The 72089-nt window shown below is 35.7% G+C and overlaps 5 protein-coding genes and 1 long non-coding RNA gene across 11 annotated transcripts in view; 2 read left to right on the forward strand and 4 right to left on the reverse strand.

Annotated features, from left to right (window-relative positions):
• Positions 1-92: 92 nt before the first annotated feature.
• LOC130988501 (uncharacterized) lies at positions 93-2462 on the forward strand. Its single transcript, XR_009090116.1, has 6 exons — positions 93-444; positions 823-895; positions 1244-1318; positions 1399-1509; positions 1658-1700; positions 2262-2462. It is a non-coding gene; the product is annotated as an uncharacterized LOC130988501 (long non-coding RNA).
• A 14999-nt stretch (positions 2463-17461) lies between these two features.
• Positions 17462-19906, forward strand: LOC130988479 (pentatricopeptide repeat-containing protein At1g73400, mitochondrial-like). Of its 3 annotated transcripts, XM_057912341.1 has the most exons (3): positions 17652-17758; positions 17837-18068; positions 18186-19906. In XM_057912341.1, the coding sequence occupies exons 2-3, from the start codon at positions 17956-17958 to the stop codon at positions 19660-19662; spliced, it is 1590 nt and encodes a 529-aa protein (XP_057768324.1). In that variant the 5' UTR covers positions 17652-17758; positions 17837-17955; the 3' UTR covers positions 19663-19906. The 3 variants fall into 3 exon arrangements, with proteins under 3 accessions (XP_057768325.1, XP_057768324.1, XP_057768323.1); XM_057912342.1 differs by having other exon boundaries at positions 17462-17758; positions 17837-19906; XM_057912340.1 differs by lacking the exon at positions 17652-17758 and having other exon boundaries at positions 17800-18068.
• A 932-nt stretch (positions 19907-20838) lies between these two features.
• On the reverse strand, positions 20839-25376 carry LOC130988483 (uncharacterized). 3 transcript variants are annotated; one of them, XM_057912347.1, is made up of 6 exons: positions 24919-25376; positions 23073-23364; positions 21966-22250; positions 21711-21866; positions 21288-21624; positions 20839-21155 (listed from the first exon to the last, which is right to left on the reverse strand). In XM_057912347.1, exons 2-5 carry the CDS (start codon positions 23349-23351, stop codon positions 21292-21294), a joined length of 1053 nt encoding a protein of 350 aa, XP_057768330.1. In that variant the 5' UTR covers positions 23352-23364; positions 24919-25376; the 3' UTR covers positions 20839-21155; positions 21288-21291. The 3 variants fall into 3 exon arrangements, with proteins under 3 accessions (XP_057768330.1, XP_057768331.1, XP_057768332.1); XM_057912348.1 differs by having other exon boundaries at positions 23073-23357; positions 24919-25257; XM_057912349.1 differs by having other exon boundaries at positions 20839-21624; positions 24919-25261.
• Positions 25377-32272: 6896 nt separating this feature from the next.
• Positions 32273-33010, reverse strand: LOC130990459 (protein FAR1-RELATED SEQUENCE 5-like). The gene has a single exon (XM_057914691.1). It carries the CDS (start codon positions 33008-33010, stop codon positions 32273-32275), a length of 738 nt encoding a protein of 245 aa, XP_057770674.1.
• Positions 33011-42985: 9975 nt separating this feature from the next.
• On the reverse strand, positions 42986-44755 carry LOC130988484 (zinc finger CCCH domain-containing protein 20-like). Its single transcript, XM_057912350.1, has one exon. The coding sequence runs from the start codon at positions 44393-44395 to the stop codon at positions 43346-43348; it is 1050 nt and encodes a 349-aa protein (XP_057768333.1). The 5' UTR covers positions 44396-44755; the 3' UTR covers positions 42986-43345.
• Positions 44756-70359: 25604 nt separating this feature from the next.
• Positions 70360-72089, reverse strand: part of LOC130988500 (DNA-directed RNA polymerase 2A-like) — a 4871-nt gene continuing 3141 nt past the window's right edge. For both annotated transcript variants that reach the window (XR_009090115.1, XM_057912379.1), the window contains 3 exons: positions 71755-71805; positions 71233-71303; positions 70360-70569 (listed from right to left, as the gene is read on the reverse strand). Coding sequence is in view for 1 of the 2 variants with exons in the window: in XM_057912379.1 (XP_057768362.1) it covers positions 70527-70569; positions 71233-71303; positions 71755-71805 (165 nt within the window). In the remaining variant the exon portion in view is untranslated. The remainder of the gene's footprint in view (positions 70570-71232; positions 71304-71754; positions 71806-72089) is intronic.

Raw genomic sequence — 72089 nt, forward strand, 5'->3', positions numbered from 1 at the left:
TTTCTCTACCGTTAGCTTGAAACTGTAGTATATTAAATAAAAATGAATTTATTTTTTATTATAAAAAAGGAATGATCTATATTTTAAATAAAATAAATTACATTCTCTACCGCTAGTGGAGGGTCACGGTTACTAGAAATTTCCCTCTCTCTCTAAAGCTCTACTGCCGCCTCCCTCCCTCACTCTCCACCGGCAGCGGCATCCCCCCTTCGACCGTCCTCCACTAGTGCGGCGTCGCCCCTTCTGCCGTCTTCCATCGGCGCGGCGTCGCCCTTTCAGCCCTCCTCACTTCATCCATCGGCGCGGCGTCCCCACTTTCGCCCTTGGCCCCTCAATCGGCCTTCCCGTTTTGCCGGCGCGACCTGCCAATAGTCGGCCTTCCACCTTCAGCAGCAAGCAACTCCTCCATTCTCCTCCGGCAATTCGGCGCGACACAGCACACAGGTAATTCATAATCTAAAATTTTACTTTTCTTTGACTATCTATGGTTATTGTTGGTATATTTAAATCTATGTTTGCTTTAAAGGGTGTGGAAAACATTGATTCGCTTAAAATCAGTTTCTTTGCTTCTTGCTGAAAACTATTAATAAATCTCAAATAAGTTCTAAAACTATTAATAAATCTCAATGTCAGATTCCTTTATAGTATAGGGTGTAAGAGAGATTGTGTGGAAGAGAAACAATATGTTGTTTATCATGAATGCATCCTGATAACTTATCCTAATAGCAATTTTTCTCTATCATTGTCTTCTATGTCCTAGCACTTTCAGACCATTTTAGAGTTACTTCTATAACTTGTTAATTTACTGGGTAATATATCCAGAGACATTTGGAGGAATCTAAAGCGTCATACGGATGAGGACATTCAAAAAGGTCAAGCTGTGAAAAATCAAAGGGTATGATGTTACCGGCCCATTACATCTAGTTCACTGTTTCATTCAATCTCTAATTTTGAATTTGCTCTGAATTATGTAATTGCATATCATGATTTCCAACAAAGTCACTAGTTTTTCTCTAGCTCAAATTTTAGTTCTTTTAGCATCTTTATTTTCGAAAAGATACTTTATGCTGCTTCTGTGTTTCTCCGCCTTTTTTACTAGCAAGACCAGAGATGTCTTTGCTTTTATATGTTTGCCTATCTAATCATTTGCTGCTCCCTTTGATGGGTGCCTTTTTCGGTTTATTGGTAAATATTCTATTACTGAGATCTTTTGTTGACATAATCTGTCTCCTCCTGTAATTAGGCCCTCTAGGATAAGACACTTGAGTTCAGATTCTTGCTGCAGAAACCATTCTCAAGTTGTAATAGACTTCCAGAGGTTCTGACCCTATTTTCACAAGTTATTTCACTGAAGGATGCTGTGAAACATTATACTGACAAAGATAATTTTTTCTGCAGGAGCAGGTTAAGTCCTTATATTGTGATGCTGATAATGAAGTCAGTGAAGCATATTCGGATCTAATTTCTTCGTCAAAGAAGACATTGGATTCTATACTAGAGTTGCAACAGGTGTGCTTGTTGTTTAAGCATCTACTCCTTTTAGCTTCATTGTGTTGCCCTGTACAGTTTAATTAGTTAGTAAATTATTTCTGTGTTATAAAAGTGCCTAGCCCTACAAAAGGGTTTTTCAGTGCATAACTGAAGTTAACTTTCTCAGGCTCTGATGACAAACAATCCATCTATTACTCGATTTGAAGAAGGTATGCATGTTACATTACAATCTTTTCTTCTTTCTTAGAGTGGTAAAGTTCCTCATCCTGACTGTTGAAAATCCCCCCCTCTAGATAGATTTTGCTGAACTTAAACTGAAACTAGTTACATGAAATTCTTCTTTTCATTTTTCATGTTTTTAGCCTTTGGAGCATAATACTATGCTTTTCTCCAACATAGCAAATAGGACCTCCATGATTTGCAAATGAAACATATGTTTCCACTTTAATAGATGTTCTGTGCAAATCGTAAATTTCATGCATTAAAATATGCATTGATTTGATCTTGTGGTCCATAAAGGACTTAGAATGCAAAAAGTAACACATGTTGTCCAATCACAGATTACCTTTGCAATCATGGTTCTCTTTATATATTCCACGCCCCTTAAAAGAATCAAATGAGAATCACTATGTAGGTATGAAAGAAATATACTTTTAAATTAATATATGTTGTGCAATTAGTTGTAATTTTGTTTGAAGTGTAAGAAATACTTTGTTGACATGATTGGTTTATTTGTTTTCACGACAGATCTTGTTTTAATTTTGTGCCAGGATATGCTGGGAACGAAGCTAAAATATAAGAGACTTTTGCTGAATTTTCCACGAAGATTCTTGTTTTTGAAAAAAAATATTGTACTTTCTTTATTTTGATATATTTAATCTCATGTCGTATATTAGCTTCATTTCAGTGTACATTTATCAGATTATGAAATATTGTGAAAGTATATATGACAATTATAATTTTTTGGTGCATCAATATTTGTTTTTCATTGTTTGTTAATTTTTAATAAATAATAATAATTTTAAATTACAAATTTAAAACAATAAATTTAACTACATGTTAAATTGAATAGTAGACTACATAATGACACTGTAGTCTTTGCAACTAATTTACTACGGTGTTTTAGTGTGGTAATTGATCAATATATCGTAGTCTAAATACCTCAAAGACTATCAATCTAAATAGAAAACCGTAGTCATAAATATCCATTGCTGTAGTCTATAAATACTATAGACTACCCTTTCTAGTTGACAAACTGTAGTCTATTCATCCAATACACTACATTGCTGAACATAATTAACTACGGTTTCCACGTGTCGTATATGATTGCATATAGACTACGTCTGATTCACGTAGTGTATGTGCGTCTAAAAGTGTAGAGATAAGTAACTATAGACTACGGTTTAATCAACGTAGTCTATATTGATGGGAATAGACTACACCATCTAGTACTACGGTTGTTAAATCACATAGACTACGGCTAAAAAACGTAGTCTATGAGCTTTTTTGTAGTAGTGTGGGCAACAAGAAGGCTTGAAACCTATAAGAGGAGGCCAATTTCATTCATAATGGCTGGGGAAATTCGTGCTCAACAGCCCTCACGATGTAGTTGAGAATTTTTGTTCCTGCTTGGTGTCCCCCTGGACTTGGTACCGTCTGTAGTACATTCATTGATATATTAGTATTTTTATTTCTCCTAGCAGAAGAGTGTCTTGAGCGTACATTGGAAAAAAGTGATAAACTCTCCTTTATTTTTGGTTCTTGTTTCTCAAGGGATTAGGTGCGCCTAGAAAGTTAGTCGTTGTCTAGCTTTCAGTTATTCATCGTTGATGGAGCTTTGGGAAGATGTAGAGGCTAACTAAGTAAGAGGGTGTCTTATTGTGTAAGTCTTTTGTACATCTTAACTTCATATAGTGGATAATTTTCTCTGGGCGAGGCCCCCCCCAGACGTAGGTGTGTTATCACCGAACTGGATTATCATTTTGCGTGTTTCATCTTTCATACTCACATTCGCTGTTACTCCCTCTGTCCACGAAAAAGTGCCCCATTTGGGTGCCGGCACGGATACTAAGAAAGCTGATAAAGTTGTTTTGAGTGGGGTAAAAATTACAATAGGGGTAGTTGATGTGTGTATTTTAGATACCTAGTTTAGTGTGCGTTTTGCCGTGGTTTCATGTGATATTACATGTTTTGCTATGTTTTGGCGCAGGAATTTGAAGAAGTAGAAATGGAGTTGATAATTGGAAGAAATTGGAGAAAGCCGAGCTGTCGATGGGATTTGACGTGAAGATGGAAGAAAGTAGAGATTGGGCTTTTAATTTACTTGTTATATTTTTATGAAGCCCAAAACTCTTGTTTTATTTTATTTTTGGATTTTTGGATTTAATTAGATGAATGGGCCGAAGCCCATGTTTTTGGAATAGGCGGCGCCCTTTTCGGGATTTATTCCTAAACTTTGGAGATAAGGGCCGCATGCATGCATAATTAGGGATATTTATTAGATTAGGACTCTTATTTGAATGGCATTAGAACTCAGCCGCAACTTTACTTTTATTAAGTTAGGTTTTAATACTTTTGATACACATTCACTTTTCATAACAGCCGCAACATTGGAATTTAATTAGTTTTAGTTGACTTTTACCTTTTCCATGCAATTGTTCTTTCATGCAATTCAGAATACACGTTCCTTCTTGATTTTGATTCCATAGTTTTCCTTAGGTTTAATTCTTGTTCTTTTAATTGAAATTGCGGCTGGGCTGAATTGGATCAAGGAGGGCAGACGACTTTTTCTTCCAATTGGTTCAAGGGTTACTTTAATTCTTGCAATTTATTTCATTGCTTGTTCGATTATTTCTTCATGTTTATTTTTATTTATTTGATTGTTTTTAATTTAAGCATGAGTAGCTAATTCTTTTAATTCGGCGATAATAATGAAACTCTAATTTAATTATCTGTGAGACCTAATTGGTTTAAAATTGATTCCTATTGATTCCGATTAATTCCTAGGTTCCAAGATAATTCTGATTTTATTTAAGTCTGGCCAACTTAGGTTTAATTGGATTACAGTCAATTAGTTCCTGCCAATCCGTAATTGTTGGAATTGGACTAATTAGTGATACAACTACCATGTTCGTAGGGGGAATTAATTGGTATATTAATTATTACTAGCGTCTCTAGAATAATTGGTATAAATTGGGTTCCTTCATCTTAATGCTATTAGAATATTAAATCTAGGTCTGTCGTCTCCAGCTAGGTTATATTTTAATAAGGGAAATAAACAGGTCTGGCGTCTCCAGCTGTTTATCGACACAGTAAGTAGGAATTGGGGTACGTCCGTTGCGTTTCACGGTATCCTATAACTGGTTGGTTGATAGGGATTAATTAATTATTGCGTCGAGGATCAGAGTTGAATTAGAGTGGATTTATTTGAGCCGAATTACCCTTTTCATATATTTACTTCAAGCGTATTTTATTTGATTTAATTCTGCATTTTTAGTTTAATTAACTCCTCTTAAATTTAAGGCGTGGTGGCATCACCGATTTTCTAGACTTAGGGATTTGAATGAATTTAACTGCTCTCTGTGGGATCGACCCTGCTTATCACGATACTAATATATTTTGATAATTCTGCAGGAATTATTTTGGTGGGATACGACGTCCACCAAATTGGCGCCGCTGCCGGGGAGCGGTGTTAATTAATTCTTTTTCCTTTGTCTATTTTTCTTTTTTTATTTTCTTTGTTTATGAGCAGATCGTCCAAGCCAAACCTCCTCTTCGATAGTGAAATTGAGAAGACCGCGAAGAAGCTAAGGAAGGAGGCAAAGGCGAGGAAGCTACTGGATCTGCTGGATTCGCAGGCTGACTTTCTCGTTCGACCGGAGCAGTTTGTCGAGGAGAAACCCGATTCTGTCGCTGCTGAAGAGGTTCCGTTTGCCCAAACAGACCACGACTCAGAGACAGAATCAGACTTTGAAGAAGAAACCGACTCAATTTCGGTTGCAAGTACTGAGAGTGACATGGCTGATGATCCGAGACTGTGCGATCTCTCCAGCCACGAGGCCGATGACCCACCCACTCCCATTCAGATGCCGGCAGCTGCTACCGGTATTGAGATCAAGCTTGGACTGCTTAATGTTCTCCCGAAATACTATGGCAAGAAGGGAGAAGATCCGTACAATTTTTTGAGCGAATTCATCAAGATTTGCAAAGTCCAGAAACGCCCCACGGGGATTACGGAGGAGCACTTTAGATTGGCGGCATTCCCCTTCACCATGACAGCAGAGGCGAACTCTTGGTTCGCGAGTCTTCCTCCCAATTCTATCACTACGTGGGCAGAGATGAAAAAGCTATTCTTGGAACATTTTTTTCCGCCCACCAAGACGAATGCGCTGAAGAAAGAAATTAGTGGAGTGAAGCAGGAGTACGACGAGTCATTGAGCATATACTGGACTCGATTCAGGAGATTGGTGGACAGTTGCCCCAACCATAAGTTTTCGGATGGGGATTTGCTGCAGTACTTCTATCAGGGGATGACCGTGGATACTAAAAACCTTGTGAATTCATCAAGTGGAGGAGGGTTTTCCCAAAACACGGTGAGTGAAGCCAAAAAATTAATTCAACACTTGGTGGAAGCTACGAGGGAATATGATGAGCCACGCATTCAAATGCTCAAGAAAGCTGCGCAAGCAAGCTCCTCAAATTTGGATGACAAGTTAGAAGAGAGATTGGGAAGGATGGAGAGAATGCTAAGCACTGTGGTGGAGAAAGTGGCGAGCGCTGGACAACCGACGGAAAAACCATGTGGAGCGTGTGGAAACTTTGGCCATACGAGCTTGCAGTGCACAGGGGGTGAGGAAGAGTATCAAGCCCATGCCAATTCTTCCCATAATTTTTACAGCTGTGACGCGCCACTGCCCCATTTGCCCAAACGGGACCAGTACGCGAACAATCACAATGCTCCATGGAGAAACCATCCCAATTTCCGATGGAGAGATCCCGAGCCGAAGCAACCACCAACGATGCAGCAGCCACAGCAGCAAAACTACCGTCCTCCACATCAAAGGACGGGGTATCAAGCTCCACAAGCTCAGCAACATCCTCCCGAGAAGCAAGGCAAGTCACTTGAGGAGATGATGGCGGATTTGATTGGCAACCAGCAATTTCTGCAAAATAATGTGCAACAACTTCAACAATCTCAAGCCGAGCAGAAGGTGCAAATTGAGGGACTATCTCGTCAGATGTCTCAGCTCGCCACATCCATGAATCAGCTTAAGGGAAATAATGGAGTTTTGCCATCTCAAGTTCATGTGAATCCCAAGGAGAATGTCAACAAGATCACCTTGAGGAGCGGTACAGAGTTGGACGGACCGACAACCCAGAACTCTCAAGATGGACCGCAGGAAGATTCTGGAGTCGAATTTTGTGTGGAGGAATTCGAGCGTTCTGTTGGCGCAAAGGATTCGATCATTCAGCAGGCAGAACAGCCCCGTTTGGCCAAACAGAGCAAGGGGCCGACAGCTGAGCAGAAAGGGAAATGAGCAGCACTTGAATCCAACGAAGAGGAGCAGACCGAGGTCTCTAAACCGTTGAGCTTACATGATCCCAAGGCTGCAATATCAGTCCCCTTTCCAGGAAGGTTGGCGAGGAAGAAGCCGGAAGAGGAGCTCATCGATTTTATGAAGATCTTCGGCAAACTTGAAGTGAATCTTCCATTCTTGCAAGCACTGAAAATTCCTCCTTTTGGGAAATTTGTGAAGGACTTCATAGCTGGAAAGTCCAAGGCAACTGGAAAGATTGTGATGGGCGAGAACGTTTCAGCTGCACTCAAGAAGGAGTTGCCCGCCAAATGCAAAGATCCTGGTATGTTTTCTCTTCCCATTTACATTGGTGATACTAGGATCGAACATGCTATGTGTGACTTAGGAGCGTCTATCAATGTTATGCCTCTCACTGTTTATAATAGATTGTCGGGTGTAGAATTGGTAGATACTAGAGTAGTCATTCAGTTAGCCGATAGATCTTGTGTTTATCCCGAGGGTTTGCTTGAGAATGTTTTGGTGAGTGTGAATAATTTTGTTTATCCTGCCGATTTCTATGTGGTGAGGATGAGTGGAGTGCAATCTAAGGGTTCAACGAGAGTCCTTTTAGGTCGTCCGTTCCTAAGAACTGCAAAGTCGATCATAGATGTTAGTAATGGCACGATTTGTTTGGATTATCATGGGGAGAAATACACCTTTAGTATGGATGATGCCATGAAAACTCCTAATGATGCTGAAAATGCTTATTCTATTGATGTGATTGACCCTCTCGTCCAAGAATTTCTTGAGACCGAATTCATGCAGGATAAGTTGGAGCTCACCATGATCAAGAGCTGGACAGATTTTGATGCTCAAGGGATGAACGATGCAGAGGTCAAGGAGGCCATTATGTCTCTTTATGCACAACCGGAGGTGGTCAGTTCGGGAAGCCAGGTCTGTTTGCCCAAACCGACACCATACGACAGACCACTAAGATCCGATGAGAAGCCACCTGAACTGGAGCTCAAGCCTCTACCTCAGAATTTGAAGTATGTCTACTTGGGGGATGCCGATACTCTTCCAGTCATCATTAGCAGCGATCTGACCGCAAGCCAGGAGCAGCAGTTGATCACCGTGCTTAAGAGGCACAAGAAGGCTATTGGGTGGACATTGGCGGACATCACTGGTATAAGCCCTGACGTATGTCAACATTACATCTTGATGGAGCCGGATGCTAAGCCTGTTAGAGATCCGCAGAGGAAGTTGAATCCGAACATGAGGGAGATCGTGCTTAAGGAGATTCTAAAGCTCCTCGCTTTGGGAATCATTTATCCTATCTCTGACAGCAAGTGGGTGAGCCCGATTCACATGGTTCCAAAGAAGTCGGGGTTGCAAGTGGTTGAGAACGAGAAGAATGAGTTGGTGCCGATGCGTCTTGTGACTGGATGGCGGATGTGCATCGATTACCGGAAGTTAAATGCAGCCACTCGCAAGGACCATTTTCCTCTACCGTTCATAGATCAGATGTTGGAGCGCCTAGCTGGACAATCATTCTTTTGCTTCTTGGATGGATATAGTGGCTATTTTCAAATTCATGTCAATCAAGAAGATCAAGAGAAGACGACCTTCACCTGCCCGTTTGGAACATATGCTTGCAAGAGGATGCCGTTTGGATTGTGCAATGCACCGGGCACTTTCCAAAGATGTATGATGAGTATTTTTTCTGATTTGATCGAGAAGAGCATCGAGATCTTTATGGACGATTTTACAGTTTATGGAGCATCGTTTGAGGGCTGCCTTGACAATTTGGAGAAGGTGTTGACACGTTGTGTGGAGAAGAATCTGATCTTGAATTTCGAAAAGTGTCATTTTATGGTCAAGGAGGGCATCGTTTTGGGCCATGTTGTTTCAGAAAGGGGGATTCAAGTGGACAAGGCAAAGGTGGATTTGATAGCGAAGCTGCCATACCCTACAAATGTGAAGGAGATTCGAGGTTTTCTTGGTCACGCTGGATTCTACAGACGATTCATCAAGGATTTCGCAAAGATCGCGCAACCATTGACACATCTGCTGCAGAATGATGTTCCATTTGCCCTAACAGACGACTGCAAGCAGGCGTTTGACTTGTTGAAAACCAAGTTGACCACGGCTCCGATTATGCAACCACCTGACTGGAACCTTCCTTTTGAGCTCATGTGCGACGCTAGTGACCATGCTGTGGGTGCGGTGCTTGGACAAAAGATAGGGAAAGAGAGCCATGTAATTTATTACGCTTCAAAGACGTTGAATCCCGCCCAATGCAACTATGCAACAACAGAAAAGGAGATGTTGGCGATTATTTTTGCCTTTGAAAAGTTCCGTTCATATCTTTTGGGGGCGAAAATAATTGTCTACACGGACCATGCCGCATTGAAGTTTCTACTATCAAAGAAGGAGTCTAAACCACGTTTGATTAGATGGATTCTTTTGTTGCAGGAGTTTGATTGGGAGATTCGGGATAAGAAGGGAGTGGAGAATCAAGTGGCTGACCATTTAAGTCGTTTAGTCCAGCAAGAGGAAGATGAGAGCCCTATCAACGAAGCTTTCCCAGAAGAGCATCTTTATGCTATCCAGACCTGTTCGGCTGTCTGTTTGCCCAAACAGAGCCCTCTGTCCGAGCCAGCAGCACATTCAGCCGTTGTCAAGGGTGATCCCGAACCTTGGTTTGCCGATATCGTCAATTACTTGACATCTGGAATATTTCCACCTCTGTTCACAAAAGCACAGTGGATGAAACTAAGGAGTGAGTGTAAGTATTATTTCTGGGATGAGCCTTACTTGTGGAAAGTTGGAGCCGATCAAGTTATACGCCGATGCATTCCCGAGGCAGAACAACAGGAAATTCTCTTGCACTGCCATTCTCTCGCGTGTGGAGGACATTTTGGCCCAAAGAGGACAGCTCGGAAGGTGCTCGATTCAGGATTCTTCTGGCCCACGTTGAATAGAAGTGCTTACTTGTTTTGCAAAAGCTGTGGGAGATGTCAACTGACCGGGAGTATTTCCAAACGAGATGAGATGCCTCAAGTTCCGCTGATTTTTTGTGAGGTATTCGATGTGTGGGGGATGGATTTTATGGGGCCGTTTCCGAGTTCATTCGGGAATCTCTACATATTGCTCGCCGTCGACTATGTCTCAAAATGGGTAGAAGCGAAAGCCACCAGAACGAATGACTCCAAGGTGGTCGCTGCGTTCTTGAAGTCTCATATTTTCACAAGGTATGGAGTGCCGCGAGCAGTGATAAGCGATCAAGGGACTCATTTTTGCAACCGCACGATTGAAGCTTTGATGCGGAAGTATGGAGTTCAACATAGATTGGCTACTCCCTATCATCCTCAAACAAACGGGCAAGCTGAAGTGTCTAATCGGGAGATAAAGCAAATCTTGGAGAAGACGGTGAATCCATCAAGGAAGGATTGGAGTTCAAGGCTAGACGATGCATTGTGGGCTTATCGAACGGCCTACAAAACTCCCATTGGCATGTCACCGTATCGCTTGATTTTTGGGAAGATGTGTCACCTACCTGTTGGATTGGAGCATAGAGCATATTGGGCAATCAAGAAGGTGAACATGCAATCGCCCAAGTGTGAGGAGGAGAGGAGATTTCAACTTCAAGAGTTGGAAGAGCTTCGTCTTGAAGCTTATGACGCAGCGGCGTGGTACAAGGATCGCACCAAGATGTGGCACGACAAGAATCTGCGAGGAAAGACATTTGAAGTCGGCCAAAGAGTGCTGTTGTTCCAATCAAAGCTGCGATTGATGCCCGGGAAATTGAAGACGAAGTGGATTGGCCCCTTCGTTATACAGTCTGTTTGCCCAAACGGAGCATTTGAGATTCGCAGTTTGGATACGGCGAAGACGTTTACCGTCAATGGACATCGATTGAAGCCGTATTATGATACATCACCCGTGGCAGACGTGGAAGAAATTTCACTCCTACCTCTAAAGGTTTCGTGAGCAAAGTTGGAAGTCGAGCCGACGACGTTAAAAGATGGCGCTTATCGGGAGGCAACCCGACTTTCTTTCCCTTTTAATTTTCCGTTTTGTTCTTTCCTTTCTTTAATTCTCGTTTTAGTTTAGTTTTATTTTCAGTTCTTAGTCTTCCTTAATTAGTTTTAAAGCTTCGTTTTATTTCAATTTTCTTTTATTAAAAAAAAAAAAAAAAATGAGAGAGGCTCGAATTTTTGAGGTTGAGTGGTAAAAATTTGGCTAAGTGTTGAAAGCTTTCTTCTATTTCAGCAGTTGGCGAGGATGGACGGGCACATAGCAGCATTGCAGGATAGCATAGCCAACCTGAGCGCCACGATCAGACAGGAGCTACGGCGGCAGCGCACGCGGTGATTCCCTTCCTTTTTCCTTTTATTTTTGTTTGTTCTTGTGTTAGTTTTTCTGTTTTGAGTGTTGTTCTGTGTTTTTCGTTGCCCTTTACTTATGCTTTATTTTGTTTTGCTTGAGGGCAAGCAAAATTTAAGTGTGAGGGGGGCGTCGTTGAGTCTTTTCTTGTTAAGTCAGTTTATGTTGAGTCTTGTGAGTTTTCTAGCCAAAGTAATTGATAAGTTCAGTTGTTGGAGCATGCTGTTAGATTGAATATGTGTGATAACTTGATCTTTCTTTACTTAAGAATTGAAAACTTGTGATTGACAGTGTGTGTTTTGATTACATGATGTCTGGAATGACAAAATAAGGGCGATGAGTGAATCTAAACTACACATAAGTGAGGTATTGAGCCTAATAGAGTAGAGCACTCTCTACTATTTTTTGTTGTGAGAGATTTGATGATCCATGAAGTCATGATATTAAGTGTGTCATATGTGGTGAATGATAAGAGGCACTAGGGTAGCCGTTTGGCCTGCTTTTGATTTCCTACCCGTACACTAACCCCTAGTGAGCCATGTTTGAGCCTTGCCGTGATTGTTCATATTAGTCACTATATATATATAGCCAAGGCCTTTTTTTTGTGAACCTTCTCTTTGGTCCCATTGTGCATGTTAGAATTGAATTACATCCTAATTGAAATTTTGAGGAATGTGCATAAGGATGCTTGTTTGCCCAAACAGAACCCGAGCCGAAATTACATTCTGAATCTAGGACAGATGGTCTGTTTGGCCAAACAGAGGATGATGATTGACAGTTGGGCAGATTGTTTTTGATGTACTCTTGCATGATTGTGTTGTTTTAAAAAAGTGGTGCAGAAAAAAAAAAAAAAAAGAAAAAAAAAATAAGAAAAAGAAAGAAAAAAAAAGAGAGGAAATAAAGGTTGCACCAAGGTTGAATTAGTATACATGCATTGAGTTGTTTGATGATTATTGCCCATGGTTGAGTTGGAGGTTATTCTTCATATGTTTAGATTTCTTTGGGTGTGATTTGATTCGAGCATGCACGATATTTGATCTTCAATATTTGAGCTTAGGACCCCTAGGATCTTGCCTACATCATTGATAGTCCTTAAGCCCCATTACAACCAAAGAAGAAAGACCTTTTTGAGCCATAATGTGACTGCGAAATATCATGACTAATTGGAGTTTCTTCTTGTGTGAGAATTACCTTATCTTATGGAGAGATTGAATGAGCGTGAGAGTTGCACTCATTGTTGCCTAATTTGGACTAGATTGATGATGAAAACACACTTTGGAGGTTCATGTTCTTAGTTCGAGAGTTGGGAAGTGATGGTGAATTGCATGATTTGATTTGATAGACTGTTTCGTTCCTGATGCTTTGATGTTGCTTGGCTAGTCGTTTGGTTTGTCTTGTCTCGTTTTCCTTTCTACTTTCCTGTTCTTTGCGTGTGTCGTTGTGTCTGTTTTCCGTTCTTTCGTTTCTAGAGTCTTCGTGTCAAGGAAAGGAGTTGCTTCTAGGGGCTGAATTTCACCATTAATTCTTCTCTTATTTCATACTTGAGGACAAGTATGATCTAAGTGTGAGGGGATTTGATGTGTGTATTTTAGATACCTAGTTTAGTGTGCGTTTTGCCGTGGTTTCATGTGATATTACATGTTTTGCTATGTTTTGGCGCAGGAATTTGAAGAAGTAGAAATGGAGTTGATAATTGGAAGAAATTGGAGAAAGCCGAGCTGTCGATGGGATTTGACGTGAAGATGGAAGAAAGTAGAGATTGGGCTTTTAATTTACTTGTTATATTTTTATGAAGCCCAAAACTCTTGTTTTATTTTATTTTTGGATTTTTGGATTTAATTAGATGAATGGGGCGAAGCCCATGTTTTTGGAATAGGCGGCGCCCTTTTCGGGATTTATTCCTAAACTTTGGAGATAAGGGCCGCATGCATGCATAATTAGGGATATTTATTAGATTAGGACTCTTATTTGAATGGCATTAGAACTCAGCCGCAACTTTACTTTTATTAAGTTAGGTTTTAATACTTTTGATACACATTCACTTTTCATAACAGCCGCAACATTGGAATTTAATTAGTTTTAGTTGACTTTTACCTTTTCCATGCAATTGTTCTTTCATGCAATTCAGAATACACGTTCCTTCTTGATTTTGATTCCATAGTTTTCCTTAGGTTTAATTCTTGTTCTTTTAATTGAAATTGCGGCTGGGCTGAATTGGATCAAGGAGGGCAGACGACTTTTTCTTCCAATTGGTTCAAGGGTTACTTTAATTCTTGCAATTTATTTCATTGCTTGTTCGATTATTTCTTCATGTTTATTTTTATTTATTTGATTGTTTTTAATTTAAGCATGAGTAGCTAATTCTTTTAATTCGGCGATAATAATGAAACTCTAATTTAATTATCTGTGAGACCTAATTGGTTTAAAATTGATTCCTATTGATTCCGATTAATTCCTAGGTTCCAAGATAATTCTGATTTTATTTAAGTCTGGCCAACTTAGGTTTAATTGGATTACAGTCAATTAGTTCCTGCCAATCCGTAATTGTTGGAATTGGACTAATTAGTGATACAACTACCATGTTCGTAGGGGGAATTAATTGGTATATTAATTATTACTAGCGTCTCTAGAATAATTGGTATAAATTGGGTTCCTTCATCTTAATGCTATTAGAATATTAAATCTAGGTCTGGCGTCTCCAGCTAGGTTATATTTTAATAAGGGAAATAAACAGGTCTGGCGTCTCCAGCTGTTTATCGACACAGTAAGTAGGAATTGGGGTACGTCCGTTGCGTTTCACGGTATCCTATAACTGGTTGGTTGATAGGGATTAATTAATTATTGCGTCGAGGATCAGAGTTGAATTAGAGTGGATTTATTTGAGCCGAATTACCCTTTTCATATATTTACTTCAAGCGTATTTTATTTGATTTAATTCTGCATTTTTAGTTTAATTAACTCCTCTTAAATTTAAGGCGTGGTGGCATCACCGATTTTCTAGACTTAGGGATTTGAATGAATTTAACTGCTCTCTGTGGGATCGACCCTGCTTATCACGATACTAATATATTTTGATAATTCTGCAGGAATTATTTTGGTGGGATACGACGTCCACCAGTAGTTCTAATGACATTGATTAGTTTGTTAATATTTTCTTGTCTTTTAGTTGTTGAGAGTTTAAACAATCATATTCTTTATTGAGTTCGATTTTAATGTTAAAGACTAGAGTATTTAATTTTTATGCCTATTTTAATTCTTGTGTTTTTTTTAACATATTCATTCTTGTTTTTTTTATGCCTATTTTAATGTTAACGACTATTTAATTTTTATTTTATTGTATAATTGTAGAGAAATCAATTGATTAGTTGGCACTAATATATAAAAATAAAATAAAATTTACTTTAATTTGTCAAAATATAAATATAAAAATTATTATCCACACATATATTATGTGTGGTTTAAAAAAAATAATAGAGGTGCACACCAAATATAAAAATAAACTTTATTAAATAAAATAAAACTTAAAAAAGAATTACCGCCATATAATAATTGTACAAATAAATTTTCTGCTACACATTTTAAATGTCAATAATTAATTGAAAGTTTCAAATTGTTTCACCTACACATTTTTCAAAATATGTGTGGGTAAAACATCAATTAAGATTTACATAAATAATTAATTAAAGCCAAAATATAAATGTAGCTAAAAATATTTTCCCACGTTTCTTACATGTCAAGAATAAATAATGATAAAAATTCATTACCCACGCATACATAACTTTTATTAGTTTGCCACGTTGGCACAACAAATTTAAAAATAAATTTTATTATACATAAATAAAACTTAAAAATAACCGTAAAATAATAAATGTCACGAAAATATTTTTGCCACACATTTTAAAGGGACATTTGCAAAAATGCCCACATCCTTATAAAAACTTGTAAAATTGCCCACTTTCATAAACAAAAGTGGGCAATTTTACAAGTTTTTATAAGAAGGGGGCATTTTTCCCTATTAACACCATTTTAAATGTCAATAACTAATGAAATTTTTTTGTGTGAATTACCTACACATTTTGAAATTATGTGTGGCTAAACTACCACACATTATATTATGTGTGGGTAAAAACTCAATTTCTTGTAGTGCGGAATTCACACGTGAAGTCGAGTTAATTTTCAGAACATATTTATTATTTCATTGAACTAATCAACAAATACACATAGCCCAAAAGCAATTAAATCGGGTTGTAGATACAATTGGAGATACAATTTGGAGGGTTTGTGTGTATTTCTTCCACTTGTTTGAGTTCAGAGAAAGAGTAATTTAATTTTGAGGGAAATATGATTGATTAGGCGTGGGGGAGTTGGTTTCGTAGTTTTAATTAGTGAGTTAATTGTGTGGGTTAATTGCATAGATTAAATAAAAGTGTGGATTTATTAATGGCATAAGTTGTAAATAAATTGAAAAGTAAAGGGTATGAATGTACAAAAAGGTAAACATGACACTTTTTCGTGGACAAAAAAAGGGGGTAAGTAGGGCACTTTTTCGTGGACAGAAGGAGTACAACATATCTCACCACATGTTCTATGGATTAGTGATTTTTTCAGTATATATATATATATATATTTTGATTATCAGGTTTTGTAATTAGTTTGATCACTTTAAGAAGCATTTATTTTTATGAATGATAAGATGTATGATTGAATATTTCTATTTTCATTATTAGAATATATTCAATCTTACTCTTTTAATGAGATATTAATTAAATAAAATTAATTTGAATGATAGAAATTATTAAGAGATTTGAGATAATCCATCTTAAGAAATAATATATTAGTCATATTATTTTAATCCATCCTTTAATTGTACTAAGACTTGTGTGTGACGCGTGTTTTTTTTTTTTTAGAAGGGAAAAGTATTATAAAGTCATGGATCATCGAATAGAATACATTCCCTGAGCCAATCAGGGTACTCCCTCGTCCAACATACAGAAGTTGGGTAGTTTCTAGTCATCTGAGCAAGTCTATGAGCAGCCATATTAGCTTCCCTATACACATGATTCACACAAATCAGACAATGCTCTCTAGCAAACTGGATAATTTCGCAAAAATCCTCTGGAAGAAACTGCTCCTCTTCACCTTCATTCGCCATGACCCTCGCCACAAGAAGCGAATCAGTAAAGATCTCAATCGGTGCCACATCGTTCTCCACACTGACAATGACTCCTTGTACCACCGCCATCAATTCCGCCACCATAGGACAAGACATTGTTCGCAACTTTTTTGCAGCAGCTGCCACTATATTGCCCTCACAGTCTCTGATAATGACACCAGCTCCATAAGTGTTATTCTTGCTATCAAAAAGAGCATCAACATCAACACGGTACCTCCTTCGCTTTGGCCGACGCCACTTTCTTTCTCCAACTTTAACCCCCACGTACTTATCCACAGCAAAAGTCGGTTGAGCTGCCTTAAAAGCTTGTAGCAGTGCCAAACCTGCTGCCTTAATATCGAACAAGAAGTTTTAGCATGTTAAGAAACACATGAGGATGAGATGAGCTGTGCTTTATCACGATGCCGTATGAAAAATAAAGGCAACAATTTTAATTAAATTCTTCCGCTTCCAAAACGGTGTCGTTCCTAACTAACAACTAGTGCAAAATGATTGCACTAATATCTCGACGCCTTTATTCTCATGACAAATTCATGAGAATGCTAATGTACGAGCAATTCGAATACAAAGATGTTAGAATCCAAAATTTTCTAAGAATATCAAAATCACGAAGTTTTAAAATAATACAATTAATAAAAAAATTGGTGCTTGAGATGTATATTAACAAGGTATGATCCTCAACACTAAAGTATACAAATGTAAAATGAGGACTATGAATAAAATTACCCTAACATAAAAAATATACAAATGTAAACAATTTCCAAGCCCTCAAATCTCAAAACTATATAATTAAGTAATTCAAAAACAGTAAAAAAAATTCAAAACTTTAATGTACCCTTAATTTACATAATATAAAATTTCAAAAAATTATCAATATAAGTTAAGAACCTGAATTTTCTCATTTAATTATTTTTGAAGAAAAGGCTTTTCTTTTTTATCCTGTTGTGATATAGTACTACTATAGTAATGTGTGCATAGATTGTTGGCTGTCTCTGTTAATATAGTTTGTATTAGAATTTATAACAAAGCACCTTAGTTGTTGCTATTATTAAATAACATTAAAATTCAATTCCTTCCTCAAAAAGAAAAGAAAAAATATAGTATTTCATATTCATAGAGTTTCAAGTTACTGTTCGCGCGAATTTTCTCCACTCCTCTGATCACTCCTCCAGCACGCGAAGCTTTTGACGTAATCGGATACGAGAAATTTGCTGTTGCAGCTTTGCAGTTTTTCTGTGTTTGAAGTCTTTTTCTTGATGCCACTTAGGTGTTCGATGAAATGCTTCAACGGCATGGCTGTGCTTTCTTTCCTCTGAACCTGCATTTTCTTCTATTCTGTGTCTGATTTGACGACGCATTGAGGTCTTGTTAATTCTTTTATGTGCAATGTCACGGCGGCTTTCACTCGTATACAGAACTCACAGATTATTGAGAAGTGCATATTCGCCATCATTCACTAATCATGTTGCAGCAGCGCCTTATCCAGTTGCTTTTAGTTGGTATAAAATGCAGGCCTACCCCTCTTTCTTATCGAGCAGAAATATTCTCATCAGCCCGCATTTTTCATGGCATGAAATTGTGACTGGATATTCACTTACGTTTAGGCCCTATTGCAGTTTAGAGGAATTTGATTTGGCCAAGCCATCTTCCACAGATGGAACTGATCATGCTGATGAGGTCTATAAAACCGTGTTGGATTGTGCAAGGCCCGAGTACAAAATGGAGGCCGCTCTTGATGAACTTGGCATTGAATTGACAACACCTTTGGTTGTAGAGGTTTTACACAGGCTTCGATTTGAGGAGAAGTTAGCATTCAGGTTCTTTAATTGGGCGGGGCACCAAGAACATTATAGTCACGAGCCCGAATCCTATAATAGAATGATTGAAATTCTATCTAGTACTAAGTACAAGGTGAAGCAGTTTCGTATCATCTGTGATCTTCTTGATTACATGAAAAGGAGCGACAAAAGCTCGGTTCCCATTGATGTGTTGCTGTCCATTTTGAGACGGTATACTGAGAAGCACTTGACGCATCTTCAGAAGTTTGCAAAGAAGAAGAAGATACGCGTGAAGACACAGCCTGAGATAAACGCGTTCAATTTGCTGTTGGATGCTATGTGCAAGTGTGCTCTCGTTGAGGATGCTGAGGCAATGTATCAGAGGGTAAGAAGCAAGGTCAAGCCGAATGCTGACACGTATAACATTTTGTTCTTTGGATGGTGCAGGGTTAGAAACCCGACTAGAGCTATGGGCGTGCTCGAGAATATGATCAGTATGGGTCATACGCCCGAGTATTTCACATACAACACTGCCATTGATACCTTCTGTAAAGCAGGGATGCTGAAAGATGCTGCTGAGATTTTGAAGTTCATGAAGACCAAAGGCTCAACCATGTCTTCTCCCACTGCAAAAACATACGCTATTATGATGGTAGCACTTGTCCAGAACGACAGAATGGACGAGTGCTTTGTGATTTTAGCAGATATGATAGCTAGTGGATGCCTTCCTGACGTGTCCACGTACAAAGAACTGATTGATGGCATGTGTTCATCTGGAAAAATCGAAGCAGCTTATAGGTTTTTGGAAGAGATGGGACGGACGAGCTACCCTCCTGATATTGTCACTTACAACTGCTTTCTCAAGGTTCTATGTGATAACAGGAACAGTGAAGAGGCACTTCGTCTTTACCAGAAAATGATCGAGGTGGGATGCACACCCAGTGTGCAAACGTACAACATGCTGATTGTGATGTTTTTCAAGATTGGTGAGTCTGATGGTGCCTTTGAGGCTTGGAGGGAGATGGAGAGAAGAGGTTGTGCTCGTGATACTGATACCTACTGCGTGATGATTGAGGGACTATTCGGATGCAATAATACCAGGGATGCGATTTCACTTTTGGAGGAAGTTATAGACAGGGGGATGAAATTGCCCTTTAAGAAATTTGACACATTTTTGAAGGAGCTCTCTGCAGTTGGTGATCTCCGTGCCATCAGTAGACTGTCAGAGCAAATGCGTAAATTCTACAATCCTGCAATGGCACGTCGTTTTGCTGTGAATCAGAAGCGTAAAAGTATGAGCTTGAGAGCAAAGTGAGTGCTGCTTAAATGGTTTTCTGTAAACTCACAATGGCTGGTATGAGATCTCTACATGTGCCATTTGCTTTCTTATAGTATAAACTTTGGCATGTTTTCTTCATCATGTAAATTTATTTTCTGTGTAGTTTGCAATGAGATGGTTTATTGAGGAACTAAATAACATCTCAAGCACGCATAGTGAAGTAATGTCTGTCTTCTCCAGGAATTTAATCCTTTGTTATAACTTTAGCAAATTCAAATTTCTTCAATTTTTTATTTGGTTGAATCAAATTTCTCCAATGTTTTATGCTGTGGGTTTCTCTCTTCCCCAATTATTGTTGATTTTGTTATTCCTAGGGTTACTCTGATTAGGGATGTCAAAAAAGCCCGAAATCGACAGGTCGACCTAAATAGACCGATAAAAAAAGAGGGTTAGGGCTGAAAATTTTTAGCCCAAATAAATTTTAGCCCGAATGGCCCGAACGGAAAATAGCTCGAGCCCGATAGGGTTAGCCCAAAAATTGAGTGAGTTGACCTAATTAACTGAACACTTTCTTAATAATTGATTTTTAAACTTTAATACTTTACCTTTTAATTCGATAATAACATTTTTATGCTTGTAGAATATGTTTTGATTTTTATCAACACTTAATAACAAACATCTATGACATAAAAGTCAAAGAAAGATATTTATTTATATTAAGTCTATACAATTTTTTTATCAAAAATGAAGTTAAAGTTATGTAAACTTACATTAAAATCACTAGTTTTTGTATCTAAAACAAGGCAAAATGTCTTGATTTAAAAAATACAACATATTTTTATTACAAGAATATGATTATCTATAAAAAAAAATTAAAAATATAAAAAAAATCGTAAACTTGCGGGCCCAAACGAGCTAGACCGAAATCGAGTGGGTTAGGATCAAAAAATTTTAACCCAAAAAATAAAAATAAAAAATCGATTAACCCAAACCGAAAATAACCCGAAACCGAATAAGCTGACTGGCCTGATTGACATCCTTAACTCTAATGTCGTGGACGTTATTTGTTCTATGTTATTTCCAGATTAGATTTAAAACTATAATTATCCGATGTCATTTTGTCCACCAGTTAATTAAGAGGTAGAAAATAATCCTGTTTAGGGCTGAAGTTGTACAAACACATTATGATAACAGGCGTAATCTAAGAGAAACTTGGAGTATAATTTATAATGCTTCATTTAATAATTAATTCCTAATTAGTGTTCTCTATATGGCATTCACAATATTGCACTGCATTATGGTATAGAAGTAGATACTAAAACATCAACTTTAGAAGCCTATCCTTGGACTCGAAATTAGTTCGAGTCATCATTCTTGCACGGTTGCACAGAGTAACTATTACAAAGATCAATAGACAAAAAAAAAATGAAAAGAGAAAGAATCCCCAGTATAAATCAGTACATCTTCGAGTAATTCTTTTTCCAACATCCTAATACAGATCCTGATAGCAAATAATACACGTGGATGACCTGCAATGCAAATAGATAATTAATTAATTGTGATTACCATTTGATTAGTAGCTGTAACAACGCAAGTTTTCATCAACAAAAAAAATTAAAAATAAACACATAAAAGTTGAATCGCTCATATTTAGAGAATACCTTGTCAATTGCCATTTAATTTAAATTCTTCCTTCCCTCTCCAAACTGCTAATACTTCATCCGTTCTGAATCGCTGAGTAAACGTAGATTCTTGTAACGGAGTTGTCTGGCCTTGAGCGTATGCAAGGAGCCCTGTGTAGGCAATCATCGCCCCGTTGTCAATGCAGTATCGATCATCAGTTGCAAATAACTTCCCTCCCCTTTCGCTACACATAACACGCATCATTTCCTGCAACCGTTCATTGCATCCCACACCACCAACAATTAGCACGTCCTTCGTATCACAATGTGCCATTGCCCGCTCTGTGATCTCCACAAGCATTGCAAACAAAGTTTCCTGAAAATCAACAAAATACAATAACAATTTCCCCTTTTTCTCAATAAAGATGCCTAGATATTAGCCCATCTACAACAAAAACGAACCTGCAGGGAATAACACAAGTCTGCAGGGGTGCACTCATCATTTTTAAGTTTCTCTTCTGCTGTTGCTTCAATATAGCTCAATATCCCACTAAAAGAAACATCCATTCCTTTCACAACATAAGGAAGCTCTATAAACTTTTCTCCCTTCTTAGCAAGCTGGCAGGAAATCGGTGGATTTAGATCCAACTCACAAGTAGCTACTTTTGTATTATATGGAATCATGTATTCACGCAGCCAGCTTTATTAAAAACATACCTGCTCGATGTTGTAGCCAGGACTGGGGTCATTCGACAGATTAAGAACCCTAGCAAATCTGTCCAAGCAATTTCCAACTGCAATATCTATTGTCTCCCCAAAGATACGATACCTGCCCTCGCTATAGGCAATGACCTGAGTATTTCCTCCACTCACATACAACACAACCGGATCATCTGCCCCAGTCACTATCCTCCCCATCTCAATATGCGCTACACAGTGATTGACTGCAACTATTGGTTTCTTCCAAAGTTGTGATAAGATGCGAATGACTATAGCTGATACCTGCAAGGAAACACGAGATTTTAAGAATATCATGCCATAAAGCAATCACCTTCCAGACGTGCCTTTTAACATTTAATAGGTCATGCTGGGAACCCCAATTTTACATATCAATAATACAAAATCACCAAAGAAAACTGCTTTAAGAGAGCACAATCATTTCAGTGTTGCATCCAATTATTGATATCATTGTAGAGCCCAGAAAGAAAGAAAAAATCAATATGCACCAATTTGTCACATCCACAAAAGGATCCAGGCACTCCTACGTTTCATACAACTCACAAAAGATAAACATCGAGGCAAACCCCTCTACTCTGGCAAGGAATCAATCCATCTTATTTGATATTTCTTTAGTTTACAGTAATATTTCATTATAATTTTCTCAATTTTCCAGGCTTAAAATGATACCATAGGTACAAGGCTGACACAACACTTCCCATTACCTAATTTATATTTATTCCCAATAGAGGTTTCCATGGTCTTATATTCCACAAGAAAAAACATTTACCCTCAAACCTTGGTGGATATTTTGGTCTTATTTAACATCTGTTCAACCAGAGTAACAAGTAACAGCAATTAAAAAAAAATGAAATTGGAAAAGGTTCAATGTTGAAGATGGGCACATAATGTGTGTATGTGATTATGCTCTCCTACGCATTATAAATTTGTAGTAGAGCTGAATAAAGAATAAAATTTGTTTGGAATGTAAAGAAGTACAAGCTATTCCACCTAAGAACAACATAACATATAATCCCACAATACTTCATCCACAACTCTGAATGAAAAATATATAAGCCCAATTTAACAGAGTAATTGAATTTATACTTGGAGAGGGGCACCCATTCCCGGGCCCTTGGTATAGCAAAGGCAGTCGACATCCTCCACTGTAATGTTGGCCTCAGCCAGCGCCTGTTTGAGAAGCGGCAGCACGTGCTGGAGATGGTGTTGGGCGGTTTCGCGGGGGAGAAAACCTTGCCCTGGCGGTGTGATGTATGTATGACGAGGATTCGACAAAATGCAACCGTCCAGCGTCACAACACCAACAGCAATTTTGTTAGCGGAGCCTTCAAACCCTAACGCTATTAGCCGTTTCTTCTCCGCCATAACTATCTGCTTTCTGATTCACATTACAAAACAAAAATAGCATACACGGAATCATATTTAGCAGTTTACTCAACCCAACAAAAAAGAAAAGCAAAATATTCCTATTATAGGTGTGCATTGGTGCGGCCCTGTGCGAACCGGCACCAATTTTGATGGACCGAAAACCACAAGCTACATATGGGAATCGAGCCGCACAAACCGAAGGTTTTGGTTGGTTTAACGGAAACTACCAAATTTATCTTCTTTTTTTTCTCGAAAAAACCTGTTTTTAAATCCTAACATACCAAATTCTCAAAATCCTAAAATACCAAATCAAAGAAAGCATAAACACATACAAGACAGAAACATAATCAAAATACCAACAAAGGTTCACAAATTTTAAAGGGTTAATTGCTCATAAAATACTGAACTTTCGTCCAATTCTGGTTTTGCACACAAACTTTGAACTGTAGCGTAAAAATTACTAAACTTTAGATTTTATCTGATTTTGCTACTAATCCAAATTCCGGTCAAATATCAGGCTAATATGACATGACAATATTTGACGTGACGTATTTATTGTTAATTTCTTATTAATAAAAAAAGAACACAAAGCAAATAACCCAAATTGTCAATAACTTAATACATCAAATCAAATAATTGTAGTATTTTTTAATTCTCAAGTTTAAATCAATTTTTTTCTAGTTCACTATTTCACAACTGATTACTCCAATATATAAAATAGAAGTCATTCAAATAATATAAATATATATAGTTTATAAAAAAATTAATCTTTAGATAATGAAAATTTAATAAACTTTATTACTTAGCTAAATATTTATATATATATTTATATATATATATATATATATTAATTTATTGATAATTAAAATGTTCTTTTGCTAACACACCTAAATTCGAAGAATCCCTTACGATTTATTGAATTTATTCAATTAATTAATTCAACTAAAAAAAATACTATTATTTGATTTGATATATTAAATTATTGACAATTTGAATTATTTGTTTTGTGTTTTTTTATTGATAAGAAATTAAATAAAAAATATTATTTTGCCAACTAATTGTCACGCAAGAATAAATACGCCACGTCAAAATTGGCCCACCATATTATATATTAGCTTGATATTTGGCCGAAATTTGAATTAGTAGCAAAATAAGATAAAATCAAAAGTTTAGTAATTATCACGTCACGATTCAAAGTTTGTGGGCAAAATCAAATTTAGATGAAAATTCAGTATTTTATGGACAATTAACCCAATTTTAAACTACTAAACAAAAGTCTTAGCCCAAAATCGAAAACAAAGCACAAGGCAATATTCTTTCAAAATCCAAAACAAGCTCAAAGCAATAATCTGTTTAAATACAGAATCGAGAACAACCACAAGGCAATATTCTGTTCAAAAGCTAGCTCAACTCAAAATCCTACTGTAAAACAAGCTCAACTCTCTTTTTTCTACACAATATTTCTCCTCCTTAGTCTAAAATACTCTGTTCCTTAGCAATATTTTCATACAAATAATTTAAACTTTCATTGTAGAAGAAAAACTTTAAAAAACAAACAAATTACCTGCTGCTGGAGTTGCTGCTGTCAACCGTAGAAGGGAGGAGAGCCGGCGTTGCGACTTGAAAAGGGGGAAGGGGCCGAAGGCGGGGCGGGCCGGCGCCGAACTGGGGAAGTGGTGAGCGGTCGCTGCAAGGACTCGACGAAGCTCGCCGCCGCGCCGGTGTGGATGGACGGTTTCCGGGGGACAGAACGGGGAGCGGCGGCGGCGGGAGAAGGGTAGAGGAGAGTGTGTGATCACTGTAGAGGGAGGCGGCGGGCAGAATGAATTGATAGGGTTTTTCAGTTTTTGGTTTCAAATTGACTTTTATGTGTATTGCTAACAGGGGCAAATAACCCCGGTTAAGTCTACCCTACCCATACGCAGGTGCACATCACCTTAAGGATGCGAACACGTGTCTCGGTTAAAAAGTTACCTGATTCAATTCTTTTATTTTATGAGGCGGTTTGTTTTATTGTAATACCAATTAATCAATATGTTTTGGTTTATGATTTTTTTTTGGTGCTCGGGGTTCCGTACTAAAGTCAAATAAAGGCACGTTCACCTATAATTACCGTAGGTTAGAGATAGTTTTAGTGGAGATTTAGTGGACACGTTTCGGCCTTGTGTTGCTTTGATCTTTATCAAGATTAAACATGGACCGTTTTTAAAAAAAAGATCCTACATCCAATAATGGATTGTTAATTTTTCTATTTTCTAAATTTATTCACCCGCATATAAATTTAGTTACTTCTTTACCATCTCACGTATCGCGACGAGACAATAATTGAAGATATACCAGTCCCAACTAACTAAAATGAAATCAGGTTTTCATTTTAATGTTTAGTCAAAGTAATATGGTGAGGAATTTTAAAGAGTGTAAAAATTGTTAGCAACCACAGATAAAAATAAGTTCGTAAAACAAAATTGTTTGAATGCTAATTAGGATGTATAGTTATTTTTGTTGTTTCAATAGAAATCTGTTAATTTCGTAAAATGTTAACATTTTATTTGTCGTTTTTTAAAAAAAAATTCCCTTTGTAATTTTGATGCTTGGCGCATATTATAAAATATAGGAGGTTATTACAAAAGTTAGACAAAATTCTTAAATCTATAAAACGATGCAAGGAGGTAAATTCTTTTTCATTTAGAATCACCGTGCTGAATATTAAATATTTAAATTAATGTATATTAAAAAATCTTTCAACATATTTGGTCTCGACTGACTTATCCAACTACCATCATTGTCAAACTAAATGAATGAACCCATTTTACGTGATGTATCGTTTAAAGTAATAAAAAATTCTACTGAGCTAAACGAGTTACAAATGTTAGAAAATAATTTTGGTGTGGGAAAAAATTATAGAAACCCACGCAATGTAATGCAGAAGACAGAATGTGAGAATTTATTAGTACTTGTTTTGTTTCTATAGTTCGCAATAAAAATTTAACATTTCATTTTTTACATTTTCTTAATAAGTGAGAAAAGTGCAAGAGGACTAAACTGATAGGACGGATGGACACTGCCAAAAACAAACCATTAGTGACATAATGTTTCGTGGATATTACATGTGTCACAAAAATTAGTGACATTTGATAATATAGTTAATCACTAATAGTGACACTTTCAAAAGTCACTAATTTTTGTGACCTACCTAATAGCTATCAAACCTTATGTCACTAATACAAATTTTTTTTGGAGTGGGAGTAATTTCTTTTTTTGTAGTTGGAGTAATTTCTATACCTAATATTAAAATAATGTCCGCCAAATCACTTATTTGTGCTATTGTACTATATCCTCTTATTTCCTTATTATGCTACGTGCGTTCGTTTTACCTGTCCTATATTAGTGAAATCTCATTAAGAATCTTAGGATGCTCACTTGATTCTCAATTGAATCAAGAAGCAATTGATGGAATCTTAGTGGGAAATCTTAGGATTCATTCTTGATTCACATTTGAATCAAGAAGCAATTGGTGGAATCTTTGTGGGAATCTTAGGAATCTTTCTTGATTCGCATTTGAATTAATAAGCAATTGGTGGAATCTTAGTTGGAATCTGAGGATTCCTTCTTGATTGACATTTGAATTAAGAAGCAATTGGTGGAATCTTAGGATTTCTTCCTTGATTCACATTTCAATCAAGAAGCAATTGGTGGAATCTTTGTGGGAATCTTAGGAATCTTTCTTGATTCACATTTGAATCAAGAAGCAATTAGTGGAATCTCATTAAGAATCTTAGGATGCTCACTTGATTCTCGATTGAATCAAGAAGCAATTAGTGAAATATCATTAAGAATCTTAGGATGCTCACTTGATTCTCAATTGAATCAAGAAGCAATTAGTGAAATATCATTAAGAATCTTAGGATTCTTTCTTGATTCTCAATTGAATCAAGAAGCAATTGGTGGAAACATAGTTGGAATCTTAGGATTCCTTCTTGATTCACGTTTGAATCAAGAAGCAATTAATGGAATCTTAGTTGGAATCTTAGCATTCCTTCTTGATTCACATTTGAATCAAGAAGCAATTGGTGGAATCTTTGTGGGAATCTTTCTTGATTCACATTTGAATGAATCAAGAAGCAATTAGTGAAATCTCATTAAGAATCTTAGGATGCTCACTTGATTCTCGATTGAATCAAGAAGCAATTAGTGAAATATCATTAAGAATCTTAGGATGCTCACTTGATTCTCAATTGAATCAAAAAGCAATTAGTGAAATATCATTAAGAATCTTAGAATTCTTTCTTGATTCTCAATTGAATCAAGAAGCAATTGGTGGAAACATAGTTGGAATCTTAGGATTCCTTCTTGATTCACGTTTGAATCAAGAAGCAATTGTTGGAATCTTAGTGGGAATCTTAGCATTCCTTCTTGATTCACATTTGAATCAAAAAGCAATTGGTGGAATCTTGTGGGAATCTTATGAATCTTTCATGATTCACATTTGAATGAATCAAGAAGCAATTAGTGAAATCTCATTAAGAATCTTAGGATGCTCACTTGATTCTCAATTGAATTAAGAAGCAATTAGTGAAATCTCATTATGAATCTTTGGATTTTTTCTTGATTCTCAATTGAATCAAGAAGCAATTGGTGGAAACTTAGTGGGAATATTAGGATTCCTTCTTAATTATTTATATTATAATCCAATTTCATAAAATAATTTAGTAGATCTAGTAGTTATATTTTTAGTTTAACAAATTGATATTTTATTGCATCAATTATTCATCTTTATGATTTCACATTATAATATACATAAAAAATAGAGTATAGTGTGGTATACAAATTTTCGACATTTGACATCACTATAATAAGACAAATTTTTATACTATTGTGTTAATACCACACTATAGTATACAAGCTAATAGTAATCATTTTTTTTAAACCCAAGATGTGAGATATTATTAGGAGTTATCCTCCGAAAGAAAATCGCTCAGCCAGCGAGGAAAATCACCAGTCCAACAAACTGGCTGCTGACAAGAATGCGCAAACTGCGCCAAACTATGAGCAACTCTATTCGCCTCCCTATACATATGATTGACACTAACAAGCATAGACGAGCGAGCAATACTCAAAATATCCAGAATATCATCTGGCAAAAACTGACCCTCCTCCTCCGGACAAGCCATCACTCTTGCCGCCAACATAGAAGCTGTGTAAATCTCAATAGGCAACATATCATACTCCATACACCATGAAATACCTACTACCACCGCCATAATTTCCATGAGCAAAGGACTAGAGCTCGGTGCAGCCGACTTCGCCGCTGCAAGCTGAACTTCACCCCGGTAATTTTGAACAACAACCCCAACACCATAGGCATGTGCATGGGGATCAAATAAAGCATCTACATCACATCTAAATCGATCTTTCTTCGGGGGAACCCACTTCTTTTGCCAAATCCTTAGTCCCATCAGGTTTTCAACAGCAAAAGTGGGTTTTGCAGCTTGAAAAGCTGCCAAATACATCTGGCAGTCCATCACCGAAGGAGGTGCAACCCCCTGTACAGCCCCATGGTTAACTTCACACACATAGCTCCAACATCTATGCAAAATAATACACTATAAGGAATATTCATCAACATCAAATTCAGCATAAATAGTACTCGCAATATCCATAAGACGCAGTCCCGAAGCATCCTTCAAAACACACCAAAAACTCATCTGCTTCCATATTTCCTTCACTGCCGGACAAAAGATGATGCTATGCTCCTAATAGTAATCAATTGTAGTAAAATTTATCATCATATTAAAATATCTTTAAGACTTTAACTTTAGTAAGAATCTGACATAATACAATCTATAAAAACACTTATCCAATTTATTAAAATATGATATCAATCAACTATTTGAACTCATTTCTTAAAGTTATAAAATATTATTCTTTAATCTTGCTTCTGCAAAAAAGAGATAGACAATAGTATTAAATAACTTAAATTTAAAACAATAGCTAAGTAAAAAAAACTTGAAATTAATGTAAAACATTTCAATATACCGCCATACACGAAAAGTAACAAACAAAAATTTCATTTTACCTGCCTAAAAAAAAAAAAAAACATTTTACCGCCAAGTACCCAAAAAAGTTCCCTCCAAAAACCATCTAACAAAATCAGCGGTCAATTTGTAGTCTTCACTTCCACAATCATAAAGTTTAGATTTACATTTCCTCTTCTCCAAACAAGCTCTGGTAGAATCCCCACTACTCCTCTCCAAAAGCTCCAAAGTGTTCACCTTCGACTCAATTTCCTACCGCCCAGACGGCAGCACGGAGCTAGTCGGACAAAGGGTGGTCGTCGAAGGTTCCGTCAAGTTCTCCCAGAAGTTCAAGGCGGCGATGCCGTCTCCCACCGCCTCCACCACCGGAGCCCCCAAGGCATCAGATGTGTCGAAATCCCTCAAACAAAGCTCCAATTTCCAGTCAATCATAATTCTCAAGTTGCTGCAGCCATCCTCGATCTCAATTTCGCTGATGTGTATGTATCTATATTTTTTGATTCACATTACTGTATTGTTGGAAATTGGTAGGCATTACATTTGTAAATTTTTAGTTTCCTTGATGCTATGATGAATGCTATGATCAAATGGGTATTCTAATTACGCCTAGTCATATGTTTAATTCAAAATGTTGGACAAATCTTGATTTTGTTGAATTTTGTATTCTTTCTGTAATATTGATATCTTTGATTTTAAGAATTGAAGATATTTTGGTTAGCTCTTTCTGGTTGTCGACTAATATTAAGATTGTGTTATCTTGGTATGTAGGAACAAGATGAAAGCAGACCAAACCACGGTTATCTAGAACTCTATTCGCATTTTGATGATGGGTCCAAAACGTTGTAACAATATCTGAGGCATACCACGGTTATCTATTTTGTGGGCTACTACATTCGCCCATCTTTAATTAAATTCGATAATAATAATAATAATAATAATGAAGGGACTATTAAAAAATAATTATGAGAAAGAGATTGGGAATTTTGCCAGCTTACATCTCATGCAAGTAAAGAGATTGGAAATTTTTTCAATAGCATCTGCTTCTTGTCTTACCCATTTCCCATGTCCACTCCATTGCAACCATATCAAATATGGTCATCCAATCGCCAGATTTAATATTGACAACACCACCATCCATCATTCCCTCACATCGTATGTTTTTCGGCGGCCTGCCGAAAAACAAAATAAAAATTGGGAAAAAGGCAAACAATCCCATTAACATAAATCGTAGCACTTGGTGGCAATCTCCATTAACATAAATCATAGCACTTGATGGCAGTGTAACTTATGTAACTAAACTTATATGTAGCAAATCCAACAGTGAGACATTTAATCTGGTAGGGAACCAATGCTCACAATAAATTCAGCTTACTTATATCAAGGCAATCACAAAGCACTACTAAAGTCTTAATACGAAATGTATTTTCCACATATTCTCAATCTCCACATACAAGTAAAAATGATAATAGCCAACACAAAACACACAATAACACATCTACACCACAACAACGGATGTATAACATAACTTCCACATATATAGGCTCCACAACTAAGCAAATTAACTCTAGTCCACTAAAAATCGATCAAGGGAATCCTCCACACCTCGAAAATGGCCTTGATCACTACCCATATATGTTTGCATAAGTGGTTCACCATTTTCTGAAATTGGTAAAAAACAGTTTATTATCAATAAAAACTTAGAAAATTATAAATGATTAAACCACAGAAATCGACTGACCATCCAACTCCTGCGCCCACTCCGTTGTGGTTGTGCCGTCATATCCACGAGCTTCACGATCTTTACTGAATCGCATGCCACGATATGGACGCTTCTTCTTAGAAACATGGTTCTTAATAGGGCGAACCAAATGCTCTTTGAACACTTCTTCAGGTGTAGTATCTGTCTTCGCGCTCGTTGTCTTAATTCTCGAAGTTTTCACCTTATCGATAAGCTTATGAATAGACTCACTTATAACATCCCTACAACTCCGGTCATCCTTGCATTCTGTGAGTAGGTCGTACACGAGTTTTGTGTTGTGGTTTACAAAAACCATGTTGTTTAACTTATTTGGGTCGGTAAAATCCGATAACCTGTCCAATGAAGCTATTCGCTGCTTGGAGTCTTTTCTCCATCTACTCAAAAGCATCTCATTGGGAACTCTATGTTGATTGAAATGAAGATAAACTCTAAAAATGTGACGACAAATAATGCCGTCTGTCTCCCACAAATGACAAGAGCATGACGCAAATTTGGTCGACTGATTGTATTTCACAACACAATGACCTGTGACCGAAGTATTGGACGACAACTTGAACTCTAAAATCCCAACGTTTAAATCAGGTGGTTCGGCAGTCAAATCCACTGAAATTGCATTCAATGCTTCATATTCAAACAACTTGAAAACATTCCTCGTACAAACCTGACCAACCTGGATTAAAATACTTGTTCGTTGCACGAACATACCGGGCATGACATAGAGCATCCTTTTCAAACTCTTTTGTGCGCCAAGATTTCTGCATCTTCTCAAAGCCAACAACAAATTCATGCAAGGTGGATGTTGTCGAGCATAACTCTATAATAACTTTGTTTGTCACTTCGCTACGAGATGTGACATGCAAACCCCCAGAAAATTTATCGCTAGTGAAAGCCGAAGACCAACATTTCCTAAGGTCATGCATGCTACAAAATCATCTGTTTTTCGACAAATCATGATCAAATCATGATCCTCTATCATTCTTGACCAAGTCATATCAAACGCATGCTCACTCTCGCATCCATTAATAACTTTGTTTGTCACTTCGCTACGAGATGTGACATGCAAACCCCTAGAAAGTTTATCGCCAGTGAAAGCCGAAGACCAACGTTTCCTAAGGTCATGCATGCTAAAATAACCATCTGTTCTCCGACAAATCATGTTCATCTATCATTCTTGACCAAGTCATATCAAACTCATGCTCACTCTCGCATCCATTCATATACCTAAACCACTGATTTTTGAAACATGGATCCTTATTAAGTTTCCCAAAGTGCTTCACGGCATTCTTGTTGATATGCCATTGACAAAGCCTATGTGACGCATGCCGAAAAGTCGAATCAACCGCGTTCATGACAGCCATGTCTTGGTCAGAGAATACAATAGAAGGCTCTTTGTGGTACATAGCTTGAAGAAACATACTAAATAACCACTCATACGACTCGACTTTCTCATTTAATAAGAAACCAAGTCCGAACATCACATTCATACGATGGTGATTGATGCCAACCAATGACACACAAATAAAATCGTATTTGTTCGTCTTGTACGTAGCATCAACAGATAACACATCACCAAAATGTTGATAATCAATCAAACAACGTGTATCACGGAAGAACAAGTTTTGTAGCCTTCCATCGTCACTTAACTTTACCTTCCAAAAACATGACGGGTCGCTCATTCCTTTATTTGTCAGAATCTCCATCAATTTGTTTGCATCTCCGTGCTTAAGCTTCGACATGTTTCGGGATTCCTTGTATAGTTTCTTGAATACGTCCTTCCGTATGAATCCAATATTCTGCCGACTATCAGCTTCGTTCTCCAAAAAATGGTATGCACGGCTAACACCAATCCCACTTGCTCGCATAGAAATAATCAAGCTTTTTTTTTTTCTGCCGCGACATGGTCCTGGCCGAATGCAACAAATAACTCTCTGTAGGATTAACCAATTCGTGGTTATGTTTTTCACAAATGTGGTCACTTTCCGCGGTGACTCAATATCCACACGAGCAACACGGAGCATTGCCTTGTATTTGCTCCTGTAAATCTATTTTTTTAATGCAGGTAGTCGATCAACAGATGCCTTCGTGTCTGGCTTACCCTCGCATGAACAATGATACATCTTCATTCGAACATTGAGTGTAGGTTTGAAATAACATTGGCTGCCTTTCCTCACTGAAAACCCAATCAAACATGCATAATCACAATATAATTTATGCACCTCATGTAAAGTGCTTATAGTAGTACCGACAGCAAGTCTACTTTCATAACTTCTCTTTTCTGATTCAATAAAATCTAATCCCTCATTCGAATCACCTTCAGTATTGTTGGTGCCGGTGTCCGTAGTCGCATCTTCCTCGCAATCGGTTTCCACAACATTACTATCGACACGGGCGCCTCTGTAACAAGTATCATTGCTTTCAGTTCTTGTTGCGCTATCTTCAAACCCACACGAGTTATAACTAGTACCGCTAGGTGTATCAGCATGGCTCTCACTGCTATAGGGTGTGTTCAAATCGATATCCATTCAAGTATTCATATGTCAACCGTGGTATGCAACAATGCAACAATTAGTAAGCAACCATTTCAACTTTTTAACATAAAATCTGGATACTAAATTTAAGCGATTACATAAGCAGAAATGGCACAACAAAATAAATAAAGAGACTACAAATCAATGAAAAATCGAAAATGTGGAAATTTACTCCAACATACAGGGGGCCTTCCGGGATTGGGTTTTTTCAAAAATAAAAAATAAAAAAATCACGCATGTACATAAAATGCTTTCCACCATCCTTCTAACTTACACATTTACGAATCTATCGAAAACAAACAAATCACAAATCCGAAAAATCAATTTACGATTCAAACCAATGAAAAATATGCCAAAAATTCAACGACAAGAACACAATACTCCACGTCTACATTAAACCTTACCGTAAAATAGAATAACACAATGAAAACACACAAAAAAAACGAGAGACGGAAAGAAATTAAGATAACAAATCGTTGGACAAAAAATACAACCCGAAAAGATAAAAAATATATATATACGTTCTACTCCAATAGTTAATCTTCTACCGATGCAAGGCTTGTTTGCTGGAGCGTCGTAACACGCCAACAATACAATTTTCATTAATCAAAAGAGCTAACAGAATAAATTATTCGTATACTACAAAGAATATGAGGTAAAGAGAAAAAATAAAATAATGAAAACAGTTAAATCATTGATAAAAAACAAAAGGAGAACTCAAAATTTTAAACGTAATCAAATGGTCGATATTTAATTGCGACAAAAGATCAAAGCAACAAAGCTCCAAAACGTGTAATTTTAGTGAATGTGCCTTCATTTGACTTCGGTACGGAACCCCGAGCACCCAAACAAAAATCATAAAACAAAACATGTTTTGGTTAACCGGTATTACAATAAAACAAACCGGCTCATAAAATAAAAGAATTGAACCGGGTAGCTTTTTAACCGAGACACGTGTTCACATCCTAAGGTGATGCGCACATGCGTTGATACGCAGGGTAGACTTTATTAGCTTTCAATTTTAAGCTGGAAGTCCCTCCACATTTTATAAAAAGTGCAAAAATTTCTCTATTCATACTCTCCAAATTATGTTACAAATGACTCAATTTTTATTTTGACTTTTCTCACTTTAAATCAATTTAAATTGGATTAAATAGCAAAAACAACCTCAACATTGTCCCGTATTTTACAATTTCATCCCCACGAATCGTAAGTGGCATGGCAGACCTCATTGTATTTAGTTTTAAAAAATTTCGTCCACATTTGTGACGTATGTTTACCATCCGTCCAATAATTATTATTTTTTTAATTTTTACTTGAAAATGGGCCCCACTTACTTACCGATGAAACCCCTAAATAGCGGGATAAGTCACCCTCAATCCCCAATCTTGTATACATGAACCCTAATTTTTTACATTCCTCAATTTTCAAAGAATCAGACGAAGAATTACACAAAAATTTTCCGATTGAGCTTGGGGTTTCTCTCCCTTCAGTCGACGCATAAGATGAGTTCCAATATGTCTTGCAATTCGCAGGGCAGTTCAGCAAGTAGGAGTAGAAGCTCGAAGATGGATATTAGCTATGAAGAATCAAGGTATTGTTCATGCGTATTTGAAGGTAGGAGGTTGAAAGCCTCTAGAATGACATCTTGGATCGACGATAATCCCGGCCGGAGGTTCTACAGTTGTCAAAACTGGAATGTATTCAAGTACTTGTAATTTTGACATCTTGGACCGATGATAAATGCTTGTGTAATTTTGTTGTTAATGCTCCCTTTTCAGACTAAGAATTGCGAGTATTTTTGAATGGTATGATGAACCATTGAGTTCAAAAGGTAGAGATGTTATCATTGAATTGAGGAAGGAGAACAAGAAGTTGGTGAATGAGTTGAGCAAAGCAAAGGAAGCTTTAACCTGTGAATTGGAGGATGAACTCGAAGAGCTATGGAATATCATCTAACGAAAACACATAAACATTGTACATTCGACATAAACAGGGAAAAGAAACTTTTTAACTTACCTTTGTTTTCCTTTATCTTCGCCAGCCAAACCATGTAAAAAATCGCCAAACTCCGACTAGATTCCGACGCAAAGAAGTGGAGAAGATGAGAAGTTGAAGGGTTCTTTTTGGTGTGGTGTTCTGCATTGAAGGCGTATTTCTTCTCCTAGAATTTAAACGGTTAGTGGGGCCCGTTTGAAATTTAAAAAAAAAAAAATATTTATTGGACGGACGGTTAACGAACGTTGCAAATGTGGACGGAAAATTTTAAAAAAATATACAATAAGGTCTGCCATGCCACTTCTGATTTGTGGGGGATGAAATTGAAAAATACGGGACAACCTTGGGGTTGTTTTTGCTATTTAATCCATCTAAATTTAGAAATAAAATTGAGTAATTACATTTCTTTTAATTGTCACACCATCACTTTACACCTTTATCACACATTTTTTAATCTTCTTGCCCAATTATTTTTTATCATTTAAAACGGGATGAGTGGAGCACTATTTTTGACGTATGTCAAAAGTATATCACTTCACTTATTAAGATATAACCTCACATATTTTTTTTACTCTCTCCATTCACGAAATATTTTCTTAATGGAGGGAGGCACGAATTTAAAAAAAATATATGTTGTTTATTTAGTTAGTAGAGAAAGAGACCCACAAATGAAGAAAAATGAAAAAATTAAAGTTAATTGAGGTAGTGAGTAGAGAATGGACCTACATGTTAATGAGTGGAGAAAAAGACCCACAAATTTAGGGCTTGTTTGCTATGCATGATTAGTGTTGGATAGATATCTATATTATCCTAACATGTTGTTTGCTTCAAAACTCAAAGTCCTTTATAAATTAATGACCCGTTATCTATTATACATATCTTTTGGATTATGTATCACATCTAGGAGGTGTGATAGCGTAAAATCTTTTTTTATATATCTTACCAAACATGATATTGATATCTAATAAATTAATAGATATCACAGTCAAAGATATCACGTTTTATCCTATATCATGTAGCAAACGAGCCCTTACTAAAAATATAGGGTAAATATCACTTTAAACCCTGAACTATTTTTGCACTATCAATTATATATATTCAGAATTATCAAAAATAATTTTTTAACATTGAACTATCAATTTTGTATCAATTGTACCCTTCATCCATTTTTTCACCCTTTTAATTTTTAATTAGTAACACATATAATTACGTCTTTTTATATAATGTAGGTAAAAAGAGATCAGATCGTGGTATTCGGTGAGTCATGTCAAACTTCTAAAGCAAAAAAAAAAAAAAAATAGACGTATGATACAATTGATACAAAATTGATAGTTTAAAGTTTAAAAAATCAATTTCAATAATTCAGGATATAATTAATAGTGTGAGGTTTAAAATTATATGAACGGATCAAAAATTATATGTAAACTCACGTCTTTTATGAACGCAAAATGACAAATTATAACAATATTTTGTAGATGAGGGAGTATCATTTATCCTTATAAATGATTTTATATATATATATAAATTTATTTCATATTCAATCTCAATCATTTATAGCCTACAATTACGAGATTATTTTTTTATTACATAAAATTTATTAATGTTTTATTAAAATTTATGTTCAACTAAAATGACATATTTACGAGAAACGGAGGAAATATATGCTTATTTTCACCATCCAAATGCACCAATGCATCCAAATATTATTGGGAGTAGCTCTAAAATAAGTTAAATTTACTTCTATTTGGACTAAACTTTAGGTGCAATCTTCAAACCTATGACACTACTATAAATATGTACTAGTATTATTTAATTTTTTATAAATGAGGAAGGGGCCCACCACCCACATGATTGTAATGGATAAGAACCAGAAATTTCTGCAGGTTTCCAGAGCCTCAGTCAAAAACAAAATCCCATCTTTTCTTAAAGAAAATATCCAACTGTCCCATGAACACACTTTCCCCATTCTTCAACCTTAATACAGTTGCAATCTGGAAAACTTTTACCTTTAACTAAAATCCTAGTTTAGTTTATATTTTGCGTCACGGATAATGTATAGCTACAGATGTACTTTGATTTCTTGTTGAAATTAAATTACTTCATCCGTCTCACGAATCTTGAATTATTTTTTTTCTGACATAAAAATTAAGGAATAAGAAGTTAAAAATTAGTGTTTTAAGTGTGTATGTAATAAAGTAAAAAAGTGCATAGGTAATAAAGTAAAAAAATACATAATTAATTAAGATAAGTTTAATTAAAACCCCTTATTTTTTTTACTAATTCTTACTATATATAAAAATGACTCAAGATTCGTGGGACGGAGGGAGTAACATTTAATTTCATTTAATTTAAAAATAAATAAATAAAATCAAATTAATCGAATAAATGAAATCAAAATAAATTGAACTTTTTAGAATTAAAACTGAACCAAATAAAAAAAAATCGAAATCCAAAAAAATTTTAAAAAAATGAAAGAAAATTGAAAAATAAGGAAAAAAAATTAAATTTAATTGTTTTTTATATCTATATGTATATATATATGCTGTAAATATAATTCAGTTTTCGATTTTGATAAAATCTAACCAAATCGAACTGTAAAACCAAATTATTTTGAAAAATATACAGAACCAAATCAAAAAAATGAACCATATTTTAATATTTTTATATGGATTGGTTCGATTATTCAGTTTCAAATATTTTGTTCACCCCGATGAGGGCCCTATGTATAGCTAGCTAGTATATCAATCTCATATTTCTGAGGATTATTTATTTTATATGAGTATAATGTTTTGCTATTTTTATAATTGCAAAGCTAAGTTTAATTTTATTAACTGCTTTAGTTATGTACTTTGTTTTTTTCTTTTTTAATTAGAACAATTATCAATATCCGACAAAATAGATTGAGTAAAAATTAAAACTGATCACTCCTATTAAATTGTACTGAAAATTGCTTATTTTTATAAAATTATTGTGTTTATCCCCAAATTGACTAAATTACTCTTAATGTCTCAATCAATGTACTTGCAGAGACAAAAATAACTTGCTATCAGAAAAGTAGATTGTCATCCGGATGGCAAGACAACCTACTTAGTGAGGTTGCCACCCAGACGACAACCTACTTTTTTTTATAGACAAACTAGTTTTTCGATTGAAAATTTTAACTTTCTACAGAAAAAGTAGTTTATCGGTCGAAAAAGTAGGTTCGAGAACCTACTTTTTCCAATAGCAAGCCACTTTTTTCTTACACTTTTCTTGCGGATCAGTTATACTTTTGTCAGAAAATGGTAAGACTTTACACAAAAAATCATGTAAAGCCATCAACTTCCAAGGGTGATTTCGATCATTCATTTTAATTTGGGCATAGAATCAAATTTTCTATAAAAGTGGACATTTATAATTGGGGTATTGGCCTGTAATTCTATAAATACTAAATTTTTGTCATTTTCTGGTTTTGCACCATAACTTTAAAACTTGCCTATAAATATCTAAACTTTAAATTCTTTTTTGTTTTGTACTCGATGAATTTTTACCCTCAAATCGTTGTTGATATGAAAGTCAGATTGACATCCTAAACTAGTATTTTAGATCTGACATTGACAACAAATTTATTTGTTTCATTATATACTTCAAATTTCCCTCTTAATTCGGTTGTCATGTCAACAACGATTTGAGGATAAAAATTCATCGGGTGTAAAATCAGAAAGAATTCAAAGTTTATGTATTTATAGATAAATTTTAAAATTAGAGTGTAAAATTAGAAAATAAGAAGAGTTCGATTATTTATAAGTCAAAACCCTTTTTAGTTGTTTAAAAAAAAAAAACTTTTTTAGTTAGAAGTTATAGATGTGGGCATTTTTAGGCGTTACGCCGTTAACACAAATAGATTTAACATGTCTGGTAAATGTAGCCGAGATTATTTTGTTACGATGGACTTGGTGACAAGGTAGTTATTGAATGATTGATTTTTAATGAAAGTAAAATAAAAATTTGGTGGTATTATTGTACAACATAAAATTTGGTGGTAATTATTATCCCAAATTGAAGATCTGAACAACGAAGTGATGTGAAAGAATTAATCAGCTTTTGACACATCTACCGCGATGTGCAGAATATGTGCCTTCTTGAATTTCGATGCAAGAATGTTTAAAGCAAGGTATGTCTCTTAGATTTATTCATTAGAGTTCCAAATTTGAAGTCTTAAACCCATAACAAAAATTATTTGACCTTGTTGTGGGTTCTATCGTTCATATATTGAATGCCAGCAAGCTATATTAGTCCTCATTATTGTTAGTGAATTTCAACACTATTAATGTTATGTTCATCTAAACTCCTATTTGAAGACATTGATATTTAATTGGGTCCTCAAGCTTTATTTAAAGACACATCCGTTTAATTAGTTTTTGATCTTTCAAGTAGTTATTACAAAATGAAAATCAATTACTCCCTCCCTCCGTCCCCAAAATTAGTATCTCTTTGGGGACGGCACGGGTATTAAGGAAAAATGGTAAAGTGTATTGATAGTGGAGAAAAATATGTTATAATTAGTATTGGGAATGGTGAAAAGGTGAAAAGTGTTATAATTAGTATTGGGAGTGGTGAAAAAGTGAAAAGTAAGAATAAATAAAGTATTATTAGTGGTGAGGTAGTTGTCCAAAAATGGAAAGATAGAAAGAGGAACTTATTTGGGGGACGTCCCAAAAAGGAAAAAGATGAACTTATTTCAGGGACGGAGGGAGTATAATATAATGAACATGAGTTGCTAAGTAAAAAACTACTCCCTTGGTCCACGAAAATTGTATGATTGAGTAAAGACACAAATTTTAATAAATAATTGAGAGATGTGTATAAAGTGTAGAAAATAGTTCATCAAATTTGAGTGGAGAAATGGACTCACACCAAAGTTGCTGTGTTAAATGGTTGACTATTTTGTAAATATTGAATATGAATAATTAGTTAACTTACTTGAGCGTCGGAGGCCCTTCCATCGACACCCCCACCGGTGCTCTTCGGAGGGCTCTAACGTTGCTTGTGATTTCAGGTTGCTAGTGCCCGTCGATCCAGACGTGACTGACGTCACTTCCGTAATTGTCGGATCCACCCCCTACACTATCATCGTCGGGACGAAGCCTACTCCAACGCCACACTTCGCTGTTATGATCGATTTGAGCAGTGGGAGAGGCAGCGACTACGAAAATCGTACTCGTCATGAACCCCATTCGACTGGAGCTTACCTCCATCACCTTCCCCCCTCCACACGTTGCTACCACGAGCACAGATTCCTACTTCATCAGAGGTTGCCTTCAATTTTTCCCGGCCGATGATGTGTTTGACGACGATGTCGATTTGTCTTACCTGTGAGTAGTGCTCATTGGAGGCGTAGAAGACTCGTGTTTAGATATGAGCTTTTGTTATTCTAATAGTATCTTCGATTTAAAATCGATGTATTTTCATTGGAATCCTTCCGAAGAAGGGTGGGCAGTGGCTGTCGCAAAGGCGGAAAAAAAAAATGGTTGCTTTGGATGAAAATTTTCTTGCTTGGCAGAAGGTCTATGATGAGACCAATTCTTAGACCACTCTTGAAACCCTACGGTGAGATCTTTCTTATTCACTATTGTTGGTGGTTTGTTGGTCCTCTTAATGTTAATTGTTGCCGGTTTCTTGGTCGATGATGAGTATAACTCTGAGACACTCAATGTAATTGTTGTTGGTTGTTGTTCCTATTGACTAATTATTGATGCTTTGTTGTTATTATTGAGTACTGATATTGGTTCGTTGTTCATATTACATGTCCTATGTGGCTCAGCCTCTCTTGAGCCTAAATAAAATTCGTGTGACCTCTTAGTGGTATAAAATCATTTTTCATCAATATGCATTGTGTTGTGCATAATCTGAAATTTAATTTTGTTAAGTATCATGTCCAACTCTAAAGCCTCTAGTGAGAATCTCAATCTTAACAACTTATTTGGAACTCTTAAATCAAACCTAATGGCTGAAGTCTGAGCTTTGATTAGCCATGCATTCACCCATCTCCCTACTATAGTATCACTTTGTCCTAAATCGGAATCGAATTCTCTTATTGTGCTTCTTTTTGTGTATTCTAGGTTAGAGATTAATGTGATGTCAAGATGTACAAGCTTATTTGTCTTTCAATTTTTCTAACCACTAAAAACATGAATGACCTCTCATCTTTGTTGTTATTTCTTTGCAACCCCTACAACCTTGAGGCCGTTTGTCTTAAACCGAAATACTTTAGTTGAGCTTTTAAAAGCTTGCCTCGAGGTGGCTTCCTGTCGATGAGGGGCGGAACCTAACCCCGACGACAAGGGGGCAAAATCTTTTGCCCCTACATTTTTTTGTCTTTTTAGTTTTTAGAGTGACAAAAAAATATTTTTGTAGTTATATACATAATATAGTGTATTTAGAGGTAACTTAAAAAATAGCCCCACCACTCATCCATGTAACTTCACCAGTGCAATAGCTCCTTATATTATGTGTCCAAAAGAAGCGCCTCAACTTTGTTGGAACAGAGAGTAATAAACATACAATTTTCGTGGACGAAAAGATTGAAAAAAATTATATTTCCTTTTAAAAAAAATTACATGAGGTAAATATACATATAATCAAATAAGACACTACACCACGCACAGACAGGACTTATATACTATAGAAAGGTTATATATATATATATATATATATATATTACAACGTACACAAGCGAGTTCTATACACCATACAAACATGAAAAAGTACTACATCATATGCAGGTCACATTGAACTCGAGACCTCTCACAAATAAAAATCTTTAAGAGCCTCAACTTTATCACTTGAAATAGATTTTGTTGACAGAACCAATTATTTTTCCTAATTGAGCATGTTGTGTTTGTCCTGAAAATTGTTGTGTTCAAAATTGTTCAAACTCCAAACAGTAACACATCCCATTTATTTACGTAGAGAAAAAAAGGGTTGCTCTGATTTCCTTTTTCTTTCCAAGATAACTGGAAACTCTACGGTGCACATAAAGCGTATCAAACCACATTTAAACTTCTGTCCTCTATCAAGTAATAATACAATACTAGTATTTTTTTCTTTTTTTCAAATAAGTACTTTCTTTATAACAATAAAAGAATTGCAGTACTTTTTCAGAATTCTCCTATGCTCCAGGAAATACTTGCAGCCCACATATAGACAAATAATTTTTTTGTCTACGCTGCATCGGATTATCCGTCGAATATAACCTATAACCCTTGCTATATTTTTGTACCAACTAAATCGTAAATATATATAGATAACATTAGCAAGAAACCGACAATATAGTAAATATATAGATTAAATTAACACGAAATAGACAATCACTGATACATGGCCTCATAATTTACAATAATCAGCAAGTTTAGGGGAAACTAAATAGCAGCAAAATTTATGTAAACATAATAAACCTAATAAGCATAGCAATTATGGGAGACGCTTAAGCAATAAAACCCGGCAAGCTCCTGCTGCTTTCCAACCTTAAGCATGCAGAGCCCCAATTTTGTAATTTCACTGTACAACATTATAGCCTAGAGAAAATTTTCATTCCGCCCCCAAAAATAAAAGGATTCATTGTTCCTTTCACTATTTACAAATTCCCAGATTGCCCTCCGAAAAACACACATATTCACAACAAGCCCCTCCTCAATTTATCAGCTCCGACACCCAGTCCACATCCGGGTTTGGGTTTGGATCCGGATCCGGATCGACCCGCTCCAAGGGATTCTCCTTGCTCAATTTCTCAAACATCTTGGCCCGCAAATTTCTCCCGGACTCGACCCGCTCCATTGGCTCCTCCTCGCAGTCCCACGCCTCGAAGTACCCAAGCCCGGGCCGGGCCACGGCCCGGGTCGGAGTCGTGGGCACGCTGAAATAGCCCGGCGGCGCTACCTTCAGCCGCGGCGACGGACAGCTCCCCAGCCACGACGACGGCATCGATTTCACCTTATTCAGCTGCAGCTGCCGCAGCGACGCCACCATCTCGTTGACCGTCGGCGACATCGGCGGGGACTCGGCAGCCGGCGGAGACGGCGACTCCGGCGACGCGATGAACGGGAAGCGGGAGTGGGAGGAGGAGGCGCTGCCGTCGTAGGAGTCGGCGCGGGGGCTGAGGACGCGGAGCTGCTCGGGCGCGTGGGCGAAGAAGCAGACGCGGCGCTTGCAGCTTACGCCGTCCTTGCATGGCTGAGTACGATAGCGCGCCGGGTGGAGCCAACACTCAAATACGCCGTGGGAAAACTCGCAGGCATCGCCCTTCCGGCAGGTCCCCTTGCGGAAGTCCGGGCAGGCGGTGCCGGAGTAGTGGTACTTCCTCGGGTCGCGGCGGCGGGCCTTCTCGCCGGGGTGGGCGAAGGGGCACTCGGTCCAGTCGTGGGAGCGGCCGCGCGTGCACTTACGCACCTTGAACTCGAACATGCGGAAATTATCGCATGAGTGCGCGTCCACGGGGAGGAAATCGCTGCCATCCGAGTCAGCAAAGGAGAACTCCGGAACGACGTCGGTTGAGTTGGACGGTAAGTAACGCTGCAGCGCCTTTAAGGAGTCGGCCTGGAAGAATAAAGAGTAGTCGTCGACGTTGCCGTTAGCATTGACGGCGGTGGGGCTCAAGGCGAGGGAGCTGTGATCGTCTGCGGCGGAGGGCCACGGAGGAGTATGCACCGTCGTACCGCCATAGCTTCTCTCTCCAAGCATCATTTTTCTCTTCTCTCTGTTTTCGTTTTTCCTCTCTCTTTCAATATTTTTGGTGGTGGGGAGATGGGGGTTTTGTTGTGGAGTGAAATGGTGTGGTCAATATAAACTGCTCCTGGTGTTTAACCATGGTTAGGAAATGACCGAACCATGCGTAGGTGAAAATTCTCGGTTAAAGAAGTGGGGTATTCTTCAATACGGCATCATTCGTGGACTAAAGTACGAAGGCGAAACGTGATATCGACACGTGTAGTTTACCTAGATTTGATTGGGTTGTGATGAATTGTGGGTGGACAGCGAGTCACCGAGGTTATTATGGGGGTTAAATTTTTAGCAATTAGTTTTTTAACCGACGGCGAGAGGGCGGTGGAGCGTCAAATAAAAATAGTTATAAATAGATAAAGCCTGTTTAAATGAAAGTGAAATTGAATTATTATGCCACTCGATTTGACATTTTGGGGGCCTTTCAAATAATTTTCACCCTATAATCCTTTTCCAATTTTCCGTTTTTGCAATCTATTACTCCCTCCGTGGCAAACGAAATGTCCTATTTTTTTTGGGTTGTTCCAAACGAAATATCCTGTTTCTTTTTTTGTCAATACACACTCTCTCTCTATACTTAATATTTAAATAATTTCCACCAACCCACTTAATCTACTTTATACACATTTCTTAATATCCGTACCGAAAAGAAATAGGACATTCATTTTGGGACGAAGGGAGTATTTTTCTTGCCATAGCGAGCGTCTCACGTACTATCAAGAATTCTATGAATTAATGCCTGATACGTGAGATGTTAGGTTGGAGTTCTCTTTCACGCGATTTAAATTTGTTTAAATTTATTTATATAATGTATATATAATTTTTTTTATGAATTACTCCTCCCATTCACTTAAGAAATTAAGAGATATATAGTGTAAAAAATATTAGTAATAATAAATATTTTTTTTAAATATTATGCATAAACAAAAATAAAAATATATGATAGATATATCCTAAAATAGAAAGATCATACTTATTGTAAATAAATGAAAAATGATAAAAAAAAAATCACACTTATTATGAACGAATGGTCTATAATAATGTGTATTTTTTTTAATAAAATAAATAATGTAGTATTTTTTTTTATCTTATTTGACTTGATTTATACTCCATCCGTCCACGATATCCTTTCTACATTGTAGACAACACAAATTTTAAGAAAATAATGGAGCATTGATATAAGTGGAGTTTGGGTCTCACCGTAAATGTGTGGTGAAAATAAAGTGTTATGTAGACTATACTCCAATAAAGAAATAATATTGAAGACGTATCAAAATGATAAAAATGAAAACGATATCGTGGACGGATGAAGTATTTTTTTTAAATATCATATTTAATTTGATATATTTTATTGTTGAATAATCACTTTATGTATTAAATATATATCTTATTTATAACTTTATTTTTTAAAATAATTATGTCAAGAAAAATAGAATAAATCGACTGAGATGGAGGGGAGTAACTGAGTAAGTTTTTTCTTTATTATATATCACCGACGTCTAACGAGTGATCACGTTTGAGCATATTTATTACTAGTAGTAGTTATTACTGTGAGCAATTTCCAAAAGTTCTACGACTGTTGCCATGTTTGTTACTTAACCATATTAATTATCTAGTAACCCAAACAATTATTAAACAAAATTCAAGTTTCTTAAATTAAACGTTACATAAGTTGTAAGCACATCAATTAATTTAGGGGAAAAAAACACTAAATTGCAAAAAAAAATTAGTTGTTCTTCTCTTTCAGTTTTTGTTTTTATTATTATAACTAGCGTCAAACCCGTCGAAATTCGACGGGAATCATTTTATGTCATCATTTATAATTATTTTATGTTATTTTTATTACTATAGCATATGAAATAGTTTATACATGATATGATCAAATTAAATTAGTTATGCAATATTTGAAATAATATTAATTTTAATCACTTTCGCCAATTAAATGTAAGTTGTGATAATAGAAATACATTTTTATATAAATATTCATTTGATGAAGTGTATAAAAAGTTGATGTGGGATTGGAGATTTTAGAAGAAAAAAATATGTAAATTTAAAGTATGATATGATGTACGATTGATGTGTCACATCTGCTGTTAATCGTATATTTTACTCTCTCCGTCCCTCAAACATTTTTTTTTCTATTTTGGCTCGTCCCCAAAACATCTTCCTAACCTATTTTTGAAAACAATTTCACTAATTATTATTCTTACAATTTCACTTTTTGTGGGACTCGTTCTCCACTTTCACTAACTATCACTTTTTGTGGGACTCATTCTCAACTTATCAAATACATAACTAACTTTTATTAAAACCCGTGTCATCCTCTCTTAGGAAGATGTTTGGGGGACGGAGGGAGTATTAAGTTTGTTCAAATTCTTTAAATTTGACAAATAAGACATAATTTAACTAAACATATGTCATCTGAGTATCATCTCATATGGACCTAATAAGACCAGATAATCATATAAAGCTCTAAAGACCACATATAACATTTGAACGTCAAAATTTTGAAAACCATATTTTTTGGAGTTTGAAATACCACATCTGAATTTTGAGCATCATCTTGTATGGAGTTTGAAGATTATAACTTACTTGTGAGTATCAGTTTATCTAGAATTTGTGAAACTATAATTAAGTTATGAAAATAATCTCGCTCAAACTTTAAACAACATCGTCAAATTTGAAATCATATTCAATCATATATATATAAACGTATTATATATATACATATTAATTTGTGAGTATGATGTGATAAACTTAAACTAATATTATAATAAAATAAAATACAAATATAAATCTTTTTTAGATATGAAAATTGATTAAAATTAAAATAGAGTGATTATACGACGCCACGTAAGATATGATTTATTTTGCTATTATATATATATATATATATATATATATATATATATATAGATTGGGTATAGGCATGTATTTTATTTATTTATAACATTTAGTTGAAGAATATCTTTTCTAAAAAATGAATTGACATTTGAATTGATTGCTTTTCGTGGATTATTTTATTGGTATACTCTATTTAAGTTTTAGTCACACTTGGAACAATCTCAATTAAGTGGGTATAAAGATTCATATTCTGGATGCCATCATTTTATTAAGTTAAATTTTTCGGGTGAAAAAAATGTGAATTGTGAGGCATGATGAGTTCTTGTTGGTTATTGAGTTTTTATATATAAGAAAAGTTGGTAGTTCTTGTTGGTCATTGAGTTTATATATATAAGAAAAGTTGGTATGAGGTTGGGAGGGATTTCAGGCGTTTGAAAACAGACGAATGGACCCTCGAAGTACTAATGTGTTTTAATTTGGCTGGGTTCCGATAATCAAATGGATATGTGGTATTTATAATTAAATGGATATGTTGAATTTATCTAATAGTTTTATATAATTATTTAATAGTACAGACTTTATCTAATAGTTTTATACGATTATTTAATAGTATAAAATTTATCTATAATTTTATATGATTATTTAATAGTTTTTAAATGTAAAAATTGATTAGAAATGTATAAATAAATAAGAATGAATGAGAATTGAGGAAAATTAGAATGAAGTGATTATACGATGCCACGTAGGATATGATTTATTTTGCTATAATGTAAAAACTGATTAGAAATATATAAATAAATAAGAATGAATGAAAATTGAGGAAAAATAGAATCGAGTGATTATACGATGCCACGTAGGATAAGATTTATTTTGTTATAATATATGTAGGATTATTATAGCAGAAGTATGATGGATCATCTGAAATTTTTAAAGGGTTAAGTATCAAATACGTCCCTAACATAGAGGCCCTTATCATGTCTAGCACCTTATGGTCGAGGTCGGTTCAACTAAACCCCTGAAGTCCACAATTTCGTGCAATTAGCCCCTCCGACTTAACGGCCGTTTAACACCGTTAACTATTTTAACTTTTTTATTTTATTTTATTTTTATTTCGTTGGTGGTGGGACCCACGCCTTCTTCTTTGCCAAGCTCGTCGAAAACACGTCTCCACCGCCACCGCCACCACAACATCGATGTCACCAGCATCGAGCTTTGACTCGTGCACCTCCCGACACTTCTCATGGCTGATGAAATCCTGCTTCCCCAACCCCCAGCAGCCCCACTATCCCTCCGCCCTCTCCACCACCACTATCGGCGACGGTTTCGAGCCTCCCCAATAACCTTGTCCTAGAATGCATCTCTAGAGTCCCTCACTCCACCCTCCCTTCTCCCCCCTTCCATCTGTTGCCGATGGGCCACCTACCTCCTCAACTCCCTCGCCTTCCACATCCACTCCGCCACCACACCCTCTTCCACAGCGTCCCTGCTTTCTCTCTCTTCTCGCATTTTCGATTGGTCTGAATTGGCTGGAAAATATACATCACCGACCGGATGGCGATGCTGCGGTGCGACACGTGGACAAGGACGGCCAAAATGACCTTTTCGAGGAAGAAGTTCGCTGCCACCACGATCGACGAGAAGATACTCGTATCACGTATAACACCCTATACTCGACTTGGGTTCAACTAAACCCCCGAAGTTCTTAATTTGGTGCAATTATACCCTCTGCCCTAACGGTGTTAAACGACTGTTAAGTTGGAGGGGCTAATTGCACGAAATTAAGGACTTCAGGGGTTTAGTTTAACCAACCTCAACCATAGGGTGCTAGACGTGATAAGGGTCTCTATATTAGGAGCGTATTTGATACTTAACTCATTTTTAAAAGATGCCATGCACTACACCAGTGATAGAGGGAGAGGGGCGCAGCGCCCAGGGGGCGTTGGGCCCTATCGTGATTTTAGAAAAATATTTAGTAGGTATTATACTCACTCCGTTTATGAAAAATGGTCTCATTTGAGGATGAACACAAATTTTAATAAAATTATTAAAGTTATTGTAAGTAGAATAAAAGTACAATTTGTAGGGGTTGTGTTAATACAAAAAAATAGAATAAATTACATTATCAGTTAAATAATGGAATTAAAATTCCTTTCCCGTCCCCATTAACTTGATTCGTATTTCTTTTTGAATCGTCCCAACTAACTTGATACATTTATTTATATGGCAAAAATATTTAACGTTATTCACTTTTTTACCAATCACACTTAAAACACAAAACACTAATTTCTTATATTTCATGCCCAAATGTTTTGTTTCAAGTTAGCGGGGACGGAGGGAGTACAATTTATTATTAAATATAGGAGCAAATGTATGATGTAATGGTTCAAAAAGTGAAATAAGACTTTTTTTCGTGAAAAAAAACCCAGTAAATATGATTCTTTTTTGTGGACGGTGGTAGTATAAGTTATGTATTTAATATTTTAAATTGGAACTGCTTTTTAAGATAAGTATACAAAATAGTGAAAATCAATAGTTGTCCATAAATATAGTTTAAATTAAATGTTTTAGATGGAAATACCCCTGCACTTCTACGTATAAAAATATCGCCCTTTATCTCTCTCTTATTTTTGCACTCTCTCTCTCTCTCTCTCTCTTATTTTCGCACTATCTCTCTCTCTCTCTCTCTCTCTCTCTCTCTCTCTTTGTAACCCTAGTTCACAGTTGCGCCTCCATTATTCAAAAGTATCTCTCCGCAAATATCTCGCTCTCGATGCTCTTTCTCCGAGAAGCCCATCTGTCTTTGATTTCTTCGTCGTCGCCGTCGACATCATCTTCTTCCAGAAGTAGACGAAATATGAGTTCAAGGAGTTACAACAGATCAAGGAGTTCCAGATCTATGAAAATCATAAAATGAGCATCGAGATCTAAGAAAATCTAGAACAAAATGGTACGAACTCGTACCATTCGTTCTAAAATATGTCGTATCAAACAGAAGAATAGATGGGGCCAACGCGCCCATTAGCCCTGTCCATGCCATCCGTACCAAGATCTGTCAGGATAAGGACTGGTACCATTGTTTCTAATGATTCCATTTGTTCCAATCGCCTCAAGATCTGACTAGCATATGCGAGGAATGTTTGGAACAAAAACATAATTTCATTCCAAATTGCGAAAATTACGTAACCGAATAAGAATTTGTTCCATCCATACCAAGTCGCAAAATTGGGGTGGGGAAGTTCATCTCCGCCGCCACGCATGACGCTTTCCTCCAGTGCAAGAAACTAAAGGAAAATGATGAAAAACGAAGATTTAGTTTAAGAATTTAGTTCTATTTTATGTTAGTTGTAAGATTTGATGTTGATTTACCCATATGATTTGTAATTGCATTGTTTGAAAAATAAATAATATGTTGATTTGAATTTTGGTCATCAAGTATAATTGAATTTGTTACAACAAAATGCAAATTTATTGTTTTCTTACTGCGCCATTTTTCTGGGGCGATTGGTACGAAATGACATATTTAACCATTCGTTGCAATGTCTTTCATACTAAACATTTGATACAAATATGTTAGTTCACACCATTTGTCCTAAGGTCTTTCGCGCTAGTGTTGACACGAGTAGGCCATTTCGCACTTCATACCACTTGTTCCAACACTTGGCACAATGGACCTTGATGGAAATGTCACGAAGTGGAATATTGGTACAATCTGTAGCAAACACTTGGCGAGTAAGATATTGTGACGAATGGTGCGAAATAGAATATTCGTACTATTCTCATTCGCGCCAAGTTTTTGGCACTGATGTTGCGAAAGAACATATTCATACCATACGTTGCAGTCTCTAGTGCTAAAATATTGGGACGAATGGTACGAAATGCGAAATGACCTATTCGTGCCAACACAAGTGCGAAAGACATTAGCATGAATGATTCGAATAGGTCTTTTTGTACCATTCGTCTCAATATTTAGCACAATCGCAACTGAGACGAACGGTTCCAATACAACATTTTGTACCATTCATTCCAACGATTGGCAATAGCAGTAAAATAGAATAACAATAGTGTGAAGTAAAATAGAATAACAATAATTTGAAATTACATAAATTTGAAAGGGTTAATTGCACCAAATATCACCAACTTTGCCCGAATTTCATTTTCCCCATAATTTTAAAAAAATCCATTTTTTTTATCACAGATTAAATTAGTCGTTCAATTTTCACACGATTTTTAGCTACTCTCAAATCGGAGATGATGTGGCGATGATGTGGTTCGCCGGCACACGCCACACACGTTCCACTCCGTCGATTGAAAAAATTGTATTTTTTTATTACACCAAATATCACGAACTTTGTCCGAATTCCATTTTTCCCATACTTTTTTTTATTCTTCCCAGAATTCCTCTCTTCTACCTTACTAAGAGAAGTGGCGTGCAGCAGTTGGGGCGGCGACTGGCGACGCCGCGACGTGGAGAAAAGGGGTGGCGTGCAGCGATTGGGGCGGTGACTGGCGACGCCGTGACCTGGAGAGAAGAGGGGAAACATGCAGCGGTTGGAGCGACGATTGGCGACGCCGCAGCATGGAGAGAAGAGGGGTGGCATGCAGCAGTTGGGGCGGCGACTGGCGACACCGCAACGTGGAGAAAATGGGTGGCGTGCAGCGATTGGGGCGGCGACTGGCGACGTCGTGGCGTGGAGAGAAGAGGGGAAGCGTGCAGTGGTTGGGGCGGCGACTGGCGACGCCGCAACGTGGAGAGAAGAGGGGTGGCGTGCAGCAGTTGGGGCGGCGACTGGCGACACCGCGGCGTGGAGAAAAGGGATGGCGTGCAGCGATTAGGGCGGCGACTGGTGACGCCGCGGCGTGGAGAGAAGAGGGGAAGCGTGCAGCGGTTGGGGCGGCGACTGGCGACGCCGCAGCGTGGAGAGAAGAGGGGTGGCGTGCTGCGGATTTTGGTGAAGAAGGAGACAACGAGAGTGGAGAGAAGAGGGGTGCAGCGGATTTTGGTGAAGAAGGAGACATCGAGAGTGATTTTTTTCTAATTGATATTAGGGTTTTATTGTGTGATTTTGTTATTTGAGTAATTTTAAATTAATATATATTTCACATCAATATTATGTGTAAATTTAAATTCACATCAGCGCCACGTCAATTTTCCGGTCATCAGAGCTAAAAATCGTGGGAAAATTGAACGACTAATTCAATCTGTGATAAAAATGGAATTTTTTAAAATTATGGGAAAAATAAAATTCGGGCAAAGTTGGTGATATTTGGAGCAATTAACCCAATTTGAAATTACACAAATTCTTAAGATAACAATTTTATAGAGAATTGACTGTTTGATATGATAGGTGTTTTGTGTTTAAAGTGCTTTATTTGTGAAATGTGGTACTTACTCGTATTTAGATGAAATCTATAAAAATATTGAGGCTAAATTAGGTTGACTGGTTTGAATAAAAGTTTTAGATCATCTCGATATGAGTTCACGGGCGCAAACGAATTGCAAATCAAAGTTCGAACAAGCAAGATATGGCCGAAACAAGAAAGTCGCGCGCACTAGTGAATAGTGGTTGCCGAGATTTACGAGTTTTTGTGAAATTTCGGGCTTTTATCAATATTTTTTAGTTATGTTTGTATTATCTTCTGTGTCCATATATAAGTCCTTTTATTGGCCTATTAGACACATATTTATTTTTCCCCCTCTTTTCATATTTTTTAGTGTTTAACTTTAAAATTTATTGCTTTCATAGTTTTTAGGTCTTTGATTTATTTTCTGTAAGATTGAAGATTTCACTTGTTCCTTCATAACTCTTTCCGGGTTCTATCAGTTTTATTTAATTTTAAATTATTTTTCTTTTAATTATGTTTTGATTTATTTTACTATGTCTGACTAGTTTCGTTTATGATTCTAGGGTTTGTATTTAGTTGATTGAATTTGTGTATTTGACTTATTAATACCTTATTGTCTTCCAGTTTCTAATTCACAATTTATGGTGCTTATTTTTTGTAAATTACCTAACCAATAATTTTCATGTTTGGCTATTCGGTTTGAGACATGGCGGAGATAAATATTTAGCGGATTCAGGAATGTGATATATGATTTTAACATTTGAATCATAGAGAGCTATTCTTATGTGCTTTGTAGAGTTTGTATATTTTTCCAAGATCTAGCGAAAATAGAGAATTTACTAATCAACTATCATAAACTGCTCTAGAGAGAGTGTATGATTATTTATGTGATTGCTCATCAAGACTGCATTAAACAGGTAATTTAAATTAATAGGCTAATTGAGTAGATTTAATTGATGGAATTGCATTCCCTAGTATTAGTATTTTTATTATTTTGTTTATTCATTTAATTTAATTTTGCGTTAATTGACTCGTATTTTTAGATCTTCATCATATTTCTGTTTGCTTGCGTGGATATTGAATTAATGCTAATTAGGATTATTCATGTATTTTCGTTTGTTAGTCCATGAGGATATAATACTCAATTTGCTATATATATGCTACAATTGCATCATGTTAGTTGCGGTATTTTATTACTAGTAAATTAGTGATAAACTTTTTGGCTATTCATCTTCTTCAATTTACAACAAATCCAACTAAGAATACAAATCTTACAAAATAACATAACATAAAACGAAAATCGCACAAATCTAACTATATGCTAGAACAAAATCTACAATTATTGAAAAAGATACCACTGGGAATCTTCATCATCGATTCCTAACTATATGCCATAACTAATTGGGTAGGTACCATTGGGGATCTTTCGCCATTGAATTCAAACTCTAGGCATAGACACCTATTATGGGTGATGGTAATGACTGCGTTGGCCAGTTGATATGATAGATCTTGGAACGAATGGTATTCCATTCATTTCAAATATTATTTTTATTTGTATTTGCATCTCATAATTCTCGTAGATCTCGAATGAAAGTATATTTGGAGAAGAGAGTATTAACAGTGACTTATTTGTAACATCGGAGATGGACAGAGAGAAAGATAGAAGCTCGGTGGCACGACTATTCGCTTATTTTTATTTTCACCGCGAGTGTACGGGTGCAATTGAGGACATAGACAAGCAAGGTTGAATCCACAAAGATTGATTCTTGTTGATTACTATCCTAAACAAGAAAAACAAATGACAGAAAAATAAGTGTTGTTTTGAACGCCTAAAATAAATGAAAGCAAAAATAAAATCCACACGACCAAAATGAGAGAAAAATATGAAGATGAAATATCACAGGGCTTTGGTTTCAACAGACTCAGGAAATCGAATAAATTTAATTCAATCAATCAATCAAAGAAAAATTCTTCCTAAGACAATCTCAAAATTAGTCTATTGTTGGGTCTCAGTGGGGTACTGAACTGGGGGGGGGGAATACACTAGCAAGCTATTTTGAAAAAACTGAAACAGAAACTGAAACTGATGTTCAACGAGGGATAGAATCAATTTAGAAAAAGGTAAAGGCTGAGACTGGTAATGAGTCAGTCTGGTTAACTTCAGTGTGAGGAACTGATCGACAAAATGAAGTTCAACTAGGGGTGCAGCCTTTTCAGTTTTGAAATAAGAGGAGTATTGGAAATTCTATTGACTGTCCTTAGATTTGTCAGTTGGACTGATAACACTGAAGCGGAAGCGATTTAAGAAATAACCTTTAGTGAATCAGATTATCAGTTTTAGGGTTTATCCTTTAGGTTATCAGTTTTCAGTATAAGTCAAAGTGAGTGCGCATGTATAAACTGGAATACTAAAAGCAGTAAACAACACAAGAATTTTTACGTGGTTTGGAATACTGATTCCTACGTCCACGGTTAGTAGATCACATTGACAATTGATTAGGGTCGTGCTTACGGGTGCACACAAAACCTTACAACTGAAACACTCGTTTCAGTGCCAACAACTGTTAGACTTCTCTTCCTTAGCTTACTGGTGCTACAACCTAGTATTCAGACAACTAGCTCGAACACTTCTATCAAACTCTATTTTCGCTTTTTTGATAAGGATTCGAATTTCCAACTAGTATTACTAAGAACAGGCTCTTAGTAATCAGTTTATAGGCTTAGGGTAAGGAAAGTGTTTGCGTAGAAAAACTAAGAGAATGTGTGTTATCAGGTAAGACTGATAGTTTACAACAGTAGGGATTCTCTTCTTCGATTCAAACTTGAATGCTGTGAGTTAGCTTGACTCTTGAGTTCGACAGAGTTTCGGCTTTGTGCGTTGAATCAGTGAAGAATGAGGTTGATCCTTGAACTCTATTTATAAGCAATGTCCTTCGAAAGATCCGATGGAGGAGGCCAATCTTCAGATTTTGCTGTTGTGACTCAGATTTGAATTTACGCTAAGGTCCTCAGTCTTCGTTCTCTCCAAAAGGAACAAGGTACCGTCATTTCCTATATGAGAGATGGTGTTGCAGAGTAAAGCAGCACGTAAAAGGAAACTATGTATTCTGAAGGGCGATTCTACAGATCTGCACATTAAATGCAGTTGTCTGAGTTGACTTTTCACGTGGTTTCATTTAAAATGAGTGAGACAACCTTAAACTGAAAATCAGCTTGGGACAGATAATCTGTCCGAGGTTTCTGTCTGATACTTTACTTAAGTATCAGTCCTGCTTTATCCAACGTGGCATGTATCAGTGTTTCCCTAACACTAATACTTCAGCATACGCGTCCTTCAGTGCGAGTCAGCAGTCTTGAATTTCTTGGTCTTCAGTTTTCAGTACTTCAGTCTTCAGAACTTCAGTCTTCAGTCTTCAGAACTTCAGTCTTCAGTCTTCAGTACTTCAGTCTTCAGTTTTTAGAATTTCAGTCTTCAGAACTTCAGTCTTTAGTCTAGCTAATAAAATGAACTCTAACACTTGAGTTCAGAAATACTCTAGTCTAGTGAAGAACAATTTAAGTGTTTTGGGATCATCAGAACAAGGAAATGATATTTCTATTATTTTTTCAACATCTATACCCACTCTCGTGGCATACAAACCGTAGATTACATGCAAGGCCACCGTCCCCGGATCACACTTAAAGTCCTCACACAAGTCTCAAGTCATCTTGGCTAATATTGACAAGTATGTTCTGTCTTCTTAGTTCAGACAATAATAATCATCTCCCGAAATCAAATTAATGTCAATAATCACGCAAAATCGGTGATCAATCAACTAAGAAAACAACAAGCACAATAACACAAAAATGATAAGCAAGTGTTGATTAATTAAATTAAATAAAATCGGAAAACCATCATCTGTTTACTACCAACCCCTAGGATAAATAGTACTACTCACACATAGACATACGAACTAGCACAATAATCAAAGGTATAAAAATCATCTAAGAAAAAAACCCGTAAAAACTATGATGAATCTTCAAGTCTAGTTCTTGATCTTCAAATTTTTCGTCACTTCAAGCTCTCTAAGTGTGAATGTAGGCAAAAGGTTCTCTCAAAGTGTTTCTTGGAGGTATTTATTTGCCCTAGGATTCAAAATATAAGCAAATCCAAAGTAGAATCGAAAATTTGGTAAAAATCACGAAATTCAACAAAAATCGAGCAAACAGACTACCTAACCCGTGGCCGCATGCAGCGTGCACGGCCCAAGCACGGGCCAATGCTTCTTGACTGCTCAGTTCCCCGCGATTCCTTGTACAGACACGCGGGCGTGGCACGTGGCCGCATGCATGGCTAGCACAACCTCCTTAGTGGCGCGGCCGCATATTTTCCCTGATACACAGAGTTCCCTTCGTTCGTTCTCCTCCGTCCAATGTCTGATTTGACCTCCATTTGCGCCCATAGACTTGTAACTTCATGAACTCTTCAAATATCCAACATAAATTATCTCAAAACGAGTTCAAGTACCTGTAAAAATAGCACAAACACCAACGAGTAGTCTATTCCACTAAATAAACACAATTAGAGCTCGAATTACTTCCAATCACTTAAAATCCTCACAATTAAGTACCAAAAATATAATTCGTAGGAGCAAAATGCATGTTTATCAGCCCTCCAAACTTGAACTATTGGCCGTCCTTGGACAAAACAAAGATGAGACACAAATGAATCATTAAGAACGTAGGAACATGATGACATGGTGACCTCAGAATTTTTTAAAAACACAAACATGTATATATGCAATCCACAATCAAAATCTTGCATTCGTGACAAACCCAAACCATGGCCTCATGAACTTGTAAGCCTCACCAAAAATGATATGAACAATAAAAAACACTCACTCTCAAGTGTATAAGATAAGGACGTGTATACACTCAATTCAAGCAAAACATGAGATTAATGGAAAGATGGAAAAAATTTCAGACAACAGTGGAAAGATTTTCAGAGTAAACTAGAGAAAAATATAAATTAGAAATGAGTTGCATAATAGAGATTTAAATTTGGTGGAGAAGCAATTTTGTATAAAATCTTAAAATTTGGCTAAAATTTATTGAAATATTGTTGGTGAACGGTTATTAATTTATACTCGTTCCGTCCACAAAATATCTTCCTATTTAATTTTTAAAAATAATTCAACTAACTATCACCCTTGCAATTCTCTATTTTACACATATTGTCACTGATGCACCCGCTACTTTAAAAAATAACTTCACTAATTATCACCATTTTTTCTAATTTGTGGGACTATTTCTCCACTTATTAAATATACAACTAATTTTTCTTAAAACTCATGTCGTTCTCCTTGAGAAGATATTTTATGAACGAAGAAAATTCTATCTATGTATATTCATTTGTACAAAAATTGCTTCCAATTGCCAATATACTCTAACAAGCATGATTTAAAACCCAAAAGATAAAATTACATTATGTAAAAGAAAAAAAAGGACTCTTAATATTATAAAAAATTGAGTATATATGGATAAGTTTGGCATTGGTAATTGAATATGTAATTTGAATCTTAATTATTCGGTATGTGTGGTTTGAAATATATTTATGATTCTTGTTTTTTCAATTTCGTATTCCAACACTTGCAATTTTCATTTTTATTTAGGTCATAGTATATTTAAAGTGTTTCATAAATTTTTATTTATTATAATTATAGATTTAAAATATCAAATGAAATTATATAATTCTTATACCTTATAAATATAATAAATTTAGATTATAGGTAATATGAAATCATACATAATGGGAAAAATAATTTAAGTTGGGTTAGTGTCATTGATAAAAAAATAAAACTTATAAAATTAGATTGAGTTGTGAGGATAAGAGAGAACAAATACTTTTATGTTAAGTGCATAACTGGTTGTTTCTCAGCAAAAACTTACTCCACCTATAACAATATTTGACGACAATACCCTTAAAAAGATTTAATATTTGGATAATAAACGAAGAATGAGTCCACCTATAACAATTTGGATTGAAGCAACCTAAACTAGATTAAATTTCATAGGACCACATAATACGTAGCTGTTTTTCACATTAAAAAAGGAAACAAGATATGTAGAATAATAATAATTAAAAAGTTATGCACTCAATTGTATCATACAATCGGATGGTGCAAGGAAGCAAAATGCATATGTATTAATGACTGGTATAATTTCCAGTTGAACATATAGTTCAACTATTGAAAGCGCGCTTTAATCTGTAAGGTTGCGAGTTTGAAATTCACAAACAGTTCGATTTGGTCTATTCATATTATTTTTTAAAAAAAGTATGATTCTTTTCAGCTCATTCAAAAATATTATTTACATATATAAAAATTATCGATTGAATTCATTAAAAACATCATTTGTAATGTATATTTATTTTTCTAAAAGAAATTGATACAGTACAAATGACATTTTTCCACCATTGGAAATGATACTTTTGGACAAACGAAATTGCTACTTTTACTAACAAATGACGATTTTATAATACAAATGATACTTCGTCAATTATATTTTTTTTATAAAAATAAATGATACATTACAAATGACACTTTTAATAATAGAAATGATATTTTTAATGTATGCAAATGATATTCATAAATGATATTTTTTATAACAATAAATGATAGTATATTATAAATCACATTTTTAATGCATGCAAATGAAATTTTCAAATGGACCGAGAATTGATACTTCGCAAATGATATATTACAAATGACTCTTTTAATAACATAAAATGATACTTTTAATATATGCAAATTATATTTTGTAAATGATACTATTTTTTATAAAATCAAATGATACATTATAAATGACACTTTAATAAAATAAAATGATATATGTCATTGATACTTTCACAAGTAATATTTTTCATAAAATCAAATGATATTTTGTATAAAAATAAATAATTTATTATAGATGACACTTTTAAAACATGCAAATAATACTTTTAATAACAAAAAGTGATACTTTTAATGTATGCAAATTATATTTCGTAAATAATATTTTTTATAATATCAAATGATATTTTATATGAAAGTAAATTATATATAACAAATGACACTTTTAATGCATGCAAAATGATACTTCGTAAATGATATTTTTTTTTATAAATTCAAATGATAGTTTGTGTAAACATAAATGATATATTACAAATGATATTTTTAATGCATGCAAATAATACTTTTGAATGAATCGAAAAGGATTTGAACAAAAATAAATAAATAAAAAATTGGTAAAAAAAGACCAGTCCGAGCAAGCCTCGCACTGGCCTGGACCAATTCGCCCTAGACCGCACTGAACATGAAGATAATATAGCGCTGCTTGTGGAACTCGAGCCCACGACGTTGTGCGTACAAACCAACTGAACATAGTGATAACTGTATACACGCTTTCTTGCCTCATTTAATTGTATGGTACAATTAGGTGTATAAGAAAATTTGTGGTAAGAAATCGTAGTTTTGTTAGTATTGACCTACGTATAAAGCATTTACCTATCTACCTAGGCCTACTAAGTTAAACTAAAATATAGCTCAATAATAGATCACAACGATTTTTAAGGGCCGCACCTACTTATATAGATTGAAGAGGAAACCTTTATTTGTTTATTTATTGTTAACCAAAATAGACATAAAGAGTGTCCACGTACAACTTAATTTGGTTGGCATTTATAAAAGTCATGTGCCCAAATCTAACATGTAGATAGTAGAATCTATTTTTTAACCGGCTTTAGCACCAAACTTTATTGTTCCATATTTATGGTGCATTAAGGTTCTTTTCTTTTTGTACAACCGAGCTAGTTTTATATTCCCCCTACTTGGATTTTCCAATATGCCCATCAATAAGCTTGCGGATGAAGCTTAAGAATGTAAATGCCTTTTCCCCCCTAACGGATATGTACATATAATTGATTACTAGTGGAGCTGAGCATCATCTTATCTCATCAGATCCCATCGGTTCTAATTCAACTCAATTGTTGGCTTACTTGGACTCAATATTTAGCTCTATCTAGTCCGATTAGGTTATTATTTGTAGGAAAATGTATATATATATATATATATATAGGGAGAGGTTCAGGAAAGAACCATAAATAAAAGAAGACCGGAGAACCATTTTCAGTCATTCGATCATCAAGATCTACGGTGGATGCATCATCTTGTTGGATGAATGCAGATCCTGGGTTCGAATCCTGAAGGGAGCATTTTTTTTTATTTTTTTGAGTGCATTAATTTTAACAGCGGATGCATTAATTTTTACAGTGAATGCATTAGATTTGATGGTTCTCCCGTTCTCACAAATAATGTAGTTCTCTCTAGAACCACACCCTATATATATATATATATATATATATATATATATATTTCGTTAGATTTGGTTTCTGCATAAGAAACATCAGATACAATTAGGGATGGCAACGGGCCGGATCTGGACCGGGTCTGGCCAATACCAGATCCAGATCCGTTTTTATCCAGATTCAGATCCAGATCCGTGGATCTGAAAATTTTGGATTCAGATCCAGATCCGTCAGATCCGCGGGTCCACCACGGGTCCAGATCCATGGATCTGCTATTTTTAAATTAAATTAAAAAAATTTCACAAAATCAACATCTAATTTCCATCATGAAAAATATAACACAAAATACTTTTATCTAATTACTTTTAGTTTTTATTCTTTTGAATATACTCCCTCCGTCCACGAAAAAGATTCCTATTTGCCCTCTTTTTTTTGTCCATGAAAAAAAGTCCCATTTCACTTTTTGTACCATTTTACCCTCTTTTGACATCTCTATTTATTTTATTTGCCCTTATGGACCCACCACAATTAAATCTTAATCTATTTTTTTAATTAAATCCTTCCCATTATTAAATTCGGTCAAATGAATCATCACCTAATTAAATCCTTCTCTAAATTGGCAAAACCCTACTTTCTGGAAATCTCGCCGCGTCGCCTCCTTTCTTCTTCTTCTTCTTCTTCATCGAGAAAGAGAGACAGGGGATGCAAAGGGGTTCACGCCCTCTCTCTCTTCTCAAACTCTCACGCACCCTTGAACCCAGACGTCGCGCCGCCTTCATCTACTGCCGGCGAAGGTGACAGCAGCTAGGGCTGCGGCCGCCGCGGTTCCCTCTCCGGCGAAGCCGCGCCTGAGCGCCGCTCCCCTGGCTTCATCTCTCTCTCTCACCACTCAGCCCTAAATCCCCAAAATTCAGAATCTACCCTAAATCCCCTAGTTTCATCTCTCTCTCTCTCACCGCTTCCCTGAGCGCCACGACCGGAAGGCCACCGCTGCAGAGGCCAGCCACTTCTCCATTCTCAGCCGAACAGCCGCCGCCGAAACCCTAAGGCGCCGCCTCCTCTGCTCTACCTGCGCGAGTAGCTTCAAAGCGAAGCTAGCGCTACTCGATTTGGTCTGTAATTTCTTAAATTTGTTACTGGAATTGATTTGTTGAATTTGTTCGAAATTGTTGCTGGAATTTTCTGAATTTGTTGCTGGAATTTCTTAAATTTGTTGTTGGAATCGATTTGTTGAATTTGTTTGAATTTGTTGCTAGAATTTCCTAAATTTGTTGCTGAAATTTGTTTTTGTAATTTCTTAAATTTGTTGGTGAAATCCATTTACTGCTGGAGTCGAATTTGTTTGAATTTATTGCTAGAATTGAATTTGTTTGATTTGTTTGAATTTGTTGTTGAATTCAAGTTAATTTACCATCTTAAATTACATTGAATTCGATCATTAAGCTGAATCAGTAATGAAAATGGAATTATGAATTGAATTCTTAATTAAAATTATGTTAGAAGTGTATATTGAATTAATTTTAAAAATTAGGTGTTCAATAATTAATTCAATAATTTTATTAAATTTAAATTATGAATTGTCATCAAAAGTTAATTGAGAATTAGGAGCTTTGAAAGTCATATTAACACTACCCCTATAAATTTATTTCTCTCTCCACTTACACCTACTTTAACAACTTTCTTAAAACCCGTGCCGAGTCCCAAATGGGACTCTTTTTCATGGACGGAGGGAGTAATTTATTTATTATTTTTAATTTAGTTAATATTATTAGTAAACTAAATATAAAATATATATATAAAATAAAACGGATCCACGGGTCGGATCTGGGCCGGATCTGGATCTAAAATTTCAATATCCAGATCCAGATCCGTTTTCAAAACTCAGATCCAGATCCAGATCCAGATCCGTCGGGTCCAAAAAATTGAGATCTAGATCCGTAAAAACGGATCTGGACCGGGTCCAAGATCCATTGCCATCCCTAGATACAATCGAACCGACAAAACTTTTAGTGCATATTTCTTAGGTTTTATTATAAGCCTAGATAGTTAAATGATTTGGGATTATTTATGTGTCTGATACTTTAATTTGGGATTATTTATGTGTTTGGTATCTCAGATTATTAATCAAGAGAGACCGGATAAAATCAGATAGGGGTGGAAATTTGGGTTGTCGGGTATCGGGATACCCGGCCCCGACCCGATAAGTGATCGATTATTGGGTACCCAATACCTGATATTTTATGGGTGCAGGATGGTACCAGGTAGATAAGGCTACTATTTTTCAGGTAACGGGTATACCTGACTACCCATTGGGTTTACCCGATTACCCGCATATTTTTCTATGGTTATATATTTAGGATTTTATGTATTAAATTAAGGGTTATAAATACTATCTCAATTGAATAAAATAGTAAATAACCGTTGATTTTTGTGACATTATATATTGATTTTCTTTGACAAATGCCTAGTATCCATCATTTATTTTCGTTTTTTAAATTTCATCTTTAATGAATCGTAATCAATGAAATAAAAATTATTTAGGATAAAAGAAACTTGTTAACAAATAAAAAACACCAATTTTGAAATGTTGAAATGTCCACCAATCCATGTATCCTTAATTAAACATGCTACTTAGGCTATAGCAATTAGGACTTACTGGAACATTAATTTTAATAGCTAGATCGGATAATTGGGTACCCGAATACCCTGACCGGGTATCCGCACCCGGGTATTAGGGTACCCGATTTTATAAAACGGTACGGGTACGAGTGCTACTTTTGGATTATTTTCGAGTCGGGTACCCGGCTAAAATCGGATAGGGTACCCGTCCCGATCCAAATTTCCACCCCTAAAATCAGAAACCTCTCTTATTTCATTATTTCTCTTAATTTTATTAATCAGTTTATTTTCAAATATGGATACCAAACAAGTGACTAATGTTTTATTTGTTTCTTAAGTTCTAAACACCGAACAAATTCTATAGCCTAATATTTTTTTTGATAAATTACATGAATAAACAAAAAAATTAAAAGATTGTACGATGGTGGATTGACTCGAGCCCTGGACCTCAGGCATTGGACATTAATCACCTACCACTAAGCCAACACACGTACACTTATAAAGCCTAATCTTAATCATTTGTATAATGGATGTTGGACTTATTTTGATTTTATTAGGGTTTGGGCTACTTTTAGTAATTAGTTTTGATTGAAAAATAAAATACATTGTAAAGTTCTATTAATCGAAATCAAACCAAAATGAAAATATAGAGCTTAAAAAAATGCTAGTATTTGCACTTAGCACTTATGCAATATAAGGTAAATATTATATATATATATATATATATATATATATATATATACATATATAGGGTTGCATTCTACGAAAACACAATATTAGATGGAGAATGGAGTCGCAATTTGGTTCGTCAGATCAATCTTGATCAAAGGCTGAGATTAGAAGTTAATATAATTAAAATTAGTAAGATTCATAATATCCCTTAATTTACTCCTTTCTCTCTCATCTCTCCTCTCTCTATCTCCCGTCACCCCTCACCTCTCTCCTCTCTCTCTCTCTCGTCCCCTCTCTCCTCTCTCTCAAGTTCACCCCAAGTTCACAAGTTCACAAGTTCAACAGAAGTTCACAAGTTCACAAGTTCAGAAGTTCAACACAAGTTCACAAGTTCAGAAGTTCGGAAGGAGGCGGCGGCCGGAGTTCAGAAGGCGGCGGTGGTGGCTGAACTTGGGGCGTTCGAAGGCGGCGGCGGTGGCTGAACTTGAGGGCGTTCGAATGCGGCGGTGGCTGAACTTGATGTGGTTCGAAGGCGGTAGTGGGTCTGAACTTGAGGGCGGCGGTGGATCTGAACTTGTGGGTTGAACTTGGGGCGTTCGAAGGCGGCGGCGATGGCTGAACTTGAGGGCGGCGGTGGTGGCTGAACTTGAAGGCGGCGGTGGCTGAACTTGGGCGGAGGCGACGGTGGTGGAGTGGAGAACAGAGAACTGACGGAGGGAGGCGGCGGCCGAAGAGGCGGCGCCACGCTGAGGTCGGAACACGTTGGAAGAGACGGCGCCGGCGGCGGTGGGCTTGCGGCGTGGGTTCAGTGTGTGTGTGTTATGTGTGAGAGACGAGAGAGAGAGAGGGAAAAAGGGACGAGTGAGAGAGATATGAGAGATGAGAGAGGAGAGAGGAGAGAGGGAAAAAGTGACGGAAGAGAGAGAGAGGAGAGAGGAGAGAGGGATGTGAGTAATTTAAGGGATCCTAATATTAGCTTTTAATCTCAGCCCTTGATTAAAATCAATCTAACGAACGAGATTATGACTCTAGACTTTGCAAATATTTATGTTCTTGTTGAACTCTTCCCTATATATATATATATATATATATATATATATATATGGTGTGGTTTTAGAGAGAACTACATTATTTGTGAGAACGAGAGAACCATCAAATCTAATGCATCCACTGTAAAAATTAATGCATTCGCTGTTAAAATTAATGCACTAAAAAAATTAAAAAAAAATGCTCCCTTCAGGAATTCGAACCCAGGATCTGCATTCATCCAACAAGATGATGCATCCACCGTAGATCTTGATGATCGAATGGCTGAAAATGGTTCTCCGGTCTTCTTTTATTTATGATTCTTTCTTGAACCTCTCCATATATATATATATATATATATATATATATATATATATATATATATAGGGATGGGCTACCGTGAGAGCACATATTAAAATAAGAAATAAGAGCAATTTTTTAATGTATGAATTTTATGTAGAACACGTATGAATTTGCTGTATAAAATTATGAATTGTGAAAAATAAATTTTTGCTACCTTTGGGATTCGAACTCAGGACCATAAATCCATCCAACAGGATTACGAATCAACCGTAGATCTTGATGATCTAAGGGCTGAAAATGATTCTTATTTTATATCTTAAGAAATGCTCTTATTTTAGCCCTTCCATATATATATATATATATATGTGTGTGTGTGTGTGTGTGTGTGTATAATTAATAGCAGCTCAATTATCATATTAAAAAAAATATAATTTTAAGTGAATATGTTTGGTTGACTATTTTTGAATTTTCTATTAGTTCGATCTTTAGGCCTTAATTGAATACTCACATCGTATAATTAGGAAATAAGATACTTCTTCTGTCCTCATAAAATTTATTCAATTTGTCATTTTTATCTATCATTATAAAACGTATCTAATTTATTTTTAATAATTTTTTTACTCATAATAAAATGAGACTCTTACTTCACTCACAACATATTTGCCTATTAAAAATACAACATTCTAAATGTCGACTAAAATGCCATGTAATAAAGCTTTGCCGTCCATGTAAGATTAATTATTATCGAAATTTTAACTTGGGTCAAGTTCTAAAATATGTAAGGTTCATACATTAATTAGCAAAAAATAACATTTATTAAAAATTATTATTTTATATTTACAAGCAATTATTCAAAATAGTATTATGAAAATGTCCTTCTAAAATGATTAAACTTCCAAAGGTCCAACACCAGCAGTCATTGTAATATCGAACAAGGCTTGGATTAAAGTAGTTATTAATTTAACTATTCAACATACCGACTGAAATATTAAAATGGTGTGATGATGATTTGTGATGAATTGATTCTAAAAATATCCAAGGATAGGCATGATTGAAGCATTGAGGTATATGATGAGTGGATTTGGCATGTCCGGATTACCGACTACAATACATAGTGCTGGGTCAAATATGGAATTAGGAGAAGTTGAGGGGCATGGCGCTGCCGGGGTTAAAAGGGGAATTAAGAGAAGTTGAGGGATGAAAAAGGTAGGGCGGTGGTGGGTAAAATAGGGAATGAGAGAGAAGTAGAGGGGCGTGAGGGGGGAAAGATTGGTCAAAAATGGTAGGGGCGTCGTTGTCACGTGATACATCCACGAGGAATGTTTATGGGAAGTGGCAGTAAAGCAGGGGACACATGCAATACGACACAACATTAAATGGTCCGATGCGAAGCCGTACGATGAGGCCTCCCACGTATCCGTCCGACCACGTGACGCCCCTCTTTTGGCTGTGGGCCCCCACGTGCCACGCCCGCCCCATTTTCACGGTCCTCGCCTTCACCACTTGTCCATCCCCGTACGGCCCTGTGGACCCCATTTCGGGACACCTCCCACTTCCTCAAACAAACATTTTTACCTCTTTTTTTACCTCTTTCCATGTGAAACTATCCAATTCTTTATGCTTTTAATTCATTATTGTATAACCCTTTTGGATGCAATATTATTTGAATCCATATGTTAGCCATGATTGATGCTCGTTTCATATGTTTGACTCACTTTATTAATATTTTGATAGCTGTTTAATATAAATTACTATTAATAAGTATTTGATAATAATTTATTTATAAATTGTACGAATAATTTTTAACAGCTTATAAATTTTCTTTGAAGAGTTTTTAATTTATTTTTTTAAATTTTATGAGCAACAATCATTTATATGAATAACCATATTAGAGTTCATTATTTCCATTTTGATGTAACAAAAATTGAAGGATTAAAGGAAAACAATAAGAACACAAGATTTACGTGGTTTGATCGCGAGAATCTACATCCACGGGTGGATTTTTCGGGATTTTCACTATGATTGAAGAGTTTACAGTTTACAATAAGAAATGAATGAATCAAAAGCCCCCTAAGCTAGTGATAAAATTCATATTTATATGCATTAAAGTAAACCTAAGGAGCTCATTAACTCAAATAATTAGGCTCAATCTTTTTTTTGATCTCCATCTAGTAAATGAGCTGTCAGAGCTGGCGTGACATAGCTGGAAGACAGAGCTGAGTTTGCCAAGTCAAGTGCCGGGTTAAGCTGCCACGATAACTCATCGATTGGAAGTCAGCTCTATCAAGTCCTTGCACCAAAATAATAATAATAATAATAATAATAATAATAATAATAATAATAATAATAATAATAATAAAGAGAAATATTTCAACCCTGTTTTGCACAGCGCTGGTGCGTATTTTATTCCTCATCACATGCCTTTTTAATTTCATCTATTTTTTAATTTTCTTTCTCTAATTAGAATTTTTACTTTCTAATCATAATTTTTTTTATCTAAATTATAAATTTAATTATCAAATATGTTGACAATTTATAAATTTATATTTTTTTTATAAATTATTGAAGCTCGTAAAGCTCTTTAAAATAAGTTCACACAAACAGCCTCTAAATATACTCTTTAAAAGAAGCTCATCACTCTCTAAATATACTCTACCGTCAAAATACATACATCGAAATAGTGGACAATTTTATTCTTTTTAGGATAATTGGGATAAAATAGAACATTTGATATATTTTACGATTAAATTTAGAACACTTATCTCAACTTTCTTTTGAAGACCTCTTGTTTTTATCAAACAAAAATGAGATATTAGGCTAATTTTTTGTTTAATAAAAATTTTATGCACTATTGGTTTTTGAGATATTTGCACACCGATATGAGAACAACACGCGGTGCTCAGGAAAGGAAAAGGTTAAAAATAATTGCTGCTTCGACTATGTTTTCGTAGATGTCGTCACACAACCTATTTAGAACGAATTTTTTGAGTTGGGTGCCTTTTTATATTAAGTTAGTATTTTTTATTTACGATATTGACACTTGAAATATTTTTTGTAGTATTGAAAATAATTGCTAACAATATCTGTTATAAATGGTGACTGCAAAGCTTACGTTTGAGGTCATTTTATTAGCTGGAAGAATTAGAAGGACTGGATTGCAATATTCCTAGAGTACTTTAATAAAGTCGCATTTACGTTTTATGGAAAGCGACGTCGTTTGGTAGTTAAGCTTTTACGAGTTGGTTAAAAGCATTGTTTCTTCTTATTCTGTTAGTTTTTCACTGTGCATCGCGTGAGTTTTGAGCTGAGAGATTGGGGTGTATTAGCTATTGTAATTCAAGTTGAATTTCTAGAGTTTATGTTGTCTCGGTGGGTATCTGAATTGGTGTATGAAGTGGGGAGGGGGGAGAAATACATCAGTGGGCTATTTTTAAAATGAAAACTGAAGTCAGTTTCTAAACTGAAACAGAAGCGAGTTGTGCAATAAAGATCAGTATGAACTAGGGTTAAGACTGATACTGATAATGAGTCAGTAGGGTAACTTCAGTTTGAGGAACTATTCAACAAATTAAAGTTCAGATAGAGTTTCAGTCTTATCAGTTTTCAAAATCAGAATAGTGTTAGAAATCCTACTGATTGTCCTAAGACAGATCAATTGAACTGATAACGCTGATACAGAAGCGATTTAAGAAATAGTCTTTAGTGAATCAACTAGTCAATTTTAGGGTTTATCCTTTAAGTTATCTGTTTCAGTATATGTAGGATTTGTGAACATATAGAAACTAAAATACTTTAAAGCAGTAAATAACACAATGATTTTTAGGTGGTTCGGAATAACTATTCATACGTCCACGGTCAGTAGATCACACTGACGATCGATTCAGCTAGTGCTTACGGGTGCACAACAAACCTTACAACTAAAACACTCGTTTCAGTGCCAACAACCATTAGACTTCTCTTCCTTAGCTTGCTGGTGTTAAGTGAACCACACATCTAGCTTACAGGTTCTAAACAACTTAGTATTCAGACAACTGTCTCGAATAGTTCTCTCAAACTCTCTTTTCTCTCTCTTTGAAAAGGGTTTGTCACTACTAGAAAAACGCTCATAGATAACGGATTTTATCCGTTATCTATGAGCAAAAAAACCGTTGTGTATAGTGGTGTTATCTATTATAGGTGTCATACACAACGGTTTAAAAACCGTTATCTATGAAGGGAAAAGATAACAGTATAAACATACATATATCACGGTTATGAAACCGTTATCTATATTGATTACACATAACGGTTTTGTACTGTTATGTATTATAATTTATCCGTTATGTATTCTATAATATATTTTTTTTTTCATATTATAGTTAACAGTTTTTATACTTTTTATAACGGTTTAAACCGTTATCTTTTTCTTACAAAGATAACGGTTTTCTACTGTTATGTATTATAATTTATCCGTTATGTATTCTATAATATATTTTTTTTTCATATTATAGTTAACAGTTTTAATACTTTTTATAACGGTTTAAACCGTTATCTTTTTCTTACAAAGATAACGGTTTTCCACTGTTATGTATTAGAATTTATCCGTTATGTATTATGTAATATTTTTTTTTCCATATTATAGTTAACAATTTTTTATACTTTTTATAACGGTTTAAACCGTTATCTATGTAAGACATAGATAACGGTTTTTTGTACCTTTTATAACGATTTTAACCGTTATCTTTAATATTTAATATTTTTTCTCAATTTTTATGTTATTTATATCAAGAAATAAATAAATAACTTTAAAAAAACAAAATGATAAAATCAACAATAACAATATTATATATTATCCAAAATATTCGTACATTATCATCCGAATGAACCAAGTATCAAGTATCTAAGATCATTACATATTTCGATTCACTTTCTGGCTTATCCACTCCGACAAAGTCCTCATCGACCTCTCAAAGGCTTCCTTCGCGCTCATCTCCATCTTGATCTTCCTCCCTTTTTGAAAGTAACATCCCTTGATAACATACAAACATATACGCCACTTGTCAAATACTCAGTTATATGAAAGGAAAATAGTGTTAGAAAAAGATATTATGCATACACTAGCATTATTGATTGAGAAAATCCCCTTCTGAAGAAATGATAAAAAGGAAAAAGACATTGTTCTTCATGCATATGTACATTCAAGGAATATGATGGAGTTAAACCTCAATATTTTGTTAGTTATCAGCCAGATCTAACTAAACCTTTGGGTCTTTTTTTTTTCTAACAAATTTCCAAAGAGCAAAGGATAGGAAACTTATCCATGTAAAGTTCAAATTCCACATATCTACACAAGATATCAAGATGCCTCAGTTTACAGTATAAATCATAAATATGTTCTGATATGACTATATACAGTCCAGAGCATCGATACGATATCACCTTCTTTCAGTCCACATTAGCAAAGAAATTCTGAGGTGAGTACTTTCCAGCAGAATGCATCAACTTAATCATGAAAAAATCTGAAAGTCTTCTCACATTAATATATATCTATGTGTGTGTGTAATGGACCAATTTACGACAGATATAAAGCGGTAGACAATTTTACGACAGATATGAAGAGGCTCATTGAGATGCTCAGATGGGATAATATATCAACAACAAGAACGCCTGATATGGAAAGAGCAGAGGCTACCTCGTAGCAATTCCTGAATAAACATCTGCGGGCTTTTCTCCAGCAACCAAGTTAACAGCAGCTGCCCCTGGCTGAATCATTATAATGACAAATTCAGTCCAGGTTGAGCGAAAATAAAGCATAAAGCATCAACATCATTGGAACCATCCCCTCGAAATGTGGGTCGGTATAATATGAAGTACAAAAAAAAGATATATGGAAAAGGAAGTAAGTAATAAGAATAAGAGAGGTTTCATGAGAAAGATGCAGAAAGCATATAAATAATACAAGAGAATACATAAAACAAGTGACATATGTGGTGTGTCCTTCATCTGATTATTCTCACAGTGCACAACTGATGAGAATATTCAAATTTTTGAAGCCACGTATTAATATCTAAGCCATCAGCATGCGTACTAGAAATTCAAGATATTCACAAAGTCCACTTTCAAAATGAAACAAGACCCTAAATTCCAAACATGGAAAGCAGTAGCTACACATAAGGAGAGAAGAAAACTGAGAATAATTAAGTAAGAAACCCACCTTATCCCTACCAAGGGCAGCATAATGCTGTAAACCATTGCAAGAACCATCCTAGATAGAACACAAATTGAAAAATATGAGAAGAGCAGTTAAAAATAAAATAGCGATGCTTTAGATAAATTAACTAAGAATGCACTCCGACAAAGTTCATCAAGTACTTCAAGAGAAAACTGACATCAACTTTACATATCAAAGTTAATAACATTGCATATCATACATGAAATCGTCAAATCGACAAGCTGGAAAGCAAATAGATAATGCATAATTGGATGACTTTAGCTCCTAATACTATTAACAGACAAGAAGAAATTCAACTAAAATAGACAAGAAGAAAT

This window comes from Salvia miltiorrhiza, chromosome 6 (assembly GCF_028751815.1).
Source record: "Salvia miltiorrhiza cultivar Shanhuang (shh) chromosome 6, IMPLAD_Smil_shh, whole genome shotgun sequence".
Lineage (NCBI taxonomy): Eukaryota > Viridiplantae > Streptophyta > Magnoliopsida > Lamiales > Lamiaceae > Salvia > Salvia miltiorrhiza.

Bases quoted from the DNA above. Each gene is read 5' to 3' on its own strand.
- LOC130988483 (XM_057912347.1), bottom strand. From the start codon at position 23,351: ATGGCGGAGAAGAAACGGCTAATAGCGTTAGGGTTTGAAGGCTCCGCT. The intron at 22,251-23,072 runs GTATAAATTCAA...GTTTCCTTGCAG, and splicing joins GAATGGGTGCCCCTCTCCAA to GTATCAGCTATAGTCATTCG. The intron at 21,867-21,965 runs GTATGTTTTTAA...ATTTCCTGCCAG, and splicing joins CTGGCTACAACATCGAGCAG to CTTGCTAAGAAGGGAGAAAA.
- LOC130988484 (XM_057912350.1), bottom strand. From the start codon at position 44,395: ATGATGCTTGGAGAGAGAAGCTATGGCGGTACGACGGTGCATACTCCT.
- LOC130988479 (XM_057912342.1), top strand. From the start codon at position 17,956: ATGTCACGGCGGCTTTCACTCGTATACAGAACTCACAGATTATTGAGA.
- LOC130990459 (XM_057914691.1), bottom strand. From the start codon at position 33,010: ATGCGAGCAAGTGGGATTGGTGTTAGCCGTGCATACCATTTTTTGGAG.